Raw genomic sequence first — 69092 nt, 5'->3', positions numbered from 1 at the left:
ACTCCGATTACTCTATACTGCCCTTCTTGTAATGTTCTATTCAAATAGAGACAATAAATTATTTTAACATTATCAAGTGACGTAACTGCCACATGTACAAGTATCGTATCTCAAGCCAATCCACATTGTTTTATTATTCAGTGTAAACACTTTTAATATTAATTTTATTTTAATCCTTTTTTTTTATTATACTATTTAGATTCAATCTGAAACATAGTTGGAAAAGTATGTTCATTCAGTACATACAAATATTTCCGTATTGTTTGAAATTTAAAGTAATTGAAACGAAATTGCAACGTGAATAATTTAAATCGTAATAAGAATAAACGTATAAGAGAAAAACACACTGTTTTCCCGAATTAATGTAGTGGTTTTAAATAATAATTACAATAAACGATGTTCAATAGGATTCACGCCCAGCGTATATACATCGTACATACGAGCACTGGTTGAAACTGAATACAATTATAACTTTCGCACTGTACATAGATGTTACGCTTCAAACAGTATTTAACAACGAATATCTTCAATATTGACGCGTTTTTTTTTTTTTTTTTCTCACTTATTTACCGAAATACTAGAAATACTTATATATATCAACAAATTCTACAATTTTTATGAAATTGGCTGAGTTAATTAGCTATTATTATTAGTCTACTATATTCTTATTGTTTAGTTCAACGGTCGAGCATATACCTTCGGTCGTGATGCCATCAAGTAAAACTGAAGTTTATTTACCTAAATCATCACTAGTTTTTTGTTTACGCTTTTTTTTTACGACGAATATTGTTTAGTTATATCACTTGTATATCGATGTAAGTAAATAGATTAGTGCACTAATAAATTCTCTGACGGCTTTCAATCAAGCTCGATCGTTAATAGTCGTTGATAATATTTTAATCTTGATAGTGAAAATAATATTTAATTTCACTCCTATCTAGAAAAAAAAAAATTCTTTATAGACAATAATCGTAACTCACGTGTTTATCATTACGGCATGTTGTGATATCTTGCACAGCTAAGCGTTATAAAAAACTAGGCGTATCGAAACACTCACTGCGTGTAAATTGGACATATATATATATATTTTTTTTTTTTTTACTTAAACACTATATTCCCACTCGGATTTATATATTAAAACAATCCTTTAGTACGTATTAGCCGTACAGACTTGACGGGCCCATTTCTCTGACCGGTATGTAGAGTACACACCGTCACGGTACTTGTGTCAACAGGGCCTCACTTTATCGCGTTTCACCGTCGTGTCGGTTAGATCCTGTGCTCCGCTCCTAATTGTAGCCCTCCGGACACGTTCATGTACAATATAAACGAGTGAAATCCGATATTAGACCGCGTTTATAGTTTTTATAGACAGTTTTTTTTGGCTGTGTAACGCGTACAAGACGGGGTTCGACCTCCACTAAATACTGTCTGGTGACGTTAAAATTCGTTTTAAAACGGCGTTTCTACTCGCTTATCGTTGGTAAGACGTCTCGGCCATCGGAAAAATCGGATTTTTACGTTTAATCAGGACCTTACGTACTGTTTACGAGAGGTTTTTAGTGTCGAGAAACGACTAAAATCCGGCAGACTGGCGTGGCGATGGGACGCCCGGCTCGGCGACCTCTGTACGGTACGTACTCAGGCCGCGAGCCGAGTCCGCGGCTGGCGGCGGAGCCATCTGATATTCCCGACATACAGAATGGCAGACTCCGCTACAACGGCACCGGCACCAGCCGCTCCCACACCGAAGAAGGCGAAGGCCGCGGCCGCCAGCAAGAAGCCCCGCGTCAAGCCGGCTCACCCACCGACGTCGGACATGGTGAACGGCGGCCATCAAGAGCCTGAAAGAGCGCGGCGGTTCGTCGCTGCAAGGCCATCAAAAAAGTACAAGCATCGCGGCCAGACTTACAAGGTTGACGCCGAGAGCTGGCCCTTTCGATCAGGAAGTACCTCAGAGTCGGCCGTAGCGTCCCCGGCGCTCTCGTAGCCACCAGCCCGAAAGGGCAAAGGGGATGCCACGCGGCTCGTACTTCAAACTGTCGGTGAAATTCCTCCGAGGTAAGGAGCCAAGTCCTGCCGTGCCATGACGAGACGGACAGGAAAGGCCGCCAAGAAAAGTCCTGGCCAAGCCGAAAGCCAGCCTGCTGGACAAGAAACCGAAAGGCGGCCAAAAAAGCCCACGCCGCCGCCCAAGAAACCGGCCGCTCGCGCGCCCCGCGACCATAGAAGGTCTCGCCAAGCCCAGAGACTTCCCAGCAAGGCAACTGAAGGCATCCACCGCCGACCAAAAAGCCCAAGGTCTGCACCATTAACCGAGTAAAGTCGGCCGTGAAAAGAAAGCCAAAGTATTAATCCCCAAGTGAAGACCGCCGTCCAAGAAAGAAGAAAACCGCCGGCAGTCGCTCTCCTCCTCGACAGTGAGGAACTCCAACGCCTTCTTCTAAGGCCATCCCACAAAGGTTCATTCGTTTTAACGTGTTTTATTTAGCCGATCCCTGTTTTTGATATTTATTATAACGAAATACAGCTTACGAGCAGCTTGTTATTGTTTATGTTTTTTTTTTGTTTTTTTTTTAGTATTAAAAATGGATATTGTTTGCCGTCCGTTGTATTTGACGAAATTTATGTCTTAATGTTTGAAGCTCATAATTACTAATACTCGACATGCACGAAATTATAAATGCAATATGGTAAATAGTTTTTATAACAATTACGATTGGTTTTTTGTACATTTATCCAAATGAAAACCCCTATATGTTATAACAGATTTTACGCTAATGTTATGTCTGTAGAAAGCTATTTTATGTCACACTTGTCAATTGACTTACCTAAGTCTCTTCTATTGATACCTTTCCAGTAAGATCATAACCCTACGATAATAAATAACCTACGAGTTTGTTTATATATATATATCATATATATAGCGACACACACACACACACACACCACAACCACCACACACGAGCACTAGATTTTCTTAGTTCTATTCATTGGTCATAGTACATTAATATTTATGTTAGTTGGCATAATACCATGGACGTGGTAGTGTCCGATGTCAATATTTTATTTTGAGCAAAACTTGCAAACTAATATTTCACCGCATTCACAATGATCAGTAATTAAATATCAGTAGATTAAACGCTCGCCGCTCTGATCTGAAGGCCTTGGAGTTTTGGCAAGGACTCGATGTAAATTTTGCTTCTATCTAAAAGAGCAAGCAGCGCGAAGGCGCTTGGGCCGCAGCGTTGGCAAGCAGCGCGTTATCTGACCACCGTTCTTGAAAATTTTGTTTAAATTCCAGAATAGTTTTCCTAAAAAGAGGCTCAATATTGTTTTAAAACGTGTTTTCATTACTAATTTGTGGGTTTTTTTCGTACGGAAATTAATAAACTCGTAAAATTAAATGTAAACTGAATCCTGGATCCAGATGGTCGAGGTATAAATGCAAGCAATTCGCAATCCAGGAGTTCGATAGACGGATGCAGATTTACACTTGTAACAGACAACTATAGTAATTTAAAAGTAGGATTTCATATAATAACAGAATTCCAGGAGTGTTTACACAACTAAAAGCGTAAAATAAGCCGTAAAATTACGAGTTATGTTAATCAGAGTTCACGCGGTCTTCTTGGTGTAATTAGAAGTCATGTTGTATAAAACCCATGACTCGAAACTATGGTTTTCTTCGATCGGGATTGCAATTGACGTAATATTCCATGTGTAAACTAAATGTTGGCTTTGAAAAATAAAAATAGACAATAATAAAAATAAACAGAAAATTTATAAAATGGAGTGGTTCTTATGAAATCGGACTTACTCGTTTAAAAAGTAAAAGGATTGAAAAACCTTCCTGAATAAAATATTTATGGACAAGCACGAAAGTCATAAATTGGGTATCGGTGTTCGATAGAAAATATAGCCTCGAGAGCGACCGTTGAAAACAACTCGAGGTTTACATCGGATGTTAACAACTATAAGCTGGTAAAATAAGCGAAAACGAACGAAGTCCTAATGTGGCCTGTTCTCAGAAAGTGCCCGTGGTTGGTCGTAGTTCCACTGGCTAGCGCACGCTTGTCGCTGTCACTGTATAGGCCGTTCTCAGCGCGATGCGGCGGCGCAGCTAGGATGTACTTGGTTGCCGAGTTGACTTTGGTGACTCACTTGGCGTGGATGCCGCGCACGTCAAGTCTGCAGTGTCTATCCAAAGAGGTCCGTCCTGGTAGCCTCGCTGGCCTCCATGCAGTTGATCCAGCTAGACCGGCGGATGCTCTGGAAACGCAGTGTCGTGTCTGGTAAAGTCCTGGCGATCCTCGCGGACGAGACGCTGGAAACGGGCAACTTGCGGATCAGCAGTTCGGTGACTCTTCTGGTAAACGCCATGATCTCACTGCAGTGTAGCGAACGGTGCCGGCCTGTAACGTGTTTGAGGCTTCTGATTCTTCAACGCCTCCTGGTGGCCGAGTTCGCGCTCTTATGAAGCGGGCAGCCTTGAGTGGCCAACTGCATCCTGGGCCGCCTTGCCCTCCGTGGACTTAGCGAGCGGTCTGCTTGGTACGTGCCATAGTCGTAAGCGATTGTACCCTCGCTAAATGAGATATGTTTTTCCGCCGCTGCAGGCAGGCAGGCATGTTCTGCTGCAGCCTCGTGTGGGGTTGGGTGATACCCCAATTCTGCTTTAAGGCGTCTGCCTGGATTATGGGCGACTTGCCTTATGTAAGGTTGCGGGCTCCAGTGCCCTGGTAGCTAGTGCTACCTGTCAGTCCCAGTCCAGTCAGTAGAGAGTGGTCCAGCTGCCTAGTCCGGAGCTTCAGTCATCCCAATGGGGGACGTAGACGGGGAGCTTTTGCCATGAGGGCCCTGTAGTTGGTCGAATTGGCTCCAGGCGAGATTCCTGCAAGCTTCTTCGAAGGAATTAAGTCAGGCCAACCACAAAGGTCCTGATCGTAGAGATGTTTTGACGATGCTCTGACCACGGGTGGGTTCCTGTATGAACCAGGGGCGGACTCGGGTGGCATCTGGCCTGAAGAACAGTGGTACTCCGTGGACAGCCTGAGCAGCTGTCTTCTTGCAGTCTTACAGGTGAGGTGGTACCACTGCAGGTAGCTCGCGTAGTAATCACCGGCTCGCACTCAGGTTGTCGGGCAGCTGGTGTAGAGCAGGACCTTTTGAATCCTTGACTGGGAAGCTTCTTGAGTAGAGCAGAGCGGCGTCGATGCTCGGTCAAAGCCCTTCCCTGCGTCCTAGGGTGTCAACACTACTAATGACGTGGCGGAGTCAGTGAGAAGACGTTTTGGTCCAGGGAGTACCCCCCCCAGGTACGTTTACTTTACAGTTGTCCTCCAAGGGCAGTGTTGTCCACGTTGAGGGACATATGTCTGGCGCTCCGCATTGCCCTCGGCACTTCTCGTGAAAGTGTGATGGCTTCAGCACTTGTCAGCGTTGACTTTTATTCTCCATTCCTCTGCCAGAGGCTTCCAGTAGATTCAGCTGCCGCTGCATATAGCACCCGAGCCAGCTCCTCAGTGGTTTGATGGAGCCGTGGCCGGAGGAGTGGCGGATCGTCGGCCGTAAGCCGGACAACTGGACCTCGTCGGAGCTACCGTAGATAAGTCGGTTTTGTCTCCGTACACAGCTGTAAAAAAACGTAGGGAACGGCCGAGCAGGCTTATCCCTGGCTGGCACACTCCTGGAGGAGATCGGTCGTGAAGTTTGACTTGGAGTTGGCCAAGACGCTGACGGAGAAACGTCGATGCGTGGAGAGGTAGCTGACGGATCAGCTTCTGTACAGCCTCTGGCCGGCAGTGAGAAGGAGTTCAGTAGTTTGTAGAGTAGCCCTCGCTGCCAGCGACACTGTCGAAGGCCTTGCTGACATCTATCAGGGACCGAGAGTGGATGTGGTCGCTTCTTCAGTTTCTCCGCCGTGCTGGTGACGGAGGTTTGAGCCCACTCTGCGGACGTTGAAGGAGTGATGCGAAATGTTCCTCACTCCTACAATCCAAATGTGTCGGCGATCCCCTACGGCACTTAGAGGCGAAGTAAGTCCCAGGAAACCATCGCCAAGATGATCCGCTTCCGCAGGATGTATCAGCGTATGCTGGAGCCCAGGACGTCAAGATTAGTTTTTGAGCTCCCATTCCTTACCTCTCGTATTTGGAGAGCACAGGCAGCAGAGAAAACTGGGCCTGTGGTAATACTCAGGGACGAAGCGATCACCTTGCCAGGCTTGGGTATCATAATCACCCTTGTGCAAATCCTTCCAGGTGGTCGGGAAAGGTGCGGCCAGTCGAAGGCAGGAGGTCTTATTGATGCAGGTTGATCGTGAACGAACGGCACGACTCAAGCCGGCAGTTTCTGTGAGTGCAGGAGTTCGGCCAAGGAGTTCCGGGCCCGGAGCCCTTCTTTCTTCGGGCGGAACAACGGCGGCGAAGATCTCTCAGTACCTCGAAGTTGTGTCACGGGGGGCAGTGGGTCGTCATGACTTCTGGTGTGTAGTCGTCCAAAGGAAGTGGTAGTTGACCGTCTCGCAGGTGTCCAGGTCGTAGACCGTCACAGGGTTGCGGTGAGAACTGATCTTCCATGGTTGTCGGCGAAGGCCGTCCGGGCTTTGCTCGCCGCGGGAGTAGACAATTCCACGTTGAGACCCCGTGGAGTGGTTTTATTTATCGCTTCTTCTCCCCTCGGAGAGCTTGTGATACCTTCCAGATCCGCGACACCGAGCACGTCCAGCTTGGAGCTCCACGACGTCGTGTCCCACGCGGCCGCTCCGGTGTTTTTCTGCCAGGAAGACGAGTGCACCTCCTGGCCTGGCCGTTGAAGTCACGCTTGAGCGTGGGGACATCGTGTTTCCGCTGCGCAAACATCACCGACGGCATTCTACGACGAAGTCTTATCTCCTCTCTCAGGTGCTCTGGAAGTGGCGATGTAAGTTCTCTTCCGTGAGAGAGGGGAACGAGGAGACCGCTGTCACTGCTTCCTGGAGATAGTTAGTCAAGTGACTATCACTTGTTGGTAACATAGCTGGTCTGGTGATTCGGCAGGGGTGGTGGAGGCCGGGGTCTGTCAGCGAGGTAATTGGCTCGTACTATGTGCCAGTTGACTTTGGTGGGAAGGGCCGGGGAGGTAGGCGAGCGCTCCGTCTCTGGCCAGGTCGAATATTACCTGGCACGTGGTCCGACGAGAGGTCGACACGGCAAATACCTCGTAAGTCCATGTGAAGTGGATCCATCTAGACCAACGTCAAGGATGTCGAGGTTCGTGTTGAGTGCTCGTGGTGGTAAGTGCCGCGTAAGGATCACCAGGAGCTAGTAGTTCGTATGTGTTGGCGAACCCCTCGCAGGAACCGTCTTGCAGGCCCCCCACTTCCGACAGCGTTCGGTGTGACTCGGCATCCCCAGGTGCCTGTGCCGTTGTAGCGTTCATGTCTCCCTGCCACAAGTGTCAGGAACCTCCAGGCTCCGCACAGCCGCGACTGTCCAGGTGTTTGGCCTGCAGCAACATCCTGAGGTTGGGTATGTAGTTCGAGCTATCACTCGAGTATCGGCTCCGTAGCAATGGAATGGCATTACTCGAGTAACCTTGCGATCCCCGGCGTGGGAACAGTAGGGCATGTTCAGCGGTGAAGGCAGTCGGCGACTGTACCAGGACCCTAGCCGTGCCTCCCGCTGGGTCAGAATGTTCTGCGACCCCCCCCCCCTTTCTGCTGCAGCCTGTCAGTGCGGTACACTGGAAATAATTCGGGATACCGAAGCGGTCCTGGCTTGTCTGAAGTGGTCCTCCTGGATCAAGCGGCGACGTTCCACGTCCATGTCAGTTAGAAGTACTGCTGAGCTCCAGCTTTTCTTGCCCGCTAGGCCCGTTGCATTCCAGCTGACTAACCGGACTTACCCATGGAGGGAGGTCACTTCCAGAGCTTTCCAGAGTCGGCCCATCATGTGGACCATGGGCGTCAGATCTGGTGAGGATCTCGAGATATCCTCCTGGAGTTACCTTGGTGCAGGTGGGCGGCGGGCTGTGTTGCCGTGGGTCGATTCGTAACCCCGGGTGGGTTGCGGGGCAGGGGCGGGTGCGTGGCAGTGGTTGGCCCTGTTAGAATGTTGGTCTGAGCGATGGTGGCCTGAAGTGGTGGCCTGAGAAGTCGGTGGCCTAAAAGTTGGTAGGCCTGAGCAGGCTTCGGCAACTTTCCAGGCGGAGTCTAGGAGTCGCCTGGTCTGCGGCTCGGGGCTGTGGTCGGCTGACACTTGGGCCTCTCTGGTTGTCGGGCATCTTGTGTGGGGGGGCTATCGAATCCTTGGCCCTCGCCGGTGAGCAGTAACACATTCCACGGTATTTAATATTTTGGGGGTTAACCTGATGAAGTCGGCTGGCGGCGGCGAACTGACGTTGTTCTGACAAAGCCCGACTACATCCTCGTCCTGGCTTGTCAGTGGAGGAGTCAGGGCTGGCGTGCTTCAGCGATCTGAGGCGGTGGGGGAGGGATCCTCGTGGCCTAATATGGCGGCTGCGTCTTTCGCCGGGGCTGGTGGTTGGCTTCCTAGTACCCAGCCTAATGCTGACGGCTGCGTATGGATGATCTGGCGCTCCTGCCTGTACTTGGTCCATCCCTTGAAGTTGCCGTCGAGTCGGGCCCTCTCGCGCGCAGTTTGCAAGCACTTCGCTGAGCAGATCGCCACCTTTGGGCAGACGCTGGATGGGTGTGCATCCCTCAGCGCACGCAGATCGCGAGCTCGCCGGTGGCAAGTGGTCTGGAGCCGTCGCCGAACTCCTGCCACCTTGGCCAACTAGAAGATCGGGCTCCGCCGGGGCCCTTGTGTGAATTTTCTCACCTCCCAGCCTCCATTAGAGACAGGGTCTTTGATGTTTGGTAACAGTTTCGGAAGTGACGGGCCTGCCGTCCCTATCGCTGTTCCGGAGGTAGATTATTCAGTGCCAGAGGCTGGTGGGCTTCCCCTCCTGGACTTCTAGTTAGCTTGGCAATCCGCGAGTTGGAAGCCCTCCTCGTGGAGCTCCGCGTCATGCTCTCCTACAGACGTCAGATGGTTTGGTGGAAGGCAGACCCTTGAAACGACAACCTTCAGCAGCCTCTCGCTGGCGAGCGAGAAGGTGTGGAATACATATCACCCCTACGCCATGGAGATATCGCTGGAGAGCCCTGAATTAGTGGGCCACCGACTACGTCATCAGCCGAAGAGTCCTGGCTGTACACCCGCCACCAGGTCGCCACTCAGTAGCTGCCTACAAGGTGACGGCATGCACCTGGCCCACCTTTCGGGACTGTACATAGAATAACGGGCTGGAATGCGATCTCTCTCAACAACCTCCATCTTCATCGCCCGTCCGTTTTCTACGGCACTATGTAGTGGAAGGGCTGAGTCGGTCGTCGCCTGCCTAACAATTCCCATGAGTTGCGTAGTCAGACGCTCCGACCGGCTCAGGGGCTCCCTGGCCGTTTGTGACCGCCACCATGGCGGTCCCCGGGGTATTCCGGACTATTCAACCGGGCCCTGTCATCTACCCTGTCCCAGGTGGGATTATGTGCCTTTCAGTGGACAGGTTATAAACGATTGATTCCTGTAGAACTGCTACGTCCGTAGAAGGCATGGCAGCGGCCATCGGAGGAGTCCACTGGACTGTCTGGCTCCTGAAGTCCCCGAGGGGATGCTACTCTGAAGGTAGCAGGAGTACGTCATGCGGCCGCAGTGCCGAATCCGCCGATTGGCCTGAATTGGACCTTTAATAAGGCCTTTTTTTTGGCGATGTCTCTGAACATCCCGCTGTTCGCTGTAGTTGACTTATCGGGCAGGGTCAGGGTGGCCTCCTCAAGTACGACTCGTGGGCCGCTGACAGGCCGCAGTCCTGGTCTCCACGGGCGTGGAGTGATTCGCTGGGGGCAGCAGAACGCAGACTCCCGGGCTTACAGTAATGACTCTCCGAAAAAGTCAATGTGCCGCCTTTAAGAAGGCCTTTTTGTGCGCCAAAACTTAAACTGTCTTTGGAAGCACATGGTGAATCGCGGCCATCAAGGAGCCTGAAAGCAGCGCGGCGGTTCGTCGCTGCAGGCCATCAAAAAGTACATCGCGGCCAACTACAAGGTTGACGCCGGAGAACTGAGCCCTCGATTTCATTCCAGGAAGTACCTCAATCGGCCGATATTTAGCGGCCGTGCGCTCTCACCCAGCCGAAAGGCAATGGGGGGGGCCACACGGCTCGTTCAAACTGTCGGTGAAATACCTCCGGAGAAGGAGCCAAAGTCCGCCGGCTAGCGAGACGGTCAAGAAGGCCGCCAAGAAAGCACCGGCCAAGCCGAAAAGCCGGCGACAAGAAGCCGAAGGCGGCCAAAAAGCCAGCCGCAGCCAAGAAACCGGCCGCCGCCGCCGCGACCAAGAAGGCCGCCAAGCCCAAGACCTCCCAGCAAGGCAAAGAAGGTCGCCAAACCGCCGACCAAAAAGCCCAAGTCGCCCAAACCGAAGAAAGTGGCCGTGAAGAAAGCCAAAACGCCCAAGAAGACCGCCGCCAAGAAGAAGTAAACCGGCCGGCCAGTCGCTCCTCCTCCCTCGGACTGTGGGAAATCCAAACGGCCTTTCTAAAGGCCACCCAAAATGTCATTCGTTTTAACGTGTTTTATTAGCGATCCCTGTTTTTGATATTATTATAACAAATACATTACGAAAAACAGCTTGTTTTGTTTTGTTTTTTGTTTTTTTTTTTTTAAGTATTATAAAAGTGATATTGTTTTGCCGTCTTGTATTTGACGAAATTTATTTAATGTTTGACTCATAATTACAAATACTCACATGCACATATTATAATCAATATTAATGGGTTTTTTTATAACTAATTACGATTGGTTTTTGTATTTATAAATGAAAACTATATGTTATACGATTTTACGTTAATGTTATGTTTAGAAAGATATTTATGTACATTCAATATTACCTAAGTCTCTTCTATTGATAAACCTTTCATAAGATATATATCCCAACGTTAATAAATAACCTACCGTTTGTTTATATATATATATATATATATATATATACACACACACACACACACACACACACACACACACACTAATTTCTTAGTTTCTTTTCATTGGGTCATATACATTAATATTTATGTTAAATCATAATACCATATTGTAGTGTGATGTCAATATTTTATTTTGAGCAAACTTTGCAAACTAATATTTCACCGCATTCACAAAGATCGTAATTAAATATCAGTGATAAACGCGCGCCGCTTGATCTGGGCTTGGAGTTTGCAAGCTCGAGTAAATTTTTTTTTCTAAAAGAGCAAGCAGCGCGAAGCGCTGCGCAGCGGGCAAGCATCGCGTGATCTGACAAATTCTGTAAATATTGTTAAATTCAGAATAGTAGGCTATATTGTTTTAAACGTGTTTCATTACTAATTTGTGTGTGTTTTTCGTACGGAAATTAATAAACTCGTAAACTTAAATGTAAACTGACTTGGATCACATTAGAGGTATAAATCAAGCAATCGCAATCAGGTTCGCTAGACGGAGCAGATTTTACACTTGTTAACAGACAACTCTGTAATTATGTAATTTCAATATAATAACAGAATTCCAATGTTTACACAACTAAAAGCGGTAAAATAAGCGAAAAATTAGAAGTTATGTTTAATCAGAGTTCAACGCGGTTCTTGGTTAATTAGAAGTCATGTGTATAAAACATGACCGAAACTATGGTTTTCGATCGGATTGCAATTGACGTATTATTATTGTAAACTAAATGTTGGTTTTGAAAAATAAAAATAAAATAAATAAATAAACAGAAAATTATAAAATTTTTTCAGTGAAAATCGGACTATGTTTAAAAAGAAAAAAAAAAAAGGAATTGTAAAATTCCTGGAATAAAATATTTATGACAAACACAAAGTCATAAATTGGGTATTTTCGATAGAAAATATAGTCGAGAGCGACTTGAAACAACCAGGTTTACATCGGTTTTACAACTATAAGCGGTAAAATAAGCGAAAACGAACGAGTTATTGGTGGCCTTTAGAAAGGCCGTTTGTCGTAGCCACCGGCAGCGCACGCTTGTGTGTCACTTAGGCTCGTTCTCCGCGGATGCGGGCGCGCCAGCTGGATTGTCCTTGGGCATGATGGTGACTCGCTTGGCGTGGATGGCGCACAAGTTGGTGTCTTCGAAGAGTCCGACCAGGTAAGCCTCGCTGGCCTCCTGCATGTGCCATGACGGCGGAGCTCTGGAAACGCAGGTCGGTCTTAAAAGTCCTGGGCGATCTCGCGGACGAGACGCTGGAACGGCAACTTGCGGATCAGCAGTTCGGTGCTCTTCTGGTAACGCCTGATCTCACGCAGGGCGACGGTGCCGGGCCTGTAACGGTGAGGCTTCTTCACGCCTCCTGTGGCCGGCGCGCTCTTTACGGGCTGCCTTGGTGGCCAACTGCTTCCTGGGCGCCTTGCCTCCGGTGGACTTACGAGCGGTCTGCTTGGTACGTGCCATATCGTCAGCTGGTCTAGCCGAAATGAGTGTTTTCCCCTTTCAAATCCAATTTATTATATACGGGCCGGCACGAGCTGAGAACGACTGTGATTGGTCGCCGCGCTACCGGCCAATCACAGAGCAGCCAGAGTTGACAAAACTACCGACAACGGGCGATTTTATCATCTGTTTCTAACGCCACTGCAACAGCAACATGACCGGTCGAGGCAAAGGTGGTAAGGGGCTGGGAAAGGGAGGCGCCAAGCGTCACAGGAAGGTGCTCCGTGACAACATCCAGGGCATCACCAAGCCCGCAATCCGTCGTCCTGGCTCGCCGCGGCGGTGTCAAGCGTATCTCGGGCCTCATCTACGAGGAGACCCGCGGAGTGCTCAAGGTGTTTCTGGAGAACGTGATCCGTGACGCCGTCACATACACCGAGCACGCCAAGAGGAAGACGGTCACCGCCATGGACGTCGTGTACGCGCTCAAACGCCAGGGCCCGCACACTGTACGGTTTCGGAGGTTAAGCTGAGCTGAGCTGCCGCCTGTTCCGCGCGCAACATCGCCCCACAAAAGGCCTTTTTAAAGGCCACCAAACCTCTATCGTTTTTCACGTTTCTCTTCGGCAATGCTATTTGATGACACAATCACCGCTGTATATTATCCCCGTATTTGTCGAGTTTTAATACAGTGGACTATACCCACTTTATATTAGTGTTTATAAATTTTTTTTTTTTTTTTTTTTTTCTTTATAATGTTACTCTTATATTAGACCTAATAAATCATTCAAATACAAAACTTCTTTAATTTTTATTCGTTTAAATATATTTTCCTTTTATTTTAAATTTCCAAAATTTATTAATACGGGCCGGCACGGGCTAGAAGGGACTGTGATTGGTGCCGCGCTACCCCCAATCACAGAGCACCCAGAGTTGAAAAAAACTCCCGACAACAACCCGGGCGTTTTCATCTGTTTCTAACGCCATGAAAAACAGCAACATGACCGGTCGGGGGAAAAATTTGGTAAGGGGCTGGGAAAGGGAGGCGCCAAGCGTCACGGGAAAGGTGCCCCGTGAAAAACACCCAGGGCATCCCCAAGCCCGCAATCCGTGGTCTGGCTCGCCCCCCGGCGGTGTAAGCGTATTCGGGCCCCCTTTCTACGGGGACCCGGGGAGGGGCTCAAGGTGTTTCGGGGAGAACGTGATCCGTGACGCGGTCACTTTACACCGAGCACCCCAAAAGGGGAAAGGGACGGTCACCTCTCGGTTAAAAACCCCAAGAAAACTGGTTTATTTACCTTAAACCCTTTACTGTTTTTTTTGGGTTTTTTTTTTTTTTCCAGGGGGGAATAGTTTAGGTTAACTCTTGTTATATGGAAAGGGGGTAAAATGGATTGGGAACTTTAAAAATAAAAACCTCGGAGGTTTTCCCCCGCAATTTCGTTAAAATAAAAATTTTATTTTAATGGGAGACCGTTGAAATAAACCAGGTTTACTCGGTTTTAATATTAAAGGGTTTTTAAAAAAAAAGGGAAAAAATTTTCGAACATTGGGGCCCCTTTTTTAAAAAAGGCCGTTTGTGTAACAAGGAACGTTTTGTGTCTTCTTTTGGTTTCGTTTCCGAAAAAATCGGAACCCAACGGTTTCCCTTTTTGGGAATTCCTTTTGGTTTGACCCCTTGGCGTTTTTTTGGGGGCAAAGTTGGGTGTTTAAGGTGACCGGAAAACCCGCTTTTGGGGGAGGGGGCCCAAAATGGAGGGCCGGAAAAGTTGGAAAACCAGGTGGGCGGCCCCTTTAAAAAGTTTCCAAGGGGCGACCCTTGGGGCGAAAGGGGAAACCCTTTTTAATTCCGGGAGAAAGATTTTGGGTTTTTGGTAACGCATATTCAGACACTTCCGGGCCTTTTAAGGTTATTTTACGTATTTTCCCGGGCGTTTTAGGGTTTTGGTTTTGGGCAACTTTTCCCGGCCGGGGCCTTTCCTCCGGGTTTGGTTTAAAACCGACTTTTTTTTTTTAATTTTCCTATTGCAAAGGTGTTAAAAATATTTTTTAAAATTTTCAAGTCCCTTTTTATTATATAGGGGCCCGGGAAGGCTAAGAAAGACTTTTTTTAAATTTTTCCCGTACCCCCCCTTCAAGGGCACCAAATTAAAACAAAATTTTTAAAACAAAAGGGGCCTTTCCCCCTTAAAACTTTTCTAACCCCAAATCCAAAACTTTGACCGGGTAAACCCAAATTTAATTTTTTTAAAATTTTTTTTTCCCCAAGCTCAAAAAAGGAAAAAGGTTTTTAAAATTCCCGGGGCATCCCCAAAATTTTTTCCGTCGTTTGGTTTGGCGGCCGGTTTAAAAACGAAATTGGGTTATCAAAACAAAAAAAAACCCGCGGAGTTTTTAAATTTTCTAAACGATGTTAATGGGTTACCCCCGGTATTACACCGAGGGGCCCCAAGGGAAACGGTAAAAAACCGAAAGGGACTGGGGTTACCCCCTTAAAACCAGACCCACATTATTTCAATTATTGAGCTTTTTTCCCCTTTTTCCGGGGCCGAAACAAATTCCCCCCAACAAACCTTTTTAAAAGGCCCAAAAAATATTAATTTTTCACTTTTCTTAATTTTTTTATTAATCGAGCAATACCCTGTATCCACCCGAAAAATTTGATTTTTTTTCCCAAAGGGGCATCCATTTTATTTTTTTTTTAAAAATTTTTTTTTTTTTTTTTTTTCCCCTTTGTTATCTTAAATTTAAAACCCTAAAAATTTCCAATTTAAAATCAAAACTTCCTTTAATTTTTTTAATTCGTTTAAAAAATTTTTAAATTTTCCCCCTTTGAAAAAATTTTTAAAGGGCCAAAATCAAACCTTTTATTTAAATTTTAACTTTCACATAACTTTTTCTGGCCGTTTCCAACCTACGCGTGGTAAATTACAAAAAAAAGACTTAAAATTATTCCATTGGTTTATTTAAAACTTTTTATTCGTTTTTTTAGGGTTTTCTTTTCCGGGAGTAAATCCAATTTTTCCCGGTTTGTTGGGCTAAATTTTTTTTGGTTTAAAATTGTGGGTTAGGTTTTCTTGTTTTTTTTTCCTCAATTTTCCCTTAAATAAAAGAAAATTTTAAATTTATTTTTTTTTAAAATTTTTTTTTTAAAACCTTTTTAAAGGGGGGCCCTTCCAAAAAACCTTATTTTAAAATTTTTTAAAAACCTTTTCTATCGTTTTCGGAAAATTCCCATGGAAAAAAAAGGAATTTTTCATTAAAATTCTTCTTTTCCTTTTAGGCAAAACAAAAACCCCAGTTTGGCCCATTCCCCCGGGGGGGGATCACGGAGCTTCCCCCCGCCCGACCCGGTTCGGGGGGGCCCCTCTTTTTAGAAAAAAAATTTTTAAACCGGCTTGCAAAACCCTCCCAACCCGGGAACAAGGGGCGGGCCCCCCGAAAAACACCCGATAACCCTACCCACCCAAAATTGGGTTTAAACGGGCCCTTTTCGGCCAAAAGGCGCTGGGCGTGGGGGGATAAAAATTTTCGGGAACTTTAACAAGGTTTTAAAGGGGGAAGGGGGCCCCAATTTTCTCGGAAAAGTACCTCCAAAGTCGGGGTTTTCCCCCGGGCCTTTAAAGCAAGGAACCCCCGGGTTTTTAAATTGGGGGGAAACATCCGGAAAAAAACCAATTTCCCCCCAAATTCAAAGGCGGAAGAAATGAGGGAAGGAAAGGGGAAAAAAAGCCAACGGAAAAGACCAGAAACCCCGGGCCCCCCAAAAAAAGGGAAGGAAGGATTAACCAATAAAAATTCGAAAGGGGAAAAAAATAAACGGGGGGGTTGAAAAAAAACGCCCAAAAAACCGGGAAAAAGAAATTTTTTAAAGGGGGAGTGTCTACCCCCCGATTATAAATAAAGGTTTTAAAAGCCCCAAATTGTCATTTGTTTTAACTGTTTTTTTTAAGCACCCCCTGTTTTTGATTTTTTATCCCCAATCATTACAAAAATTTTTTGTTTTTTTTTGAAAAAATTATTTTTTCCGTTTTACTTTACGTTTTTTAATGTTTATTTCAAAATTTAAAAACCAATAAATTATTTTAAATTTTTTTATAACTAATTACAAGGTTTTTGTTTTTTAAAAGGAAAAACTATTTTTTTAAAATTTTAGTTAAAATTTTTTAAAAATTATTTTTAAATTTTAAAATTTCAATTTTTTTTTAAAAAACCTTTTAAAAGATTTTTCCCTAAACTTATTAAAAATAGTTTTTATAATATAATATATTTTATTTTTTAAAATTTAAATAATAAACAAAATTTTCAGTTTTTAAAAAGGGGGTAATAATTAATAAAGTTAAAAAAACCATTTTTGAATTAATGTAATTTTTTTTGGTTTTTAAATTAAAAATTTCCCCTTAAAAACGAATTTATAGGTTTAAACCCGCCCGGTTGATCGGGGGCCGGATTTGAACTAAATAAATTTTTTTTCAAAAGAACAAGAGGGAACGTTTCAAACAGGTATTAAAAAACGAAATATTTTTAATTAAATTAAAAGGCTTTTTTTTTGTTTTTTTTTTTTTTTCTACTTTTTTAAAAAACCGGGAAAAAAATTAAAGGAAATACTTAATTTAAAAACCCCAAAAATTTCCTAAAATTTTTTTGGAAATTTGAATTGGGAAATTTAATTTTAAAAACTTTTTTATTAATGGGGTTAAAAAACTTTAATTTTTTGTTTTGGGTTCAACGCGGGGCTTTCTTTTTTAAAAGTCTGTGAAAAAAAATAAAAAAATTTTTTTCCCCTAATTCAATTGGGGGGTTTTTTTTTTTTGTTTTTTTAAAAATTAAAAATTGTTTAAAAAAAAATTAAAAAAATTTTTAAAAATCGGGTTAAGTTAAAAAAAAAAAAAAAAATTTTAAAAACCTAAAAAAAATTTTTTAGGGAAAAATTTAAAAATCAAAAAAGGGGGGTTTTTCCAAGGAAAATATAGTCGAGAGCGTTTTGGAAACAACCAGGTTTAAAATCGGTTTTAAAACTAAAACCCGGTTAAAATAAGCAAAAACAAAGGGATTTTATTGGGGGCCCTTTTAAAAAGGGCCCGTTTTTTTCGTAGCCCCCGGGGCCCAGGCACGCTTTTTGTTTTCATTAAAGGCTAGTTCTGCGGATGCGGCGGGGGCCCAGCTGGATGTCCTTGGGGGTTTGATGGTGCTCGTTTTGGCGTGGATGGCGCAAAATTTGGTGCCCTTCAAAGAGGCCGACCGGGTTTAACCCTCGCGGCCCCCTGCATTTGCCATGACGGCGGAGTTCGGGAAAAGCAGGTCGGTCTTAAAGTCCTGGGCGATCTCGCGGACGGGGACGCGGGAAACGGCAACTTGCGGTATCAGCGGGTTCGGTGCTTTCTGGAAAAGGGGCCTTGATCTCCGAAGGGCGACGGTCCCGGGGCCCTGTAACGGTGAGGCTTCTTAAACGCCTCCTGGGGCCCCGGCGCGCTCTTACGGGCTCCCCTTGGGGGCCCAAAACTGCTTCCTGGGCCCCCTTCCCTTTCCGGGGGGTTTTTCGAGGGGTCTGTTGGGTTTTCGTCCCAAATCGTCAGCTAGTCTAGCCGAAATGGTGTTTAAAAATTTCAAGCCCCAATTTTTATTATATAGGGGCCGGGCACGGGCTCGAACGACTGTGATTGGTCGCCGGGGCTCCCGGCCAATCACAGAGCAGCCAGAGTTGACAAAACTACCGACAACAAGCGTCGCTTCATCTTTTTCAAACCCGCCACTGCAACGCAACATGCCGGTCGGGGGCAAAGGTGGGTAAGGGGGGGGGAAAAGGGGGAGGGGGCCAAAAGCGTCACGGAAGGTGTTTCCGTGACAACATCCAGGGCTTTCACCAAAGCCCGAAAATCCGTCGTTTGGCTGCCGCGGCGGTTTTTCAAGGTATCTCGGGCCTAAACTAGAGGGGACCCCGCGGAGTGCTAAAGGGTTTTTTTTGGGAAAAAACGTGATCCGTGACGCGGTCACAAAACACCGAGAACCCCAAGGGGAAAGGGGGACGGTCACCCCCAGGGGAACGTCTTTTGTACGCGCTCAAACCCCCAGGGCCCCAACCCCTGTCGGTTTCGGAGGTTAAGTTTGAGGGGCTGCCCGCCTTTTCCCCGCGCGAAAACATGGGCCCCAAAAAAAGGCCTTTTTAAAGGCCCCCCAAACATATCTCGTTTTTCACTTTTCCCTTCTTCGGCAATGCTTTGTTGACACATAACCCGCTGTATTTTAACCCGTATTTGTCGAGTTTTAAAAGGGTGACTTTTCCCAAATTTATATTAGTGTTAAATTTTTTTTTTTTTTTTTTTTTTCTTTTTTTTTTATTCCTTATATTTAGACCTAAAAATCATTCAAATAAAAAAACTTTTTTTAATTTTTTAAATTCGTTTAAATATATTTTCTTTTTTTTTCACTTTTTTTAAGGGCCAGATCAAAACCGTTTTTAAATTTAATTAAAGCCATTCCAACTATAAACTCTTATCTGCCGTTTCACCTTACCTGACCGACTGTCCCGACAAGTATTCATTATCAATAAAAAACTTACACGATTAAAATTCATTTGTTTATTCCTAATAAGCTCTTCGTTTTTTTACGTTTCTCTTCGGCGTTAGACAATGCCAATTTGTCTACCGCTGTTTGTTCTCAATTTTTATTTAGGATTGAAACTTTGTCGTACTAGGTTTTCAATTGTTTTTTTTTTACTCTTATGTTCCTAATAAAAAAAAATTTTTCTTAAATTTTCATTTGTTTTACAATCCCCTTTTTAGTTTATTTTTTTTTTTTTTTTTTTTTTTTATTTTTATTTTTTTTTTTTTATTTTTTTTTTTCACTTTTTAAGGCCAATATCATAACCTTATGTTATTTTTAACCCCAAGTTACTATCGCTCGTTATCAAAATACAACAATACAGGGAGATTATATTCATCATATATTCTCTATTTCCTTAGGCACAAACAGAACCGAGCTTGCCAATTAATAACTCAGATCACGCGCATGCGTGCCCGCTGCGCAGCGCTTCGCGCTGCTTGCTCCTTTTTAGAAAAAAAATTTACTCCGACTTGCAAACTCCAAAGGGCCCAGACCCAAAAGCGGTCCGCGATTTATCCAACTACCGATTAAAATCATATCTGGGTAATTCCTATTGGACGATTCCCTTGGCGATTTTCTTCATTTGCGCATGGGGCGTGGAGGATAAGAATATATACGGTGAAAACTTGTTAACACACGCTTATATAGGTAGGGACGTGGCCAAAAACTCGTGATTCGTCGGTTAAAAGTGACCAAACCAGAGTCGAGAGGATTTCCCGCCGTTTCAATTGACAATTGAATTTTTGACTCGTTTTAAATCGGACGATCCCTTGTTCGAAATGAAACTTATTTTACAAATTAATCACGTCGGATATATTGATAATGAGTTGAAAGGGTTTTATTTGAAAATAAAGACAAACACTACTACTGGGAATTAATTTTTTTTAAAGGTTCAGACAAACCAATCGGGTTTTGCCCCAATTAAATTAAATAATTTTTTTTTGGGAACGGGTTTAGTGATTTGGGTTTTTAACCAATTTTGAAAAAATCGTTAGAGTTTTTAAAATAAAAATAAACCGTTTGTTGACAATGTTTCCGTACTAACAGACCGGAAAAAATTTTCCCGAAGTTTTATATTCATAACCGAGTATGTGTTCCCTAAAATTCCCGGAATTCTATACCAATATTTTTGGTTTAAAAAAAGTTTTCCCGTAATTGACCCCATTAAATATGTGTTCTTTAATCAATGTTTGGTTTTTTTTGATTTTTACAAAAGGGCCTTTTTAGTACTGCCTATTGTGAAACCTCTATTGATATCGCCCCGGTAATAGCAATAGAAGAGAGCTTCCATTTAGAATAGTTTACTTACCCCCGATTACTTTCTATACTGCCCTTCTTGTTAATGTTTCTATTCAAAAAGAGGGACAATAAAATTTAAATTTTAACATTTATCAATGTGAACGTTAACTGCCACCCCATGTAACAAGTATCGAATCTCAAGCCAATCCACATTGTTTTTATTCAGTGTAAACAACTTTTAAATTAATAATTTTTATTTTTAAATCCTTTTTTTTTTATTATGCATTTAGAATTCAATCCTGAAACATAGTTTGGGGAAAAGAATGTTTTTCATATCAGTACATAACAAATATTTCCGTATTGTTTGAAATTTTAAAGTAATGGAAACGAAATTTGCCAACGTGAATAAATTTTAAAAAATCGTAATATAGAATCAAACGTAAAAAGAGAAAAAAACACACTGTTTTCTCCCCGAATTAAATTTGTAGTGGTTTTTTTAAATAATAATTTACAATAAACCAATGTTCAATAGGATTCACGCCCAGCTAAATAATACATCGTACCGAGCACTGGTTGAAACTGAATACAAGTATAACTATATTCCGCACAGTAACATAGTATGTTACGCTTCAAACAGTAATCAACAACGATAACTTTTCTTAAAATATTGACGCGGGTTTTTTTTTTTCTCTCACCTTATTTACCCGGAAATACTAGAAATAACTTATATATTATCAAACCCAAATTCTACAATATTTATGAAATTTGCTGAGGTTAATTATGCTATTAAATTTAGTCCTACTATAATACTTATTGTTTAGTTCAAAACGTCGAAGCATATACCTTCGGTCGTGATGGCCATCAAGGGTAAAACTGAAGTTTAAATTTACCCTAAATCATCACACTAGTTTGTGTTTACGCTTTTTTTTACGGACGAATTATTGTTTATAGTTCATATCACTTGTATATCGATGTAAGTAAAATAGATTTAGTGCACCAAATCAATTCTCTGACCCCGGCATTTCAATCAAGCTAGGGATCGGTTACAGTCGTTGTAACATTTTAATCTTGATTAAATTAAAAAATAATATTTAATTTCACACTCGCTATCTGAAAAAAAAAAATGCTTTATAGGGACATAAATCGTAACTCACGCGGTTTATCAATTACCGGCATGTTGGGATATCATTGGCACAGCTAAGCGTTTATAAAAACTAGGCGTATCGCAACACTCACTACGTTTGGAAAATTTGGGGACATAAATTTTTGTTTTTTTTTTTTACTTAAACACTATTATTCCCACTCGGATATATAGATTTTAAAAACAATCCTTAGTACGTATTAGCCGTAACACGACGTGACGGGCCCAATTCTCTGACCGGAATTTGGGTAGAGTACACACAGTCACTGTAACTTGTGTTTCAACAGGGCCTCACTTTTATCCGCGTTTCACCGTCGTGGGTCGGTTAGATTTCCTGTGCTCCGCTCATCAATTGTAAGCCCTCCCGGGACACGTTCAGTGTACAATTTATAAACGAGTGAAATCCAAATAATTAGACCGCGTTTATAGTTTTTAAAGGACAGTTTTTTGGCTTGTGTTTTAACGCGTACAGGACGGGGTTCGAACCTCCACTAAATTTACTGTCTGGTGACGTTAAAATTCGTTTTAAAAACGGCGTTCTACTCGCTTTTTCGTTGGTAAGTATATTCACGGGCCATCGGGAAAAAAAAAAAACGGAATTTTTACGATTAACTCAGGACCTTACGTACTGTTAACGAGAGGTTTTAGTGTCGAAAAACCGACAAAAATCCGGCAAGACTGTGGCGTGGGCGATGGGGAAACGGCCCCGGCTCGGTTTGACCTCTGTAACGGTACGTACTCAGGCCGCGAGCCGAGTCGCGGCTGGCGGCGGAAGCCATCTAGATATTCCCGACATACAGTAAGGGCAAGGACACCGCTACCAACGGCACCCGGCAGCCAGCCGCATCCCACACCGAAGGGAATGGCCGAAGGGGCCGCGGCCAGCTGCCAGCAAGGGGGGAAGCCCCCCGCGTCAAGCCGGCTCACCCACCGACGTCGGGACATGGTGAAACGCGGCCCATCAAGAGCCTGAAAGAAGCGCGGCGGTTCGTCCCGCTGCAGGCCATCAAAAAGTACATCGCGGCCAACTACAAGGTTGACGCCGAGAAGCTGGCCCCCTTTTCATCCGGGAAAGAGTTACCTCAAGTCCGGCCCCGGTTCAGCGGACCGGCGCTCCTCAACCCAGCCGAAAAGGGCAAGGGGGCCACCGGCTCGTCAAAACTGTCGGTTTGAAAACCTCTCCGGAGAAGGAGCCAAGTCCCGCCGGCCCGCGAGACGGTCAAGAAAGGGCCCGCCAAAGGGGAAAGCACCGGCCATGCCCGAAAGGGCCGGCGGACAAGAAGCCGGAAGCGGGCCCAAAAAAAGGCCAGCCGACAGCCAAGAATCCCGGGCCGCCGCCGCCGCGAACCAAGAAAAGCGCCGCCAAGCCCAAAGGACCTCCCAAGCAAAGGCAAAGAAGGTCGCCAAACCCGCCGACCAAAAAGCCCAAAGTCGCCCAAACCGAAGGGAAAGTTGCCCGTGAAGAAAGCAAAACGCCCAAATGAAGACCGCCGCCAAAGAAGAAAGTAAACCGGGCCCGGCCAGTGCGCCTTCACCCTGTCCTCCCTCGACTGTGGGAAATCCCAAACGGCCCTTTCTAAAAGGGCCACCCCCAATTTGTCATTCGTTTTTAAAACGTTTTTTATTAGCGATCCCTGTTTTTGATATTTATTATAACAAATAACATTACTAAACATCTTGTTGTTTTTTTTTAAAGTATTATAAAAGTGATATTGTTTGCCGTCGTTGTATTTGGAACGAAAATATTTTAAATTGATTGACTCATAATTACCAAATACTCACATTGCACATATTATAATTTCAATATTAATGGGTTTTTTATAACTAATTACGATTGGTATTTTGGATTTATAAATGAAAACTATATGTTATACATTTTAAACGTTAAATGTTATGTTTTAGAAAGAAATTTATGTACATTCAATATTACCTAAAGTCTCTTCTATTTAATAAACCTTTCATAAGATATATAAAATCCTAACTTTTAATAAATAAACCACTCCCGTTTGTTTATATATATATATATATAATATTATATATATATAATATATTAATATATAAATATATTAAAATTATATATACACAACCACAAAAAAAAAAAAAACAACTAATTTTCTTAGTTCTTTTCATTGGGTCAATAATACCTTAATATTTATGTTACACTCATACAATACCATATTGTAGTGTTGATGTTCAATAATTTTATTTTGAGTCAAACTTGCAAACTAATATTCACCACCGCATTCACAAAGATCGTAAATTAAAAATATCAGTGATAAAACGCGCGCCGCTTGATCTTGGGCTTGGGAAGTTTTTGCAAAGCTCGATAAAATTTTTTTCTATTCTAAAAAGGGGCAAGCAGCGCGGAAGCGCTGTCGCAGCGGGCAAAAGGGCATCGCGTGATCTGAACAAATTCTTGTAAATATTGTTTAAAAAAAATTTTTTTTTTTAAAAAGTTTTCCCTTTTTTTTTTTTTTTAAAAAAAAAAAATTTTAAAAAAAAAAAAAAAAAAAATTAAAACCCCCAAAAATTTTTTTCCCGGGAAATTTTTTAAAAAAAATTTTTTTAAATTTTTTAAAAAAAAAAAATTTTTTTTTTTTTAAAAAAAAGGGAAAAAAAAAATTTAAGTTTTTTAAAAACCCCGGGTTTTTTTTAAAGGTTTTAAAAAAAAAACCAAATTTTGGGGGGCCAATTCTTTTTTTTTTAAATTTTTAAAAATTTTTTTTTAAAAAAAAAAAAAAAAAAAAAAAAAAAAAAAAAAAATTTTTTTTTAAAAAAAAAAAAAAAAAAAAAAAAAAAAAAAAAAAAAAAAAAATAAAAAAAAAAAAAAAATTTTTTTTTAAAAAATTAAAAAAAAAACCCCTTTAAGGGGGTTTTTTTTTTAAAAAAACCCCAAAAAAAAAGGGGGGAAAAAAAGGGGGGTTTTGGGGGCCCCGGGGCCCCCCCGGGGGGTTTTTTTTCCTTTTTTCCCCGGGGGGGGGGGCCCGGGGGGGAATTTTCCGGGTTTGGGGGGTTTTTTTTTGGGTTTTTAAAAGGAAGCCCCAGGGCCCCCCGGGGCCCCCTTTTTTGGGGGGGGTTGGAAAAAAATTTTAAACCCGGGCCCCCCGGGGGGGAAAGGGCGGGAATTGGGGGGGGCCTTTTCTTGGGGGGGTTTTTGGGGGGTTTGGGGGGCCCCTTTTTTTGGGGGGGGCCCCCCCCTTGGGCCGGGGGGTTTTCCCCCCCCGGGGCCCCCCGGGGCCCTTTTCCCCCTTTTTTTCCCCCGGGGGGTAAAATTTTTTTTAAAAAAAAGGGTTTTTTTTTTAAGGGCCCCTTTTTTCCCCCCCCGGGGCCCCCGGGGGAAAAGGGAAAACCCCAAAAAAAACCCCCCCCCGCCCAATTTTTTCCCCAACCCGGGGCCCCCGGGGGGGGGGTTGGGGGGGGGAAAGGGGCCCAAAGGGCCCGGGGGGGTTTTGGGAAAAAAACCCCCCCCCCGCCCCCCCCCGGGGGGGGGGGGCCAAAAACCCCCCCAAAAGGGGGGGGGGGAAGGGGGGGGGGCCCCCAAAAAACCCCCAAAAAAAACCCCCCGGGGGCGGGGGGGCCCCCCTTTTCCCCCCCCCCTTTTGGGGGGGCCCCCCGGGGGAAAAAGCCCGCCCTTTGGGGGGGGTTTAAAGGGGAAAACCCCCAAATTTTACCCCCTTTTTTTTTCCCCCCGGGGGTTTTTTTTCCAAAAAATTTTTTTAAAAATTTTTTTTTTTTTTTTTTTTTGGTTTTTTTTTTAAAAAAACCCCCCCCCCAAACCCCCCAAAATTTTTTTTTTTTTTTGGGGAGGGAAAAAAAAATTTTTTTTTTTTAAACCCTTTTTTTTTGGGGGCCTTTTTTTTTTAAAGGGGGTTTTTTAAAACCCCCCGCCCCCTTTTTTTCCTTGGGGGAATTTTTTTCCGGGTTTTCCCAAATTTTTTTTTAAAAGGGGGTTTTTTTTTTGGGGGGGTTTTTTTTTTTTTTTAAAAAATTTTTTTTTTTTTTTTTTTTTTTTTTTTAAAAAAAAACCCCCTTTTTTTAAAAAAATTTTTTTAAAAAAAACCCCAAAGGGGTTTTTTTTTTTTTTTTTCCCCCCCAAAACCCTTTTCAATTTAAAAGGGGGGGTTTTTTTTTTTGGGCCCGGGCCCCGGGCCCCCCCCGGGAAAAAAAAAAGGGTTTAAGGGGGAAAAAAAACCCCAAAAGGGGGGGGGTTTTTTTTTTGGCCCTTTGGGGGGGGGTTTTTTTTTTTTGGGGGGGGGTTTTTTTTTTAAACCCCCTTTTTTTAGGGGGGGAAAAAAATTTTTTTCCTTTAAAATTCCAAAGGGGGGTTTTTTTGGTTTTGGGGGGTAATTTTCCCCAAAAAATTTTTTTTTTTAAAAAAAAAACCCCCCCAAACCAAAATAAAATTTAAATTTTTAATTAAAAAAAATTTTTTTGGGGGGGGTTTTTTTTGGGGGGGGGGTTTTTTTTTTTGGGGGGGAAAAAAGGGGGGGTTTTTAAAAATTGGGGGGTTTTTTTCCCGGGAAATTCCCAAAAATTTTTTTTTGGGGGGCCCCCCTTTTTCGGGGGGATTTTTTTTTTTTTTAAAAACCCCCCGGGGTTTTTCCCAAAAAAACTTTTTTAAATTTTCCCTTCTTTTGGGGGGCCCCCCGTTTTTTCCAAAAAAAATTTTTTTTTTTCCCCCGGGGGCCCCCTTTAAATTTTTTGGGGGGAAAATTTTTTTGGGTTTAAAAATTTTTTTTTTTCTTTTTCCCCCTTTTTTTTTTTTTTTTTCCCCCCCAAAAATTTTTTTTTCCCCCCCAAAAAAATTTTTTTTTTTAAAAAAAAAACCCCTTTTTGGGGGGGGAAAAAATTTTTTTTGGGGGGGGGGAAAAATTTTTCCCAATTAAGGTGGGTTTTTTTTTTTTGGGGGTTTTTTTTCCCCCGGGGGGGGGTTTTTTTTTTTTTTTTTTTTAAAAAAAAAACCAAAATTTTTTTTCCTTTCCTTTTTTTTAAAAAAGGGGGGTTTTTTTTTTTTTAAAAATTTTTTTTTAAAAAAAAAAGGGGGGTTTTTCCTTGGGGAAAAAGGAGGGTTTTTTTTTTAAAAGAAACCCCTTTTTCCCCCGGCCCGGGAAATTTTTTTTAAAAAATTTTTTTTGGGGTTTTTTTTCCCCTTTTTTTTCCAAAAATTTTTTTTTTTTTAAATTTTTTTTGGGGGAAATTACCCCCCGGCCTTTTTAAAAAGGGCCCCCCAAGGGGGGAAAAATTTTTTTTAAAAAAATTTTTAAAAAAATTTTTAAAAAAAAATTTTTTTTTTAAAAATTTTTCCCCCCGTTTTTAGGGGGGGGAAAAAAGGGGTTTTTAAAAAATTAAAAAACCCCCCTTTTTTTTGGGGGGAAAAAAATTTTTTTTTTTTTAAAAACCCCCCTTTTTTTTAAAAAAAAAATTTTTGGGGGGGCCCCTTTTGGGGGGGTTTTGGGGGGGGGGGTTTTTTTTTGGGAATTGGAAAAAGGGGCCCCCTTTTTTCCCCCCCTTTTTTTGGGGCCCTTTCCCCCCCTTTTGGGGGGAAAAAAATTTTAAAAGGGGGGAAAAATTTCCCCCCCTTTTTTGGGGGGGTTTTAAAATTTTTTTTTTTGGGGAAAAAGGGGGGGGGGGGTTTTTTTTTTTTTTGGGGGGGTTGGGTTTTTTTCCCCTCCTTTTTTTTTTTCCCCGGGGTTTGGAAAAAAATTTTTTTTCCCCTTTTTTTTTGGGGGGGGTTTTTTTCAAAAGGGCCCCCCCCCGGGAAAAACCCCCCCGGGGGGGGGGGTTTTTGGGGCCCAAGGGGGGCCCCCAAAAAACCCCCCGGGGGGGGTTTTTTTTTGGGGGGGGAAAAGGGGGGAAAAGGGGGGGCCCCCGGGGGCCCCCCCGGGGGGGGGGGGGGGAAAAAAACCCGGCCCCCCCCACCCCGGGGGGTGGTTTTCGGGAAAAAGGGGGGGGGGGGGGGCCCGGGCCCCAAAAAAAAAATTTTTTGGGGGTTTTTTCCCCCAAAAAGGGGGGTTTCCCCCGGGGGCCCCAAGGGGGGGGGGGCCCCCCCCGGGGGGGGGCCCCCCGGGGGGGAAAAATTTTGGTTTTCCGGGGAAACCAATCCCCCCCAAAAAACCCGGGGGAAAAATTTCCCCCCCGGGGGGCCCCCCCGGGGGGGGCCCCCCCCCCGGGGGGGGCCCCCCCCCCCGGGGGGGGAAAAAAAAACCCCCCCCCCCCCCGGGGGGGGCCCCCCGGAAAAAATTTTTTTTCCCCCCCAAAAAAGGGGTTTAAAAAAAAAGGGGGGGGGGGTTTTTTTTTTTGGGGGCCCCTTTCCCCCAATGGGGCCCCCTTTTTCCCCCCGGTTTTTTTTTTTTTAGGGGGGAAAAAAATTTAAAAATTTGGGGGGGGGGGTTTTTTTTTCCCCCCTTTTAAAAGGAATTTTTTTTGGGGGGAAAAAAAATTTGGGGGTTTTTTCCCCCCCAAAAAAAAAAAAGGGGGGGGAAAAAAAAGGGAAAATTTTTTTAATTTGGTTTTTTAAAAAAATTTTTTAAAAAAATTTTTTTCCCAAAACCCCGGGGGCCCCCCCTTTTTTGGAATTTCCCCGGGGGAAAAAAACCCCGGGTTTTTTTTTAAAAAAATTTTTTTTTAAAAAAATTTTTTTAAAAAAACCCCCCCCTTTCCGGGGGTTTTTTGGGTTTAAAAATTTTGGGAAAACCCCAAAAAAGGGTTTTTTTTTTTGGGGGGGTTTTTTTTAAATTTTTTTAAAAAATTTTTTTGGGGGGGGGGGCTTGGGCCCGGGGGGCCCCCCAAAAAAAAAAAAAACCCCCCCCCCCGGGGGCCCCCAAAATTTTCCCCCCCCTTTTTAAAAAATTTTTTTTTTCCCAAAAAAAAGGGAAAAACCCCCGGGCCAAAAAAAAAGGGGGGGTTTTTTTTTTTTTTTTTTTTTTTTTTTTTTTTTTTTTTTTTTTAAAAAAAATTCCCAAAAATTTGGGGGCCCCGGGGTTTTTTTTTTAAAAAAAACCCCCCGAAATTTTTTTTTAAAATTAATTTTTCCCCTAAAGGGAAAAAAAAAAACCCCCTTTTTTTTTTTTTGGGGGGGGTTTTTTTTAAAAAAAAATTTTTTTTTTCCCCCGGGGGGGGGGGGTTTTTTTTTTAAAAAAAATTTTTTGGGGGAAAAAAAAAAAAAAAAAATTTTTTTTTTTTTTTGGGGGGGGAAAAAGGTTTTAAAAAAAAAAAAAAAAAAAAAACCCCGTCCCGGGTGGAATGGTGTTGCTGGGACGTCCAGCGGTTGGTTGGCCTTGTAAAAGGCCTTTTGGGCAGACAGCGCTGGGGCCCGCTTGGCAAGCCGCGCGGGACCCCAGTAGTGTCGCCAGCGGCTCCGGTAAACCGGCTCCGCCAACTGGGACCGCCGAGGCAGATCCCTCTTCCATCATCTTCAGCCGTGGTCGATGTCGCTCTAGTAGAGATGTTCACTCGTCCACGTCTCGGAGCAGAATGATGAGATGGATGGAAGCCTTGGTTTTTTTTTTTTTTTTTTTTTTTTTTTTTTTTTTTTTTTTTTTTTTTTGTTAAGCAGAGGGAACCTTCAAAAGGTACTGGCGTCCCAGTTATGTGGGATTTTTACCCACTAAACCACTCTGCTGCCACGTCCTGTCGTGGCCGTACAGCACCTGGACCCTAGGTCCACTGACTGTAGAGGAAGCTCTGAAACATAACTATTAATATGGCCTAATTAGGATTGTTGTGTTCTGAAACAAAAAATTTTGTTAGTGTGATTTGCTGGTTACGTCCCAGGATTGGGATCGCGGCTTCATCCTTGGGATGAGTATTCTTTACGGAGGGTCGTCCAGAATTGTGGCCGGTCGTCGTCTGTAGTCGTCTGGTCCGGCGTACGGCTCTGCGATGGCTGCGATGTGGGGATGTTCCGATGCTGCAACTGCCTCGAAGAATTTTTCTGAAGTTATCCTCGCGAAGACGTCTAGAGTTGGGATCTGTAACGAATTCCTTATTGTTTCGTTGCGGACGAACCATGGTTGGCGAGTGATGGAGCGGAGGGCCTTGGATTGGATGGTTTCCAGGGCTTTTCGGTTTGAGCGGCTGCAGTTTGACCACCAAGCTGTGCAAGCATACATCATTAGTGATCTGACAACAGCTAGAAAGATGGAGACTTTTGCACCCATTGGTAGGGGTGATCTACGGTTAATTAGAGGACCTATTGATCCTGCGATCCGCTTGGCCTCTACTGCTTTCCTTTTCGCGTGAGGACCGAAGTTTAATCTGGAATCAAGCGTAACACCAAGATATTTAGCTTGTTCCTTCCAAGCAATCGGCTCGTCATCAAGTGTCACAGGCGGCGGGAGTCTTCGCGGCATCCTACGGCGCTTTCTGAAACAAACAGCTGTGCTCTTGTCAGTGTTTATGCGGATACGCCATTTCTCTAGCCAGGGGGAGAGAAGATCCATTTGCTGTTGCATGACGTCAGCGGCACGCATCGGTTGAAAGCTCCTGCACAGAAACATGGCATCATCGGCATACAGAGATAGCGTTACTCTGGGGACCAGTGGCATGTCATTAGTGTAAACGAGGTACAGCACTGGTCCCAGGACGCTGCCCTGGGGGACGCCTGCTTCGATCGCTCTCTCTGAGGACAGCTCTCCATCTACACAAATGCGGAATGAGCGGCCAGTCAGATAGGACCGGATGAGGTGTGTTATGCAGGGGGGCACCGGTGAGTTTGCCAGCTTGTAGAGCAGGCCCTCATGCCAGACCTTGTCAAATGCTTTGCTGACGTCCAGGAACACTGCAACAGAGCACAGATTAAAATTGGCGTTGTCCACCAGCATGTTGACAACACGTACCAGCTGTTGGGTTGTCGAGTGGTCGCGCCTGAAGCCAAACTGTTCAGGTCGGATAAAGCCGTCCAGGAAAGGAGCAATGCGGGATAGGAGGAGTCTCTCAAAAATTTTTGAGATGGACGAAAGGAGTGAGATGGGGCGGAAGTTTTGTGGGAATAGTCTGGATTTCCCGGGCTTGGGAATAAGGATGACTTTAGCGACCTTCCAGCTGGTGGGAAAGTGTTGTAGTCGAATAGCGTCGTTGAACACTGTAACCAAGCACATTAACAGGGCTATAGGAGCTGCAAGGAGTGCCCTGGATCCAACTCCATCTAGTCCGGGGGCTTTGCGCGGTTTCGATTTCTTGATGGTGGCTTGTAGCTCATCAAGAGTAATCGGCTCTATCTCGATGTCGGGAGCTGTAACAAAAAAATTGTTTAGTGTGCTCTCGACGTGTTCGCAGTGGTCGTCGTCATAAATATCCGCATTCGGGCTGAATTGCTCCTCCATCGTATCTGCAAAAGCTTCGGCCTTGTCAGTAGCAGAGTAAACAAGTCCTTGTTGACCGTGCAGGGGCTGGTGCGTGGATTTCTCGCTCCTCAGGATTTTTGCAGTCTTCCAGGCACTGCCATCCTCTAGCTCAAGACTAGAAAGGTATGAGTTCCAGGTCTCTGTCCTGTAATCATACAACATCTGTTTGACAATGCTGCACTGCACGTTGAAGGCCCGTTTGGTAGCCGGATGTCGCGTTCTCTGCCATATTCGACGAAGACGCCTCCTTTTGTCTACAGCCATCCTAATGATGGCAGGCAAGGCCGACCTGGTGTTTTTTGGACGTCCAGGTCGTGAGGCCGCCGCCAGAGCATCCGTGACTGCTGAGTTCAAGTCTGAAACATATGAGTCTAGGGCATTTGGATTAGTGGCTGTCGCTGGGGGCTGCAGTTGCTCGCTCAGGATACGGCTGTACACCTCCCAGTTAGTTCTGATTGAGGTGCCCATTGAAGGAATCCTTGAAGCTGGAGTCGTCGCTAGAACTGCTATGACGGGTACGTGGTCAGACGATAAGTCATCTGCCACTCGCACTTCCACATGATGCTGTAGTTCCTTAAACAGAAACACATCTATGACATCAGGAAGTGCGTTGAGCCTCGTCGGATAGTGCGTAGGGTCCACAGGCGCGGCTACAATCGTGTCACCTCTATCTAAAACATAGTTGTGAAGTCTTCGGCCCTTGGTGTTCATCCGCCTGCTATGCCATGACTGGTGCTTGGCATTGAGGTCACCACCTATTATTACAGTGTTCCCGCTGCCGAGCAAGATGTCAAGCTCGTCAGGGCGGAGGACAGCAGACGGCGCGGAGTAAGCTGCGAACACACATACCTCGGAGCCACCAGCATTGACGGCAATGCCGGTGGACTCGAGGTCATTAGTAGCGGCGTGGACTTGGCGGTGCACAACTCTCCTGTGAACCAAGATAGCTGTTCCTCCCCCGGGATTCCTTTGGCCACGTGGCGGTCTATCGGTCCGGTAGGTTTGGTAACCTGGAACATTGAATACAGTGGCGGGTTGCAGGTGTGTTTCCGTTAGAAGTAATAAGTCGACGTCGTGATCAGCTGCAAATAGATGGAGTTCGTTTCTCCGCGTCGCTACGCCGTTCGCGTTCCAGGTGACAATTTTTAGGCGTCTATCCATTGGAGAGGAGTTCCTGGAATGACATTAATATGGCAGCAAGCAACTCGCTAGGAGTTTTTTTGCTGTCGGATACTATTGAAATTAGGGAGGTTATCCACTTAAGGACAGCGTCGTGGGACAGGAAGCCCTTTGGCTGTGAGGTAGGCTCGCAGTTGGGATTCCTGTCCTTTGATTCCGCCGAGGTGTTGGTTGTGGTTGCCGCTGGGGTTTGTTCCTCCATTGGTTCCACCACTTTCTCTTTCTCCTGCGAGTGAACTGTAACAGAGACTTGCTTGTTAGTTATGCTACGGCGGTTTGAGCGGGCCCTCGGCCTTCTCTGCTGAGTAGCGGTGGTTGAGGCTGAGGCAGCTGAGGCAGGTGGGGCTGCGGCTTCCGGCTCTGTGGCTGCTGCCTTTGCGGCTCTCTGCTTTCTGGGAGCAGGAGCAGGAGCAATTGTAGTGTTTGTGTGGGCCGGAGCTACGGGTGCTGCAGCTGGTGTCTGTTGTGGAATGGGTTGGTCCGGACGGAGCCTGGGGGCGGCTAGTACATCGGCATATCTGCGGGCAGAAACATTAACAGGTGGTGGGGCACGTGCTTGCCCAGTGACCGGTCGCGCAGCGGCGGTGCCCGAGCGCCGCTGTGGCGCCTCGCGGCGGTGCAGCGCGCCCAGGGCCCGTTTATGCGCTCCGCAGCCCCTGTAGCTCGCGGGGTGCTCTCCACCACAATTAGTGCATTTGCACCTGCTGTCTTTTGGCAAGGTGCAATTTGTTACGTTGTGGTCTCCTCCACATCTTACACAGCGAGCTGGGAGGTGGCAGTTCCTCGAGCTGTGATTGAACTGCTGGCAGTTGTAGCACTGCGGCAGTCCTCTCCTCGGCGTGAACTGGTCCACCGATACTCTTACTCCCAGTAGTGCTGTGAGCTGCCATATTTTCGCCCAGCTACCTGTTTTCCTGAAACGCACATAGAAGCTGTTGGTTTGATGGCGACCAGCCTGGTCGCGGCGTTGGAGGGGTGCGACATGTGTAGGAGTGTACCCCTGGTCGCGGAGATCCTCCGCTATGTCCTCAGGTGACGTCCATGCCGGAAGTCCCCTGATAACTGTCTTCAGCTCTTGTTCTTCCTTCAGACTGAAGGTGTGGAAGGCGAGCTTGGCGTCCAGAAGCTCGCGTTGTGCCGTTCTAAAACAGAACTCGCTTTTACATAAAATGTGCAGTCGGGTGCCCACATATTTCGCCTCAAAATTGCAGCCAGCACTTTTAAGGCGGCGTAAGAGGGATGTCCAGGCAGTCACTCCTTGAATGATGATCGGCGGTATGCGCGGCTGGCGGCGCTCTCCAACAGTATTTCCAGGAATGTTTTGCGCCTGGGCAAAATTTCTTGTTGAAGATTCAGATGACGTGGAGGCCCGTCTCCCTCGTTTTCTTGGTTGGACGGACTGCCACGATTCATCTCCGTTGGACGGGTCGGCGGTAGTTAGCTCGGTGGCGGCATGTGGCTCGGATTCCACTTCCATCCTGCAACAATACAACAAAGGGGCCCGACTGGCTGGGGAAGTCCCGCCAGGCAGGGCGGCGGCGTTACAAAGGCTCTATTGAGAGCGCGGGTCGCAGGCGCGCTGGTTATTGATCGGTGTCGGACGGGCCGGGAGTACCGTTAGGCCTGTACCGTTAGTTTCCGGCCACGCCGGAGCACGTGGTCGTCTGAGCACGTGGTCACCTAATCTGCTTGGTTAACAAGTACCTTAGAACTTATCTAATATGATAGTGTATGTATGCTAGGTACACAGTTAAGTATCAAACATTTTAGTACATTGCAAACAAATCACAGTGTTTTAAATTTAATAAAATTTGCGAGTAGACAGTGAGGGCTCTACAGTTTAATTGAATTAGTACAGCGACCTTATATTACCAGCTGTGACACAGTAGCTGTTGAACACTTTTTATCTAGTTTGTTATATAAATTCAGTAACTCTAGTGGAAACTGTATTAAAGTTTCCTAAAAGGGATTATTATAAATTTACTGAGGTGTCAAAACAATAATATTCTATTAAAACTATTAAAAACTAATTTGTATGAAATAAATCAGAACAAAATTATTGTTCAAACGTATCAAAAATGCAAATAATGCACTAAGATTTATTACAAATGTATTGATTATTTTACTATTAATTTGCTTTTAAAAACAGCAGACTAGCTTCTGCAAAGACACAAATTCCTAGTTAATAATGAATTGTAGAGAACAAGTCAAAACAATACAAACATTCAAAAGTGTAAAAGTAATTTTTGTACTAGCAAATATTACAAATGAAGCTGCTTATTTTACTAAGTACATTTTAGTTTAACTGCGGAATTGATCCTGCATAGACACAAGTTTTCAAATAATTGGGATTGACTTGTGTAGAACAAATCAACACCTTAATGGTCAGTACAGGTGATGTGTTAATTAAAAGTAACTAATACTATTAGATCTCACCACCCGAAGAACGGCAAAATGAGGTATCCAATATCAAATAGGCACTTCACTAACACAGAATAAAGTAGTTTTAATTAGTGTCACTAGAGAAAACTAGGCACGCACAAAAACAAAGCACAGCACAAACTGAGCGGAACGGAACGACAGCGCGGCACGTCCGAGCAGTACGGCGGGTGAAACGGCACTGAGTGGAAGCCGTGGCCTGAAATTCGGGGTTACCTCGAATCCGGGCGTCGCGCGAGCGCGGCCAATCGCGTTCGAGCTGCCACCCTATTGGTCGCGCTCGCGCGACGCCAGATATCCAGCTTAGAGCCTTTTTTAGAATTTTGGCCTATACTCCCGGTACAAACCAGCGACTCAGGATGCCACCGAAAGCGAGCGGAAAAGCCGTCAAGAAGGCCGGCAAGGCCCAGAAGAACATCACCAAGGGCGACAAGAAGAAGAAGCGCAGGAGGAAGGAGAGTTATGCCATCTACATCTACAAGGTGCTGAAACAGGTCCACCCCGACACCGGCGTCTCCAGCAAGGCCATGTCCATCATGAACAGCTTCGTGAACGACATATTCGAGCGCATAGCCGCCGAAGCTTCCCGCCTGGCCCACTACAACAAGCGGTCGACCATCACGTCGCGGGAGATCCAGACCGCCGTCAGGCTCCTGTTGCCCGGCGAGTTGGCCAAGCACGCCGTGAGCGAGGGTACCAAGGCCGTGACCAAGTACACCAGCTCCAAGTAAGCCGGCCGGCAGGCCAGCGCCCCGCAACGAGCGAGCCCGCTCCGCACAAACGGCCTTTCTAAAGGCCACCAATAACTCTTTCGTTTTCGCTTATTTTACCGCTTATTGTTGTAAAACCGATGTAAACCTGGTTGTTTCAAGTCGCTCTCGACTATATTTTCTATCGAAAATACCAAATTTATGACTTTGTGCTTGTCAAAAAAAAAAAAAAAAAAAAAAAAAAAAAATTTTTATTCCAGGAATTTTTTACAATTCCTTTTTTCTTTTTTAAACATAGTCCGATTTCACTGTAAAATTGTATAATTTTCTGTTTATTTTATTTATTTATTTTTTTTTTTTTTTTTTCAAACAAACACTGAGTTTACAATAAAAAAAAAAAAAAAAAAAAAAAAAAAAAAAAAAAAAAAATACGTCAATTGCAATTCGATCGAAAACCATAGTTTCTGTCATGTTTTATACACATGACTTCTAATATTAACCAAGAACCGTTGAACTCTGATTAAACATAACTTGTAATTTTCGCTTATTTTACCGCTTTTTCTTGTGTAAACATTGGAATTCTGTTATTATGTTGGCTAAAACAAGCAACTCTCGACTTGTTTTATATTGAAATTACCTATTTAAGTTATGTTTAAATACAATCTTTAAACAAACATTAAATTTACAAATACGGTAATCGCCCAATTGATCTGATCGTTCGTTATTCATAGTATTCGTAATGTTTTATATACACTTCAATATAAGAGCCGAAAGTTACACTTGAAAATTTATATTTTATCGAAATACCACTAGTTTTAAGTACAGGTCGATTTAGATTACAACAAGATACACGTTAAATACCGTTTTTTAGTTTTAAAACGGTATTTAACAGGTGAAATCGTGTGATAAAGTCATCTAGTGTACAGTGCGCATGTGCGTGGAGATAGAATATATAGAGTGAACTGTTAACACGCTTATATAGGTAGGAGGTGGCTTGACTTGATTGGTCGGTCACTATTCGACCAATCAGAGTGTACGTATCCGTTAACATTGATAATTCTCCCGGTTTCTAGTTACTACGGTGAAATTGAGTTGTCACCGACGGTTTACTTACAATTGTCGATACCTGGACAGGTTGTAAATTTGAAAATAATAAGTAATAACGTAGAAAATACATATAAAACAGACAGGTGACTGGATATACTGCAGATCCGAGTCCTGTAGCTGTAGCGCCAGAGAGTTGTCTTGTAACAAGTGTAAATCTGCTCGGTCTAGCGAACCTGATTGCGATTGCTTGATTCATACCACTGTAATGTGATCCAAGTCAGTGTACTTTAAGTTTAAAATGGGTATTTTCCAGTATGTCCCCGCATTCTCTATTTTAATTTATACAAGTTAGATTACGTTTATTAGATTAAGTTTACGAGTTTATTAATTTCCGTACGAAAAAAAAAAAAAACACACAAATTAGTAATGAAACATGTTTAAAACAATATAGCCTACTATTCTGAATTTAACAAAATTTTCAGAATGGGTCAGATCACGCGATGCTTGCCCGCTGCGCAGCGCTTCGCGCTGCTTGCTCTTTTAGAAAAAAAATTTACTCGAGCTTGCAAACTCCAAGCCCAGATCAAGCGGCGCGCGTTTATCACTGATATTTAATCCACGTTTTTATCCGTTTACAACTAATTACGTTAAATTTAATTAGCGTGGATAACAGCAAATTTACATATTTACTTCGTTACAATCACCGAATATTCGCTGATTCTTCTATTTTTCAAATTTACTAAACGACCTTTAAAATTATTGAACTATACACGTATAAAGTATATTTATAACTGAATAAGTGATTTTTTATTTGTTGCAATTGCAAATCACTATGACTACAAACTAAATGTAAACTGTTAACATATTCCAGTGAATATCGCAATATGTGGGGTTGACAGTGCTTGCAATTAACAAAATTTATCTATCAACTTACTATTCTATGCGACATTTGGAATTTATATCACACTTTGAATATAAAATAATAATTATTGTAAACTGAATCATTGTTGTGTTTTGCTATAATATATAAACAATACTACACTGTTAACTGAACTGTTAACATAGTTCCAGTGAAAATCGCGAGCGGTCGGAGGTTGACAGAAGTTCGTAATACAGGAAAAGAATAGAAAATCAATCTGCTCTTTATAATAATACCGAAAGAACAATAGCAAACAGTTGTAATTTGTAAACACAGTGAATTCGCTGTAGTAAGTAGGATTAATATATAAATATAAATGATATTTGCAAATAAAATTGATGATAATGTAAACGATTACTGTAACAAAATAAGAAAAAGTCTGTAATAAATCAATGTACAAGTGATTGGTTTTCTAGCCACAGAAATATGCTGTAAAACGACTAAATTAGAGAGAAAAGGTTTAGATTTCGTGTTTAAAACTAATTTAAAATGACAAAGACGGTGAATTTAAGTTAAGATTGTATGATAGACAATAAAGAGAAGTGATATTTTATACGGTTAATTAGAGTGAAAACAACTAACTAAAGTGTACAGTTAAAATGTGTTAATTATTAATATAAATAAATATATATATATATATATATATATATTTTGAAGACCAGTAATTAGTTATAAATAGATATAAATTGACGCACACTGTTTAGTATTTGAATAAACTGTTATTATTCGATAACATCAATTGGCAAAAAAGTGTTATATATTCGTGTACATTATTAAATTTTTATGTAATTTGTGATGGTAATAATGACAGTTTTACTAATAATTAGCATAGTAATTACTAGATACATGTCGGAAATATACGACAAGAGTGAGAAATAGGATTATTAAAGTCGTAAACTGTGAAAACGAGTGATATTGTGGTGGCCTTTAAAAAGGCCGTTTGTGGGAGCCGGGCGGGCGGCTTTGTGTCGCGCGTTGGCGGGCGACTTAGGCCTTCTTCTCGGTCTTCTTGGGCAGGAGCACGGCCTGGATGTTGGGCAGTACACCTCCCTGGGCGATGGTGACACCGGACAGGAGCTTGTTCAGCTCCTCGTCATTCCTGATGGCCAGCTGAAGGTGACGGGGAATGATCCTGGTCTTCTTGTTGTCACGGGCCGCGTTACCGGCCAACTCGAGAACCTCGGCGGCGAGATACTCCATGACGGCGGCCAGGTAGACCGGAGCTCCGGCACCCACTCGCTCGGCGTAGTTGCCCTTGCGGAGCAGACGGTGGATCCTGCCGACCGGGAACTGTAGACCGGCCCTGGACGAGCGGGACTTTGCCTTTCCCTTCACTTTACCGCCTTTGCCTCGTCCTGACATGTTGCGCTGTACTCGGTTGCGGGGATACAGATGGAAGCCTTGGCCTGAAATTCGGGGTTACCTCGAATCCGGGCGTCGCGCGAGCGCGGCCAATCGCGTTCGAGCTGCCACCCTATTGGTCGCGCTCGCGCGACGCCAGATATCCAGCTTAGAGCCTTTTTTAGAATTTTGGCCTATACTCCGGCGTACACCAGCGACTCAGGATGCCACCGAAAGCGAGCGGAAAAGCCGTCAAGAAGGCCGGCAAGGCCCAGAAGAACATCACCAAGGGCGACAAGAAGAAGAAGCGCAGGAGGAAGGAGAGTTATGCCATCTACATCTACAAGGTGCTGAAACAGGTCCACCCCGACACCGGCGTCTCCAGCAAGGCCATGTCCATCATGAACAGCTTCGTGAACGACATATTCGAGCGCATAGCCGCCGAAGCTTCCCGCCTGGCCCACTACAACAAGCGGTCGACCATCACGTCGCGGGAGATCCAGACCGCCGTCAGGCTCCTGTTGCCCGGCGAGTTGGCCAAGCACGCCGTGAGCGAGGGTACCAAGGCCGTGACCAAGTACACCAGCTCCAAGTAAGCCGGCCGGCAGGCCAGCGCCCCGCAACGAGCGAGCCCGCTCCGCACAAACGGCCTTTCTAAAGGCCACCAATAACTCTTTCGTTTTCGCTTATTTTACCGCTTATTGTTGTAAAACCGATGTAAACCTGGTTGTTTCAAGTCGCTCTCGACTATATTTTCTATCGAAAATACCAAATTTATGACTTTGTGCTCGTCATAAATATTTTATTCCAGGAATTTTTTACAATTCCTTTTTTTTTTTCTTTTTTAAACATAGTCCGATTTCACTGTAAAATTGTATAATTTTCTGTTTATTTATTTATTTTTTTTTTTTTTCAAACAAACATTGAGTTTACAATAAAAAAAAAAAAAAAAAAAAAAAAAAAAAAAAAAATACGTCAATTGCAATTCGATCGAAAACCATAGTTTCTGTCATGTTTTATACACATGACTTCTAATATTAACCAAGAACCGTTGAACTCTGATTAAACATAACTTGTAATTTTCGCTTATTTTACCGCTTTTTCTTGTGTAAACATTGGAATTCTGTTATTATGTTGGCTAAAACAAGCAACTCTCGACTTGTTTTATATTGAAATTACCTATTTAAGTTATGTTTAAATACAATCTTTAAACAAACATTAAATTTACAAATACGGTAATCGCCCAATTGATCTGATCGTTCGTTATTCATAGTATTCGTAATGTTTTATATACACTTCAATATAAGAGCCGAAAGTTACACTTGAAAATTTATATTTTATCGAAATACCACTAGTTTTAAGTACAGGTCGATTTAGATTACAACAAGATACACGTTAAATACCGTTTTTTAGTTTTAAAAACGGTATTTAAACAGGTGAAATCGTGTGATAAAGTCATCTAGTGTACAGTGCGCATGTGCGTGGAGATAGAATATATAGAGTGAACTGTTAACACACGCTTATATAGGTAGGAGGTGGCTTGACTTGATTGGTCGGTCACTATTCGACCAATCAGAGTGTACGTATCCGTTAACATTGATAATTCTCCCGGTTTCTAGTTACTACGGTGAAATTGAGTTGTCACCGACGGTTTACTTACAATTGTCGATACCTGGACAGGTTGTAAATTTGAAAATAATAAGTAATAACGTAGAAAATACATATAAAACAGACAGGTGACTGGATATACTGCAGATCCGAGTCCTGTAGCTGTAGCGCCAGAGAGTTGTCTGTTAACAAGTGTAAATCTGCTCGGTCTAGCGAACCTGATTGCGATTGCTTGATTCATACCACTGTAATGTGATCCAAGTCAGTGTACTTTAAGTTTAAAATGGGTATTTTCCAGTATGTCCCCGCATTCTCTATTTTAATTTATACAAGTTAGATTACGTTTATTAGATTAAGTTTACGAGTTTATTAATTTCCGTACGAAAAAAAAAACACAAATTAGTAATGAAACATGTTTAAAACAATATAGCCTACTATTCTGAATTTAACAAAATTTTCAGAATGGGTCAGATCACGCGATGCTTGCCCGCTGCGCAGCGCTTCGCGCTGCTTGCTCTTTTAGAAAAAAAATTTACTCGAGCTTGCAAACTCCAAGCCCAGATCAAGCGGCGCGCGTTTATCACTGATATTTAATCCACGTTTTTATCCGTTTACAACTAATTACGTTAAATTTAATTAGCGTGGATAACAGCAAATTTACATATTTACTTCGTTACAATCACCGAATATTCGCTGATTCTTCTTCTATTTTCAAATTTACTAAACGACCTTTAAAATTATTGAACTATACACGTATAAAGTATATTTATAACTGAATAAGTGATTTTTATTTGTTGCAAATCACTATGACTACAAACTAAATGTAAACTGTTAACATATTCCAGTGAATATCGCAATATGTGGGGTTGACAGTGCTTGTAATTAACAAAATTTATCTATCAACTTACTATTCTATGCGACATTTGGAATTTATATCACACTTTGAATATAAAATAATAATTATTGTAAACTGAATCATTGTTGTGTTTTGCTATAATATATAAACAATACTACACTGTTAACTGAACTGTTAACATAGTTCCAGTGAAAATCGCGCGGTCGGAGGTTTGACAGAAGTTCGTAATACAGGAAAAGAATAGAAAATCAATCTGCTCTTTATAATAATACCGAAAGAACAATAGCAAACAGTTGTAATTTGTAAACACAGTGAATTCGCTGTAGTAAGTAGGATTAATATATAAATATAAATGATATTTGCAAATAAAATTGATGATAATGTAAACGATTACTGTAACAAAATAAAAGAAAAAGTCTGTAATAAATCAATGTACAAGTGATTGGTTTTCTAGCCACAGAAATATGCTGTAAAACGACTAAATTAGAGAGAAAAGGTTTAGATTTCGTGTTTAAAACTAATTTAAAATGACAAAGACGGTGAATTTAAGTTAAGATTGTATAATAGACAATAAAGAGAAGTGATATTTTATACGGTTAATTAGAGTGAAAACAACTAACTAAAGTGTACAGTAAAATGTGTTAATTATTAATATAAATAAATAAATATATATATATATATATATATATATATTTTGAAGACCAGTAATTAGTTATAAATAGATATAAATTGACGCACACTGTTTAGTATTTGAATATGATACTGTTATTATTCGATAACATCAATCAATTTGTCGCAAAAAAGTGTTATATATTCGTGTACATTATTAAATTTTTATGTAATTTGTGATGGTAATAATGACAGTTTTACTAATAATTAGCATAGTAATTACTAGATACATGTCGGAAATATACGACAAGAGTGAGAAATAGGATTATTAAAGTCGTAAACTGTGAAAACGAGTGATATTGTGGTGGCCTTTAAAAAGGCCGTTTGTGGGAGCCGGGCGGGCGGCTTTGTGTCGCGCGTTGGCGGGCGACTTAGGCCTTCTTCTCGGTCTTCTTGGGCAGGAGCACGGCCTGGATGTTGGGCAGTACACCTCCCTGGGCGATGGTGACACCGGACAGGAGCTTGTTCAGCTCCTCGTCATTCCTGATGGCCAGCTGAAGGTGACGGGGAATGATCCTGGTCTTCTTGTTGTCACGGGCCGCGTTACCGGCCAACTCGAGAACCTCGGCGGCGAGATACTCCATGACGGCGGCCAGGTAGACCGGAGCTCCGGCACCCACTCGCTCGGCGTAGTTGCCCTTGCGGAGCAGACGGTGGATCCTGCCGACCGGGAACTGTAGACCGGCCCTGGACGAGCGGGACTTTGCCTTTCCCTTCACTTTACCGCCTTTGCCTCGTCCTGACATGTTGCGCTGTACTCGGTTGCGGGGATACAGATGGAAGCCTTGGTCAGGTCAGGTCAGGTCGCTGTGACTGTGGGGGGGGGGTGGATCCCCCACTTCTCTCAAGGCCTCTGCCGGTTAGGCTTTTACCTTGTGTCGCAAGGGTCGAAGCCCTAGTAGCCTTCGCTACCTGTCAGTGGGGTGAATGTCGTGTTGTAGTCGTAGTCGTTCTATGTCGTCAGTCGTCCATTGGAAGACGCAGTTGGGGGACCTCCTGGGCTCGAAGCTCACGGATGTGATCCCACGGAGAGGAATCTGCTGCTTCTTCGAGGCTCGATGTCAGGCCTTCCACGAAGCTCCTGATGGTGGGAACGTTGGACGAAGCCCTGACCACGGTGTTCCTCACGAACCAGGGCGACCCAGTGGCCCGCCGGAGACAAACGCTCTGGACAGCGAGCAGCTGCCTCCGAGCGGTCTTGCAGGTGAGGTTGTACCATGCTGGGGCCGCATAAGTGAGCACTGGTCGTATCAGAGCCGTGTAGAGTAGGACTTTCGTCCTGGTCGGTAGCTTCGTGGAGTTGAGCAGTGGGCCGATGCTGCCGATGCCCTTCCTTGCTTGACCGCAGATCCTCTTTACGTGGGGAGTGAAGGTCAGCTTGGAGTCCAGGAGTACCCCCAGGTACTTCACTGTCGTCTTCCATGGTATGTCGCCACCGTTGAGTGTCAGGTGACGGCCGTCCGCTTGTCTCCTTGTCCTCGTGAAGTTTATGGCTTCACATTTGTCAACGTTGACCTTAATCCTCCACTTGGTCAACCAGGGCTCCAGTAGGTGCAGCTGCCGCTGGATGTAGAATCCAGCCATCCTCAGGTTGGCAGACGTGGCCGTGAGGAGCGCATCGTCCGCGTACAGGGACAGCTGCACTCTCGGAGCGACCGGAAAGTCGTTAGTGTACCACAGGTACAGAATCGGGCCGAGGACCGATCCCTGTGGCACACCAGATGTCACTGGGCGGGTCGTGGAGTTGGATCGGGCAACGCTGACGGAGAAGGTCCGGAGGTGGAGATAGCTGCGGAGCAGCCTGAAGATCCTGCCAGGCAACGGTGACGATGTCAACTTGAAGAGCAGTCCCTCGTGCCACACCTTGTCGAAGGCTTTGCTCACGTCTATCAGGACCGAAGTGGAGTGGTGCTTCCTCCCTACAGCTCCAGTGATGTTGTTCAGGACTCTGCGGAGCTGAAGGGTGGTGGAATGGCCGGTGCGGAAGCCGAATTGTTCTGTCCTGATAGACGCGAAGAACTCCTCAGGAAATCTCGCTAGGACGATCTTCTCCAGGATTTTGGAGAGCACAGGCAGGAGGGAGATCGGCCTGTGGTTCTCCGGGAAGAGAGGGTCCTTGCCGGGCTTGGGTATCACGATCACCTTGGCATCCTTCCAGATGGTCGGGAAGTGGGCCAGGCGAAGGCATGAGTTGAAGATGCAGGTGATCGTGACGATCACCCAAGCCGGCAGGTTCTTCAACGCTGGAGTTCCCAAGGAGTCCGGGCCAGGGGCCTTCTTCGGGCGAAGGCGGCGAATGTGGTCCTGCACTTCAAGTGTAGTCACAGTGGGCAGTGGGTCGTCTTCGTCGGGTTGGTATCCCTCCAAGAAGTCTTCGATGGTCTCACAGGTGTCCTCGTCGTAGACATCCGCGTGTGGGGAGAATTGGTCTTCCATGGTGTCGGCGAAGGCCTCCGCTCGATCTCCAGGGGAGTAGACAATGCCACGCTGGCCATGGAGTGGCCGGTTGGTCTTCTTCTCCCCTCGGAGGGCCCTGGAGATTTTCCAGATGCCGCCGACACCACCGTCAGCTTGATGTTCCACGAAGTCATCCCACGCAGCCGCTCTGTGTTCCGCCAGGAGACGAGAGCACTTCCTGGCCTGGCGGTTGAAGGTCTGCTTGGCGTGGGGACAACGGGACTGCTGATACTCCCTTCGCAGTCTGCGTCGAAGACGTATCTCCTCTCTCAGCTCCTCAGGCAGAGGTGGAGTGAAGTCGGTCCGGGAGAGAGGGGATGACGAGGCCGTCATAGCTTCCTGGAGGGTGGTGGTCAAGTCGAGTACCTGTCGGTCTAGCTGGTCCGGTGACTCGGCAGGAGTTGGTGGTGGCCGATGTCGGTCGGCGAGGTGGTTTGCATAGTGGTGCCAGTTGATCTTGTTGGGACGAGTAGGAGGATAGGATGGAGCTCCGTCGTCCGGGAAGTCAAAAACAACTGGCACGTGGTCTGATGAGAGATCAGACACTGCAAACACCTCGATGTGTCCGTCCAGCGAGCCAGCTAGACCGATATCCAGTATGTCCGGGAGGTGTCGCCCATTGTAGTTGTAGTGGGTGGGCTCCTCGGGTGTCAGTAGTCGGATGTGGAGTCGGTTTTCCAGGAGACGGTGGAGATCTCTGCCGGTGGGATTGGTGTTCCGGCATCCCCAGTCCAGGTGTTTGGCGTTCAGGTCCCCGGCAACAAGTGCAGGGGAGCCAGGTCGCAGCAGGGCATCGAGGCAGCGTGGCTGGATGATCCGCTGAGGCGGATTATACACGGAGGCGATCTCCAGTTCAGTTCCACTGTACTGGACGGCAACCCGAGTGATCTCGATTCCTGGGGCAGGGACTGCTGCCAGGAGTCGGTGAGTCACTCGTCGATGTACTAGGATCGCCGAGCCTCCGCTGGGTCGGATGTTCTGGAGCTGCCTGTCGGTGCGGTACACCTGGTAGTTGGGGATGCTGAAGCGGTCTGTCGTCCTGAAGTGGGTCTCCTGGAGAAGAGCGACGTCCACATCCATTTCCGTCAGTAGTTGGCTGAGTTCCAGCCGCTTATCTGCCAGCCCGTCGGCGTTCCAGCTAACAACTCTCAGCTTACCCATGCATGGTGGCGGACAACATGTCCATGAGGCGTGACATCATCGCCACCATGCTGGTCAGCTGGGAGAGAAACTGTGATATCCCTGCCTTGAGTTCCTCGGGAATACGGGCAGCAGGCTGAGAGGTCGGCATGTTGTTTTGTGTGGGCGGCTGGGGCTGAGGTTCTGCGCTAGCAGCCATCTTTGGCAGTTCCAAGCGAGGTTTCGGAGTGGGCCTGGGTAGGGCTGGTCTCCTCTCAGGTCTCACAGGGGCTGGTACGGCTTCTTTCCTCGGGCTCTCTGATCGTGTAAGGTCTCGCGGCTCGGAGATGGAGGTTTTCGCGGCAGGACGAGCTCTCCGATTTTCCGGCTTCCGAGCAGGTCGGTGTCGGCGACGTCGAACCACCTCGAAGTCCTCGTCTTCTCGGCTGTCAGTGGAGGGCTCTGCGATGTCGTCAGCAGGGGCAGCAGGGGCAGTGTCAGGAGCTTCCCGGTGCTTTGGAGGCTCGGCCCTGGAAGGTTCAGGCCTCCGAGTCCTCTTTGCAGCGGCAGCATAGGAGAGCTGTCTCTCACTCTTAAAGCTTGAGCAACCCCTGTAGTTTGCCGCATGAGCCTCTCCACAGTTGCAGCATCTCGCCGGGGTCGTGGATTCTTTCGGGCAGAGGCTTGAAGGGTGGCCATCACCACAGCGGACACACCGAAGTTCCCGATGGCAGTGACTCGAGCCGTGTCCAAATCCTTGGCAGCGGTGGCACTGCACTGGTCCACTAGGCCTGGAGTATTTCCGGACCTCCAGTCTACAGAAAAACAGAGCCCTCACATTGTAAACATCAGTTGGAGGCCGGAGCCCATCGCCTCCACGGAGGGTGATGAGCCACAGGCTGGTCGGTTGACCACGCCTTGACTTTAGGATCTTCGCCTCCATAATGCCATAGCCTTCTCCTTGGAAGGCTTCGAAGACCTCTTCCGGCGATAGGGTGGTTGGGAGGCCTTTGACCACAACCTTAAGCAGGCGTTCGGTGGTCATGGCAAAAGTGTGGAACTTCAGCCCCTGTTCCTGTAAATATCTCTGCAGTTGCCGAAAGTGGGCCACGGTGCTCGTCTTCAGCCGTAGCGTCCGAGCGGTGCAGACAGCCTCCAGGTCGCCCCCAACCAGCTGTTTGATGGTAACAGCATGGCTGGCCCATCCTTTGGGGACGTCCAGGATGATGGGAGGAATCCGGGGGCCTCGCTCAACCTCCATGTCTTCGCTGGCAGCTGTGTCCGTCCGTCGGCTCTTCGGCGGGAGAGTGGGAGCTGGGGCCGCTTGCCGCTTCCGCAGACCCGTGGCGGGGACGGCCTGATGAGCCGGAGTTGGCCCCAGGGGTAGCTGGCTCAATGGCCTGGGCCACCGGGGTGGAGATCCCCGAAGTTGTAGGGTGGAGTGGCCTTTAGAAAGGCCTTTTTGGGCCTCAGACCGGCGCAGGTTCCCCTGGCCCTTAGTCGCTGCACCCTGGCAGCTTTCCGGGGTAGTCCGGACTTCACCCGGGCCCTGACAAGTCCCGGGTGGAATATGTGTGCTGGCCTGAGCAGCAGTGCGGTGCTGGGATCCCGCGGCCCGGTCGGCTGACCGGGGCGGGCTCACCTGGCACATCGCAAGACAGGACTCCGGTAAATACCGGACTTCACCCGGGCCCTGATCTCCCGTCCCGGGTGGATTGGTGTTGCTGGGACGTCCAGCGGTTGTGTTGGCCTTGTAAAAGGCCTTTTGGGCAGGACAGCGCCGGGGCCCGCTTGGCAAGCCGCGCGGGACCCCAGTAGTGTCGCCAGCGGCTTCCGGTAAACCGGCTCCGCCATCTGAGACCGCCGAGGCAGATCCCTCTTCATCCATCTTCATCCGTGGTCGCTCGCTCTAGTAAGAGTTGTTGACTCGTCCACGTCTCGGAGCAGAATGAGAAGCCTTGGCCTGAAATTCGGGGTTACCTCGAATCCGGGCGTCGCGCGAGCGCGGCCAATCGCGTTCGAGCTGCCACCCTATTGGTCGCGCTCGCGCGACGCCAGATATCCAGCTTAGAGCCTTTTTTAGAATTTTGGCCTATACTCCCGGTACAAACCAGCGACTCAGGATGCCACCGAAAGCGAGCGGAAAAGCCGTCAAGAAGGCCGGCAAGGCCCAGAAGAACATCACCAAGGGCGACAAGAAGAAGAAGCGCAGGAGGAAGGAGAGTTATGCCATCTACATCTACAAGGTGCTGAAACAGGTCCACCCCGACACCGGCGTCTCCAGCAAGGCCATGTCCATCATGAACAGCTTCGTGAACGACATATTCGAGCGCATAGCCGCCGAAGCTTCCCGCCTGGCCCACTACAACAAGCGGTCGACCATCACGTCGCGGGAGATCCAGACCGCCGTCAGGCTCCTGTTGCCCGGCGAGTTGGCCAAGCACGCCGTGAGCGAGGGTACCAAGGCCGTGACCAAGTACACCAGCTCCAAGTAAGCCGGCCGGCAGGCCAGCGCCCCGCAACGAGCGAGCCCGCTCCGCACAAACGGCCTTTCTAAAGGCCACCAATAACTCTTTCGTTTTCGCTTATTTTACCGCTTATTGTTGTAAAACCGATGTAAACCTGGTTGTTTCAAGTCGCTCTCGACTATATTTTCTATCGAAAATACCAAATTTATGACTTTGTGCTCGTCATAAATATTTTATTCCAGGAATTTTTTTTTTTTATTTTTTCAATTCCTTTTTTCTTTTTTAAACATAGTCCGATTTCACTGTAAAATTGTATAATTATCTGTTTCTGTTTATTTATTTATTTTTCAAACAAACACTGAGTTTACAATATAAAAAAAAAAAAAAAAAAAAAAAAAAAAAAAATACGTCAATTGCAATTCGATCGAAAACCATAGTTTCTGTCATGTTTTATACACATGACTTCTAATATTAACCAAGAACCGTTGAACTCTGATTAAACATAACTTGTAATTTTCGCTTATTTTACCGCTTTTTCTTGTGTAAACATTGGAATTCTGTTATTATGTTGGCTAAAACAAGCAACTCTCGACTTGTTTTATATTGAAATTACCTATTTAAGTTATGTTTAAATACAATCTTTAAACTTTAAACATTAAATTTACAAATACGGTAATCGCCCAATTGATCTGATCGTTCGTTATTCATAGTATTCGTAATGTTTTATATACACTTCAATATAAGAGCCGAAAGTTACACTTGAAAATTTATATTTTATCGAAATACCACTAGTTTTAAGTACAGGTCGATTTAGATTACAACAAGATACACGTTAAATACCGTTTTTTAGTTTTAAAACGGTATTTAAACAGGTGAAATCGTGTGATAAAGTCATCTAGTGTACAGTGCGCATGTGCGTGGAGATAGAATATATAGAGTGAACTGTTAACACACGCTTATATAGGTAGGAGGTGGCTTGACTTGATTGGTCGGTCACTATTCGACCAATCAGAGTGTACGTATCCGTTAACATTGATAATTCTCCCGGTTTCTAGTTACTACGGTGAAATAGAGTTGTCACCGACGGTTTACTTACAATTGTCGATACCTGGACAGGTTGTAAATTTGAAAATAAAAAGGAATAACGTAGAAAATACATATAAAACAGACATTTATGTGAGGTTAGTGGATATACTGCAGATCCGAGTCCTGTAGCTGTAGCGCCAGAGAGTTGTCTGTTAACAAGTGTAAATCTGCTCGGTCTAGCGAACCTGATTGCGATTGCTTGATTCATACCACTGTAATGTGATCCAAGTCAGTGTATTTTAAGTTTAAAATGGGTATTTTCCAGTATGTCCCCGCATTCTCTATTTTAATTTATATAAGTTAGATTACGTTTATTAGATTAAGTTTACGAGTTTATTAATTTCCGTACGAAAAAAAAAAAACACAAATTAGTAATGAAACATGTTTAAAACAATATAGCCTACTATTCTGAATTTAACAAAATTTTCAGAATGGGTCAGATCACGCGATGCTTGCCCGCTGCGCAGCGCTTCGCGCTGCTTGCTCTTTTAGAAAAAAAATTTACTCGAGCTTGCAAACTCCAAGCCCAGATCAAGCGGCGCGCGTTTATCACTGATATTTAATCCACGTTTTTATCCGTTTACAACTAATTACGTTAAATTTAATTAGCGTGGATAACAGCAAATTTACATATTTACTTCGTTACAATCACCGAATATTCGCTGATTCTTCTATTTTTCAAATTTACTAAACGACCTTTAAAATTATTGAACTATACACGTATAAAGTATATTTATAACTGAATAAGTGATTTTTATTTGTTGCAAATCACTATGACTACAAACTAAATGTAAACTGTTAACATATTCCAGTGAATATCGCAATATGTGGGGTTGACAGTGCTTGTAATTAACAAAATTTATCTATCAACTTACTATTCTATGCGACATTTGGAATTTATATCACACTTTGAATATAAAATAATAATTATTGTAAACTGAATCATTGTTGTGTTTTGCTATAATATATAAACAATACTACACTGTTAACTGAACTGTTAACATAGTTCCAGTGAAAATCGCGAGCGGTCGGAGGTTGACAGAAGTTCGTAATACAGGAAAAGAATAGAAAATCAATCTGCTCTTTATAATAATACCGAAAGAACAATAGCAAACAGTTGTAATTTGTAAACACAGTGAATTCGCTGTAGTAAGTAGGATTAATATATAAATATAAATGATATTTGCAAATAAAATTGATGATAATGTAAACGATTACTGTAACAAAATAAAAGAAAAAGTTTAATAATAAATCAATGTACAAGTGATTGGTTTTCTAGCCACAGAAATATGCTGTAAAACGACTAAATTAGAGAGAAAAGGTTTAGATTTCGTGTTTAAAAACTAATTTAAAATGACAAAGACGGTGAATTTAAGTTAAGATTGTATAATAGACAATAAAGAGAAGTGATATTTTATACGGTTAATTAGAGTGAAAACAACTAACTAAAGTGTACAGTAAAATGTGTTAATTATTAATATAAATAAATAAATAAATATATATATATATATATATATATATATATTTTGAAGACCAGTAATTAGTTATAAATAGATATAAATTGACGCACACTGTTTAGTATTTGAATAAACTGTTATTATTCGATAACATCAATTGGCAAAAAGTGTTATATATTCGTGTACATTATTAAATTTTTATGTAATTTGTGATGGTAATAATGACAGTTTTACTAATAATTAGCATAGTAATTACTAGATACATGTCGGAAATATACGACAAGAGTGAGAAATAGGATTATTAAAGTCGTAAACTGTGAAAACGAGTGATATTGTGGTGGCCTTTAAAAAGGCCGTTTGTGGGAGCCGGGCGGGCGGCTTTGTGTCGCGCGTTGGCGGGCGACTTAGGCCTTCTTCTCGGTCTTCTTGGGCAGGAGCACGGCCTGGATGTTTGGCAGTACACCTCCCTGGGCGATGGTGACACCGGACAGGAGCTTGTTCAGCTCCTCGTCATTCCTGATGGCCAGCTGAAGGTGACGGGGAATGATCCTGGTCTTCTTGTTGTCACGGGCCGCGTTACCGGCCAACTCGAGAACCTCGGCGGCGAGATACTCCATGACGGCGGCCAGGTAGACCGGAGCTCCGGCACCCACTCGCTCGGCGTAGTTGCCCTTGCGGAGCAGACGGTGGATCCTGCCGACCGGGAACTGTAGACCGGCCCTGGACGAGCGGGACTTTGCCTTTCCCTTCACTTTACCGCCTTTGCCTCGTCCTGACATGTTGCGCTGTACTCGGTTGCGGGGATACAGATGGAAGCCTTGGTACAAGTTACAAGTCGCTGTGACTGTGGGGGTGGATCCCCACACTTCTCTCAAGGCCTCTGCCGTTTTGGCTTTTGCCTTGTGTCAAACAAGGGTCAAAGCCCTAGTAGCTTTCGCTACCTGTCTCAGTGTTGTAGTGTAATGTGTAGTGTAGTGTTGTTGTCTAGTCGTCCATTGGAAGGACGGAGTTGGGGGGACCTCCTGGTCACGTAGATGACGGTATGTGTTCCCACGGCGAGGATTCTGCTGCTTCTTGAAGAGTCGAAGTAAGTCCTTCCACGAAGCTTCTGATCGTAGGGGACGTTGGGCGATGCTCTGATCAACGGTGTTTCTTACAAACCAGGGCGACCCAGTGGCCCGCCGGAGGCACCTACTCTGGACTGCGAGTAGTTTTCTCCGGGCGGACTTGAAGGTGAGGTGATACCATGCTGGGGCCGCGTATAGGTTATCAACCGGTCTGGTCAGAGCCGTGTAGAGCAGGACCTTCGTCCTGGCTGGCAGCTTCGTGGAGCGGAGGAGCAGTGGGCGATGCTAGCAAAGCCCTTCCTTGCCAGTCCACAGATCCTCGTGACGTGGGGAGTGAAGGTCAGTCTGCTGTCCAGGAGTACCCCCAGGTACTTGACCGTCGTCTTCCAAGGAATGTTGTCCCCGTTGAGAGTCAGTTGTCGGCCCCGTCCGCTTGCCTCCTTGACCTTGTGAAGTTGATCGCTTCACACTTGTCTACGTTGACCTTGATCCGCCATTTTTCACCCAGGGCATCCAGTAGATCAGCTGCCGCTGCATGTAGACTCTGGCCATCCTCAGGTTTGCAGATGTGGCCGTGAAGAGTGCAATCATCGGCGCGTACAGCGACAGCTGCACTCTTGGAGCTACGGGGATGTCGTTTTGTGTACACAGGTACAGGATCGGGCCGAGCACTGACCCCTGTGGTACACCGGAGGAGACTGGTCGAGTCGTGGAGGTGGATCGGGCAACGCAGACGGAGAAGGTCCGGGTGGTGAAGGGTTGTAGTTGCGGATTAGCGGAACATCTGCCAGGCAGCGGGGGACTCTGTGAGTTTGTACAGTAGGCCGTCGTGCCACACCTTGTCGAAGGCCTTGCTCACGTCTATCAGGACGACAAGTTGAATGGTGTTTCCTCTCCACCGCTCCTGAGATGTAGTTTAGAACTCTGCGGAGTTGGAGGGTGGTCGAGTGTCCACTTCGGAAACCGAACTGTTCAGTTCCTAATAGACGTGAAAAAATCCTCAGGGAAACCTAGCCAGCATGATTCCTCTCGAAGATCTTGGAGAGTACAGGCAGCAGGGAGATGGGCCTGTGGTTCTCCGGGAAAAGGGGGTCCTTGCCGGGCTTTGGGAAATCATGGACTACCTTGGCATCCTTCCAGGTGGTCGGGAAGTGGGCCAGGCGTATGCAGGAATTCATGATGCATGTGATGGTGACGATCACCCAAGCCGGCAAGTTCTTCAAAGCTGGCGTTCCCAGGGAGTCTGGGCCAGGAGCCTTCTTTGGGCGGAGGCCGACGGATGTTGTCGTGTTATTGTACTTCTTGTGTAGTCACCAAGGGCAGCGGGTCATCCTCTTCAGGTTCGTAGTCCTCCAGGAAGTCTTCGATTCTTTCGCAGGCGACCTCGTCGTAGATGTCAGCGTGTGGGGAGAATTGGTCCTCCATGGTGTCGGCGAAGGCCTCAGCTCTGTCTCTGGGGGAGGTAAACGATACCACGTTGGCCGTGGAGAGGGCGGTTTACCTTCTTGTCCCCTCGGAGGGCTTTGGAGACCTTCCAGATGCCGCCGACACCATCGTCAGCTTGGTGTTCCACGAAGTTGTCCCACGCAGCTGCTCTGTGTTCCGCAAGAGACGTGAGCATCTCCTGGCTTGGCGGTTGAAGACTTGCTTTAGCGTGGGGACACCGTGTCAGCTGGTACTCCCTTCGCAGTCTACGGACGTAGGGTATCTCCTCTCTCAGGTTTCTCGGGAAGAGGTGGAGTGAGGATTCTTCTGTGAGAGAGGGGACGAGGAAATTTCTACAGCCTCTGGAGGGTGTTGGTCAGGTCCAGAAACTGTTGGTCTAGCTGGTCTGGCGATTCGGCCGGGGTTGGTGGGGGCCGAGGTCTGTCGGCGAGGTGGTTTGCATATTTGTGCCAGTTGACCTTGGGTGGGGCGCATCGGAGGGTAGGCTGGCGCTTCCGTCGTCCGGTAGGTCAAAGACAACTGGCACGTGGTCTGACGAGAGGTCAGACACAGCAAACACCTCGATATTTCCATCCAGTGACCCAGCTAGACCAATGTCAAGGATGTCCGGCGGTGTCCTGGTGGGTGGTAGTGTTGTAGGCTCCTCGGGGGCCAGTACATCGGACGTGGTGGCGGGTTTCCAGGAGACGCTTGAGGGTCCCTGCCGGTGGAGTTTGACTTCCGGCATCCCCAGTCCAGGTGTTTCGCATTGAGGTCCCCGGCGATGAGTGCAGGAAAGCCGGGTTCGCAGCAGGCAGTCGAGGCAGTGCGGTTGGTGAAGCAAACTATTTGGCGGGTTGTAGACGGAAGCTATCTCTAGCTCCGTCCCATTGTAGCTGACGGCAACCGGGTGATTTCAGTCCCGGGGTAAATAACTGCAGCCAGTAGGCGATGAGTCACCCATAGCCGGTGGACTAAGACCGCCGTGCCTCCGCTGGGTCGGATGTCCTGCAGCTGGTTATCAGTGCGATACACCTGGAAATTTGGGATGGTGAAGGAGTCCGTCTGCCTGAAGTGGGTCTCTGGAGGAGAGCGATGTCCACGTCCATGTCCTGGAGGAGCTGGCTAAATTCCAGCCTCTTGTCAGCTAAAGCCCGTTGGACATTCCAGCTGACAACTCTCAGCTTACCCATGCATGGTGGCGGACAACATATCCATGAGGCGAGACATCATCGCCACCATGCTGGTCAGCTGGGAGAGGAACTGCGATATTCCTGCCTTGAGTTCCTCAGGAATACGGGCAGCAGGCTGAGAGGTCGGCATGTTGCTTTGTGTGGGCGGCTGGGCCTGTGGTTCTGCACTAGCAGCCATCTTTGGCAGTTCCAAGCGAGGTCTCGGCGTAGGCCTGGGTAGGGCTGATCTCCTCTCAGGTCTCACAGGGGCTGGTACAGCTTCAATCCTCGGGCTCTCTTCTCGCGGCTCAGAGATGGAGGTTTTCGCGGGCAGGCCGGGCTCTCCGATTTTCCGGCTTCCGAGCAGGTCGGTGTCGGCGACGTCGAAACCACCTCGAAGTCCTCGTCTTCTCGGCTGTCAGTGGAGGGCTCTGTGATGTCGTCAACAGGGGGCAGCTGGGGCAGAGGTCAGGAGCTTCCCGAGGCTTTGGAGGGCTCGGCCCTGGAAGGTTCAGGGCCTCCGAGTCCTCTTTGCAGCGGCAGCATACGAGAGCTGTTTCTCGTTTTTGTAGCTGGCAAAACCCGCGGTAGTTGGCAGAGTGTGCCTCGCCACAATTACAGCATCTTGCCGGGCTAGTTGACTCCTTTGGGCACAGGCTGGCAGGGTGGCCCTCGCCGCATTCTGACGCAAACGCGTGTCCCGGTGGCAGTGTCTGGAAACCGTGTCCGTAGCCTTGGCATCGGTGGCACTGGATCGGTCCTCCCCGGTCGGGTGTTACTTCTTAATCTCCAGCTTGCAAAAAAGTACACTCTGGAGATTGTAGATATCAGTAGGCGGTCTCAGGCCATCGCCAATGCGCAGTGTGATCAGCCACAGGCTGGTCGGCTGGCCTCTCCTTGTCTTTAACAGTTTGGCCTCCACTATGCCATAGCCTCGATGTCTTGGAACTCGGCCACGACTCCTCAGGAGGTCTGAGTAGAGGGCAGGCCTCTGACCACCACCTTCAGGAGACGCTCGGTCGCCATAGCAAAGGTGTGGAATGTTTATCTTCTGCTCCTGCAGATATCTCTGCATGGACCTGAAGTGGGCCACAGTAGTGGTTTTGAGCCGTAATGTCCTGGCCGTGCACACAGCTTCAAGATCTCCTCCTAGGAGCTGCTTCAGGGTCACTGCATGGCTACCCCATCCTTTACGGGATGTCCAAGATGATGGGGGGAATGCGGGGGCCTCGCTCATCAACCTCATATCTTCACTGGCAGTGGTCTCCGTCCGTCGGCTCTTCGGCGGGAAGAGTCGAGGCTGGGGCCGCTTGCCGCTTCCGCAGACCCGCGGCAGACGGCCTGATGAGCCGGACATTGGCCCCAGGGGTAGCTGGCACCAAGGCCTGGGCCACTGGGGTTGAGATCCCCGGTGTTGTAGAGTGGCCTTTAGAAAGGCCTTTTTGGGCCTCAGACCGGCGCAGGTTCCCCTGGCACTTAGTCGCTGCACCCTGGCAGCTTTCCGGGGTAGTCCGGACTTCACCCGGGCCCTGACAAGTCCCGGGTGGAATATGTGTGCTGGCCTGAGCAGCAGTGCGGTGCTGGGATCCCGCGGCCCGGTCGGCTGACCGGGGCGGGCTCACCTGGCACATCGCGTTAAGACAGGTCTCCGGTAAATAACCGGACTTCACCGGGCCCTGTGATCTCCCCGTCCCGGGTGGAATGGTGTTGCTGGGACGTCCAGCGGGTGGTTGGCCTTGTAAAAGGCCTTTTGGGCAGACAGCGCTGGGGCCCGCTTGGCAAGCCGCGCGGGACCCCAGTAGTGTCGCCAGCGGCTCCGGTAAACCGGCTCCGCCAATTGAGACCGCCGAGGCAGATCCCTCTTCCATCATCTTCAGCCGTGGTCGATGGTCGCTCTAGTAGAGATGTTCACTCGTCCACGTCTCGGAGCAGAATGATGAGATGGATGGAAGCCTTGGCCTGAAATTCGGGGTTACCTCGAATCCGGGCGTCGCGCGAGCGCGGCCAATCGCGTTCGAGCTGCCACCCTATTGGTCGCGCTCGCGCGACGCCAGATATCCAGCTTAGAGCCTTTTTTAGAATTTTGGCCTATACTCCCGGTACAAACCAGCGACTCAGGATGCCACCGAAAGCGAGCGGAAAAGCCGTCAAGAAGGCCGGCAAGGCCCAGAAGAACATCACCAAGGGCGACAAGAAGAAGAAGCGCAGGAGGAAGGAGAGTTATGCCATCTACATCTACAAGGTGCTGAAACAGGTCCACCCCGACACCGGCGTCTCCAGCAAGGCCATGTCCATCATGAACAGCTTCGTGAACGACATATTCGAGCGCATAGCCGCCGAAGCTTCCCGCCTGGCCCACTACAACAAGCGGTCGACCATCACGTCGCGGGAGATCCAGACCGCCGTCAGGCTCCTGTTGCCCGGCGAGTTGGCCAAGCACGCCGTGAGCGAGGGTACCAAGGCCGTGACCAAGTACACCAGCTCCAAGTAAGCCGGCCGGCAGGCCAGCGCCCCGCAACGAGCGAGCCCGCTCCGCACAAACGGCCTTTCTAAAGGCCACCAATAACTCTTTCGTTTTCGCTTATTTTACCGCTTATTGTTGTAAAACCGATGTAAACCTGGTTGTTTCAAGTCGCTCTCGACTATATTTTCTATCGAAAATACCAAATTTATGACTTTGTGCTCGTCATAAATATTTTATTCCAGGAATTTTTTATTTTTTCAATTCCTTTTTTCTTTTTTAAACATAGTCCGATTTCACTGTAAAATTGTATAATTTTCTGTTTATTTTATTTATTTATTTATTTTTTTTTTTTTTTAAACAAACACTGAGTTTACAATAAAAAAAAAAAAAAAAAAAAAAAAAAAAAAAAAATACGTCAATTGCAATTCGATCGAAAACCATAGTTTCTGTCATGTTTTATACACATGACTTCTAATATTAACCAAGAACCGTTGAACTCTGATTAAACATAACTTGTAATTTTCGCTTATTTTACCGCTTTTTCTTGTGTAAACATTGGAATTCTGTTATTATGTTGGCTAAAACAAGCAACTCTCGACTTGTTTTATATTGAAATTACCTATTTAAGTTATGTTTAAATACAATCTTTAAACAAACATTAAATTTACAAATACGGTAATCGCCCAATTGATCTGATCGTTCGTTATTCATAGTATTCGTAATGTTTTATATACACTTCAATATAAGAGCCGAAAGTTACACTTGAAAATTTATATTTTATCGAAATACCACTAGTTTTAAGTACAGGTCGATTTAGATTACAACAAGATACACGTTAAATACCGTTTTTTAGTTTTTAAAAACGGTATTTAAACAGGTGAAATCGTGTGATAAAGTCATCTAGTGTACAGTGCGCATGTGCGTGGAGATAGAATATATAGAGTGAACTGTTAACACGCTTATATAGGTAGGAGGTGGCTTGACTTGATTGGTCGGTCACTATTCGACCAATCAGAGTGTACGTATCCGTTAACATTGATAATTCTCCCGGTTTCTAGTTACTACGGTGAAATTGAGTTGTCACCGACGGTTTACTTACAATTGTCGATACCTGGACAGGTTGTAAATTTGAAAATAATAAGGAATAACGTAGAAAATACATATAAAACAGACAGGTGAGTGGATATACTGCAGATCCGAGTCCTGTAGCTGTAGCGCCAGAGAGTTGTCTGTTAACAAGTGTAAATCTGCTCGGTCTAGCGAACCTGATTGCGATTGCTTGATTCATACCACTGTAATGTGATCCAAGTCAGTGTATTTTAAGTTTAAAATGGGTATTTTCCAGTATGTCCCCGCATTCTCTATTTTAATTTATACAAGTTAGATTACGTTTATTAGATTAAGTTTACGAGTTTATTAATTTCCGTACGAAAAAAAAAAACACACAAATTAGTAATGAAACATGTTTAAAACAATATAGCCTACTATTCTGAATTTAACAAAATTTTCAGAATGGGTCAGATCACGCGATGCTTGCCCGCTGCGCAGCGCTTCGCGCTGCTTGCTCTTTTAGAAAAAAAATTTACTCGAGCTTGCAAACTCCAAGCCCAGATCAAGCGGCGCGCGTTTATCACTGATATTTAATCCACGTTTTTATCCGTTTACAACTAATTACGTTAAATTTAATTAGCGTGGATAACAGCAAATTTACATATTTACTTCGTTACAATCACCGAATATTCGCTGATTCTTCTATTTTTCAAATTTACTAAACGACCTTTAAAATTATTGAACTATACACGTATAAAGTATATTTATAACTGAATAAGTGATTTTTATTTGTTTCAAATCAAATCACTATGACTACAAACTAAATGTAAACTGTTAACATATTCCAGTGAATATCGCAATATGTGGGGTTGACAGTGCTTGTAATTAACAAAATTTATCTATCAACTTACTATTCTATGCGACATTTGGAATTTATATCACACTTTGAATATAAAATAATAATTATTGTAAACTGAATCATTGTTGTGTTTTGCTATAATATATAAACAATACTACACTGTTAAATGAACTGTTAACATAGTTCCAGTGAAAATCGCGCGGTCGGAGGTTTGACAGAAGTTCGTAATACAGGAAAAGAATAGAAAATCAATCTGCTCTTTATAATAATACCGAAAGAACAATAGCAAACAGTTGTAATTTGTAAACACAGTGAATTCGCTGTAGTAAGTAGGATTAATATATAAATATAAATGATATTTGCAAATAAAATTGATGATAATGTAAACGATTACTGTAACAAAATAAAAGAAAAAGTCTGTAATAAATCAATGTACAAGTGATTGGTTTTCTAGCCACAGAAATATGCTGTAAAACGACTAAATTAGAGAGAAAAGGTTTAGATTTCGTGTTTAAAACTAATTTAAAATGACAAAGACGGTGAATTTAAGTTAAGATTGTATGATAGACAATAAAGAGAAGTGATATTTTATACGGTTAATTAGAGTGAAAACAACTAACTAAAGTGTACAGTAAAATGTGTTAATTATTAATATAAATAAATATATATATATATTTTGAAGACCAGTAATTAGTTATAAATAGATATAAATTGACGCACACTGTTTAGTATTTGAATAAACTGTTATTATTCGATAACATCAATCAATTGGCAAAAAAGTGTTATATATTCGTGTACATTATTAAATTTTTATGTAATTTGTGATGGTAATAATGACAGTTTTACTAATAATTAGCATAGTAATTACTAGATACATGTCGGAAATATACGACAAGAGTGAGAAATAGGATTATTAAAGTCGTAAACTGTGAAAACGAGTGATATTGTGGTGGCCTTTAAAAAGGCCGTTTGTGGGAGCCGGGCGGGCGGCTTTGTGTCGCGCGTTGGCGGGCGACTTAGGCCTTCTTCTCGGTCTTCTTGGGCAGGAGCACGGCCTGGATGTTGGGCAGTACACCTCCCTGGGCGATGGTGACACCGGACAGGAGCTTGTTCAGCTCCTCGTCATTCCTGATGGCCAGCTGAAGGTGACGGGGAATGATCCTGGTCTTCTTGTTGTCACGGGCCGCGTTACCGGCCAACTCGAGAACCTCGGCGGCGAGATACTCCATGACGGCGGCCAGGTAGACCGGAGCTCCGGCACCCACTCGCTCGGCGTAGTTGCCCTTGCGGAGCAGACGGTGGATCCTGCCGACCGGGAACTGTAGACCGGCCCTGGACGAGCGGGACTTTGCCTTTCCCTTCACTTTACCGCCTTTGCCTCGTCCTGACATGTTGCGCTGTACTCGGTTGCGGGGATACAGATGGAAGCCTTGGTCAGGTCAGGTCAGGTCGCTGTGACTGTGGGGGGGTGGATCCCCCACTTCTCTCAAGGCCTCTGCCGGTTAGGCTTTTACCTTGTGTCGCAAGGGTCGAAGCCCTAGTAGCCTTCGCTACCTGTCAGTGGGGTGAATGTCGTGTTGTAGTCGTAGTCGTTCTATGTCGTCAGTCGTCCATTGGAAGACGCAGTTGGGGGACCTCCTGGGCTCGAAGCTCACGGATGTGATCCCACGGAGAGGAATCTGCTGCTTCTTCGAGGCTCGATGTCAGGCCTTCCACGAAGCTCCTGATGGTGGGAACGTTGGACGAAGCCCTGACCACGGTGTTCCTCACGAACCAGGGCGACCCAGTGGCCCGCCGGAGACAAACGCTCTGGACAGCGAGCAGCTGCCTCCGAGCGGTCTTGCAGGTGAGGTTGTACCATGCTGGGGCCGCATAAGTGAGCACTGGTCGTATCAGAGCCGTGTAGAGCAGGACTTTCGTCCTGGTCGGTAGCTTCGTGGAGTTGAGCAGTGGGCCGATGCTGCCGATGCCCTTCCTTGCTTGACCGCAGATCCTCTTGACGTGGGGAGTGAAGGTCAGCTTGGAGTCCAGGAGTACCCCCAGGTACTTGACTGTCGTCTTCCATGGTATGTCGCCACCGTTGAGTGTCAGGTGACGGCCGTCCGCTTGTCTCCTTGTCCTCGTGAAGTTTATGGCTTCACATTTGTCAACGTTGACCTTAATCCTCCACTTGGTCAACCAGGGCTCCAGTAGGTGCAGCTGCCGCTGGATGTAGAATCCAGCCATCCTCAGGTTGGCAGACGTGGCCGTGAGGAGCGCATCGTCCGCGTACAGGGACAGCTGCACTCTCGGAGCGACCGGAAAGTCGTTAGTGTACCACAGGTACAGAATCGGGCCGAGGACCGATCCCTGTGGCACACCAGATGTCACTGGGCGGGTCGTGGAGTTGGATCGGGCAACGCTGACGGAGAAGGTCCGGAGGTGGAGATAGCTGCGGAGCAGCCTGAAGATCCTGCCAGGCAACGGTGACGATGTCAACTTGAAGAGCAGTCCCTCGTGCCACACCTTGTCGAAGGCTTTGCTCACGTCTATCAGGACCGAAGTGGAGTGGTGCTTCCTCCCTACAGCTCCAGTGATGTTGTTCAGGACTCTGCGGAGCTGAAGGGTGGTGGAATGGCCGGTGCGGAAGCCGAATTGTTCTGTCCTGATAGACGCGAAGAACTCCTCAGGAAATCTCGCTAGGACGATCTTCTCCAGGATTTTGGAGAGCACAGGCAGGAGGGAGATCGGCCTGTGGTTCTCCGGGAAGAGAGGGTCCTTGCCGGGCTTGGGTATCACGATCACCTTGGCATCCTTCCAGGTGGTCGGGAAGTGGGCCAGGCGAAGGCATGAGTTGAAGATGCAGGTGATCGTGACGATCACCCAAGCCGGCAGGTTCTTCAACGCTGGAGTTCCCAAGGAGTCCGGGCCAGGGGCCTTCTTCGGGCGAAGGCGGCGAATGTGGTCCTGCACTTCAAGTGTAGTCACAGTGGGCAGTGGGTCGTCTTCGTCGGGTTGGTATCCCTCCAGGAAGTCTTCGATGGTCTCACAGGTGTCCTCGTCGTAGACATCCGCGTGTGGGGAGAATTGGTCTTCCATGGTGTCGGCGAAGGCCTCCGCTCGATCTCCAGGGGAGTAGACAATGCCACGCTGGCCATGGAGTGGCCGGTTGGTCTTCTTCTCCCCTCGGAGGGCCCTGGAGATTTTCCAGATGCCGCCGACACCACCGTCAGCTTGATGTTCCACGAAGTCATCCCACGCAGCCGCTCTGTGTTCCGCCAGGAGACGAGAGCACTTCCTGGCCTGGCGGTTGAAGGTCTGCTTGGCGTGGGGACAACGGGACTGCTGATACTCCCTTCGCAGTCTGCGTCGAAGACGTATCTCCTCTCTCAGCTCCTCAGGCAGAGGTGGAGTGAAGTCGGTCCGGGAGAGAGGGGATGACGAGGCCGTCATAGCTTCCTGGAGGGTGGTGGTCAAGTCGAGTACCTGTCGGTCTAGCTGGTCCGGTGACTCGGCAGGAGTTGGTGGTGGCCGATGTCGGTCGGCGAGGTGGTTTGCATAGTGGTGCCAGTTGATCTTGTTGGGACGAGTAGGAGGATAGGATGGAGCTCCGTCGTCCGGGAAGTCAAAAACAACTGGCACGTGGTCTGATGAGAGATCAGACACTGCAAACACCTCGATGTGTCCGTCCAGCGAGCCAGCTAGACCGATATCCAGTATGTCCGGGAGGTGTCGCCCATTGTAGTTGTAGTGGGTGGGCTCCTCGGGTGTCAGTAGTCGGATGTGGAGTCGGTTTTCCAGGAGACGGTGGAGATCTCTGCCGGTGGGATTGGTGTTCCGGCATCCCCAGTCCAGGTGTTTGGCGTTCAGGTCCCCGGCAACAAGTGCAGGGGAGCCAGGTCGCAGCAGGGCATCGAGGCAGCGTGGCTGGATGATCCGCTGAGGCGGATTATACACGGAGGCGATCTCCAGTTCAGTTCCACTGTACTGGACGGCAACCCGAGTGATCTCGATTCCTGGGGCAGGGACTGCTGCCAGGAGTCGGTGAGTCACTCGTCGATGTACTAGGATCGCCGAGCCTCCGCTGGGTCGGATGTTCTGGAGCTGCCTGTCGGTGCGGTACACCTGGTAGTTGGGGATGCTGAAGCGGTCTGTCGTCCTGAAGTGGGTCTCCTGGAGAAGAGCGACGTCCACATCCATTTCCGTCAGTAGTTGGCTGAGTTCCAGCCGCTTATCTGCCAGCCCGTCGGCGTTCCAGCTAACAACTCTCAGCTTACCCATGCATGGTGGCGGACAACATGTCCATGAGGCGTGACATCATCGCCACCATGCTGGTCAGCTGGGAGAGAAACTGTGATATCCCTGCCTTGAGTTCCTCGGGAATACGGGCAGCAGGCTGAGAGGTCGGCATGTTGTTTTGTGTGGGCGGCTGGGGCTGAGGTTCTGCGCTAGCAGCCATCTTTGGCAGTTCCAAGCGAGGTTTCGGAGTGGGCCTGGGTAGGGCTGGTCTCCTCTCAGGTCTCACAGGGGCTGGTACGGCTTCTTTCCTCGGGCTCTCTGATCGTGTAAGGTCTCGCGGCTCGGAGATGGAGGTTTTCGCGGCAGGACGAGCTCTCCGATTTTCCGGCTTCCGAGCAGGTCGGTGTCGGCGACGTCGAACCACCTCGAAGTCCTCGTCTTCTCGGCTGTCAGTGGAGGGCTCTGCGATGTCGTCAGCAGGGGCAGCAGGGGCAGTGTCAGGAGCTTCCCGGTGCTTTGGAGGCTCGGCCCTGGAAGGTTCAGGCCTCCGAGTCCTCTTTGCAGCGGCAGCATAGGAGAGCTGTCTCTCACTCTTAAAGCTTGAGCAACCCCTGTAGTTTGCCGCATGAGCCTCTCCACAGTTGCAGCATCTCGCCGGGGTCGTGGATTCTTTCGGGCAGAGGCTTGAAGGGTGGCCATCACCACAGCGGACACACCGAAGTTCCCGATGGCAGTGACTCGAGCCGTGTCCAAATCCTTGGCAGCGGTGGCACTGCACTGGTCCACTAGGCCTGGAGTATTTCCGGACCTCCAGTCTACAGAAAAACAGAGCCCTCACATTGTAAACATCAGTTGGAGGCCGGAGCCCATCGCCTCCACGGAGGGTGATGAGCCACAGGCTGGTCGGTTGACCACGCCTTGACTTTAGGATCTTCGCCTCCATAATGCCATAGCCTTCTCCTTGGAAGGCTTCGAAGACCTCTTCCGGCGATAGGGTGGTTGGGAGGCCTTTGACCACAACCTTAAGCAGGCGTTCGGTGGTCATGGCAAAAGTGTGGAACTTCAGCCCCTGTTCCTGTAAATATCTCTGCAGTTGCCGAAAGTGGGCCACGGTGCTCGTCTTCAGCCGTAGCGTCCGAGCGGTGCAGACAGCCTCCAGGTCGCCCCCAACCAGCTGTTTGATGGTAACAGCATGGCTGGCCCATCCTTTGGGGACGTCCAGGATGATGGGAGGAATCCGGGGGCCTCGCTCAACCTCCATGTCTTCGCTGGCAGCTGTGTCCGTCCGTCGGCTCTTCGGCGGGAGAGTGGGAGCTGGAGCCGCTTGCCGCTTCCGCAGACCCGTGGCGGGACGGCCTGATGAGCCGGAGTTGGCCCCAGGGGTAGCTGGCTCAATGGCCTGGGCCACCGGGGTGGAAATCCCCGAAGTTGTAGGGTGGCCTTTAGAAAGGCCTTTTTGGGCCTCAGACCGGCGCAGGTTCCCCTGGCCCTTAGTCGCTGCACCCTGGCAGCTTTCCGGGGTAGTCCGGACTTCACCCGGGCCCTGACAAGTCCCGGGTGGAATATGTGTGCTGGCCTGAGCAGCAGTGCGGTGCTGGGATCCCGCGGCCCGGTCGGCTGACCGGGGCGGGCTCACCTGGCACATCGCAAGACAGGACTCCGGTAAATACCGGACTTCACCCGGGCCCTGATCTCCCGTCCCGGGTGGATTGGTGTTGCTGGGACGTCCAGCGGTGTGTTGGCCTTGTAAAAGGCCTTTTGGGCAGACAGCGCCGGGGCCCGCTTGGCAAGCCGCGCGGGACCCCAGTAGTGTCGCCAGCGGCTCCGGTAAACCGGCTCCGCCATCTGAGACCGCCCTGGACGAGCGGGACTTTGCCTTTCCCTTCACTTTACCGCCTTTGCCTCGTCCTGACATGTTGCGCTGTACTCGGTTGCGGGGATACAGATGGAAGCCTTGGTTTTTTTTTTTTTTTTTTTTTTTTTTTTTTGTTAAGCAGAGGGAACCTTCAAAAGGTACTGGCGTCCCAGTTATGTGGGATTTTTACCCACTAAACCACTCTGCTGCCACGTCCTGTCGTGGCCGTACAGCACCTGGACCCTAGGTCCACTGACTGTAGAGGAAGCTCTGAAACATAACTATTAATTTGGCCTAATTAAGATTGTTGTGTTCTGAAACAAAAATTTGGTTAGTGTGATTTGCTGGTTACGTCCCAGGATTGGGATCGCGGCTTCATCCTTGGGATGAGTATTCTTTACGGAGGGTCGTCCAGAATTGTGGCCGGTCGTCGTCTGTAGTCGTCTGGTCCGGCGTACGGCTCTGCGATGGCTGCGATGTGGGGATGTTCCGATGCTGCAACTGCCTCGAAGAATTTTTCTGAAGTTATCCTCGCGAAGACGTCTAGAGTTGGGATCTGTAACGAATTCCTTATTGTTTCGTTGCGGACGAACCATGGTTGGCGAGTGATGGAGCGGAGGGCCTTGGATTGGATGGTTTCCAGGGCTTTTCGGTTTGAGCGGCTGCAGTTTGACCACCAAGCTGTGCAAGCATACATCATTAGTGATCTGACAACAGCTAGAAAGATGGAGACTTTTGCACCCATTGGTAGGGGTGATCTACGGTTAATTAGAGGACCTATTGATCCTGCGATCCGCTTGGCCTCTACTGCTTTCCTTTTCGCGTGAGGACCGAAGTTTAATCTGGAATCAAGCGTAACACCAAGATATTTAGCTTGTTCCTTCCAAGCAATCGGCTCGTCATCAAGTGTCACAGGCGGCGGGAGTCTTCGCGGCATCCTACGGCGCTTTCTGAAACAAACAGCTGTGCTCTTGTCAGTGTTTATGCGGATACGCCATTTCTCTAGCCAGGGGGAGAGAAGATCCATTTGCTGTTGCATGACGTCAGCGGCACGCATCGGTTGAAAGCTCCTGCACAGAAACATGGCATCATCGGCATACAGAGATAGCGTTACTCTGGGGACCAGTGGCATGTCATTAGTGTAAACGAGGTACAGCACTGGTCCCAGGACGCTGCCCTGGGGGACGCCTGCTTCGATCGCTCTCTCTGAGGACAGCTCTCCATCTACACAAATGCGGAATGAGCGGCCAGTCAGATAGGACCGGATGAGGTGTGTTATGCAGGGGGGCACCGGTGAGTTTGCCAGCTTGTAGAGCAGGCCCTCATGCCAGACCTTGTCAAATGCTTTGCTGACGTCCAGGAACACTGCAACAGAGCACAGATTAAAATTGGCGTTGTCCACCAGCATGTTGACAACACGTACCAGCTGTTGGGTTGTCGAGTGGTCGCGCCTGAAGCCAAACTGTTCAGGTCGGATAAAGCCGTCCAGGAAAGGAGCAATGCGGGATAGGAGGAGTCTCTCAAAAATTTTTGAGATGGACGAAAGGAGTGAGATGGGGCGGAAGTTTTGTGGGAATAGTCTGGATTTCCCGGGCTTGGGAATAAGGATGACTTTAGCGACCTTCCAGCTGGTGGGAAAGTGTTGTAGTCGAATAGCGTCGTTGAACACTGTAACCAAGCACATTAACAGGGCTATAGGAGCTGCAAGGAGTGCCCTGGATCCAACTCCATCTAGTCCGGGGGCTTTGCGCGGTTTCGATTTCTTGATGGTGGCTTGTAGCTCATCAAGAGTAATCGGCTCTATCTCGATGTCGGGAGCTGTAACAAAAAAATTGTTTAGTGTGCTCTCGACGTGTTCGCAGTGGTCGTCGTCATATATATCCGCATTCGGGCTGAATTGCTCCTCCATCGTATCTGCAAAAGCTTCGGCCTTGTCAGTAGCAGAGTAAACAAGTCCTTGTTGACCGTGCAGGGGCTGGTGCGTGGATTTCTCGCTCCTCAGGATTTTTGCAGTCTTCCAGGCACTGCCATCCTCTAGCTCAAGACTAGAAAGGTATGAGTTCCAGGTCTCTGTCCTGTAATCATACAACATCTGTTTGACAATGCTGCACTGCACGTTGAAGGCCCGTTTGGTAGCCGGATGTCGCGTTCTCTGCCATATTCGACGAAGACGCCTCCTTTTGTCTACAGCCATCCTAATGATGGCAGGCAAGGCCGACCTGGTGTTTTTTGGACGTCCAGGTCGTGAGGCCGCCGCCAGAGCATTCGTGACTGCTGAGTTCAAGTCTGAAACATATGAGTCTAGGGCATTTGGATTAGTGGCTGTCGCTGGGGGCTGCAGTTGCTCGCTCAGGATACGGCTGTACACCTCCCAGTTAGTTCTGATTGAGGTGCCCATTGAAGGAATCCTTGAAGCTGGAGTCGTCGCTAGAACTGCTATGACGGGTACATGGTCAGACGATAAGTCATCTGCCACTCGCACTTCCACATGATGCTGTAGTTCCTTAAACAGAAACACATCTATGACATCAGGAAGTGCGTTGAGCCTCGTCGGATAGTGCGTAGGGTCCACAGGCGCGGCTACAATCGTGTCACCTCTATCTAAAACATAGTTGTGTAGTCTTCGGCCCTTGGTGTTCATCCGCCTGCTATGCCATGACTGGTGCTTGGCATTGAGGTCACCACCTATTATTACAGTGTTCCCGCTGCCGAGCAAGATGTCAAGCTCGTCAGGGCGGAGGACAGCAGACGGCGCGGAGTAAGCTGCGAACACACATACCTCGGAGCCACCAGCATTGACGGCAATGCCGGTGGACTCGAGGTCATTAGTAGCAGCGTGGACTTGGCGGTGCACAACTCTCCTGTGAACCAAGATAGCTGTTCCTCCCCCGGGATTCCTTTGGCCACGTGGCGGTCTATCGGTCCGGTAGGTTTGGTAACCTGGAACATTGAATACAGTGGCGGGTTGCAGGTGTGTTTCCGTTAGAAGTAATAAGTCGACGTCGTGATCAGCTGCAAATAGATGGAGTTCGTTCCTCCGCGTCGCTACGGGGCCGTTCGCGTTCCAGGTGACAATTTTTAGGCGTCTATCCATTGGAGAGGAGTTCCTGGAATGACATTAATATGGCAGCAAGCAACTCGCTAGGAGTTTTTTTGCTGTCGGATACTATTGAAATTAGGGAGGTTATCCACTTAAGGACAGCGTCGTGGGACAGGAAGCCCTTTGGCTGTGAGGTAGGCTCGCAGTTGGGATTCCTGTCCTTTGATTCCGCCGAGGTGTTGGTTGTGGTTGCCGCTGGGGTTTGTTCCTCCATTGGTTCCACCACTTTCTCTTTCTCCTGCGAGTGAACTGTAACAGAGACTTGCTTGTTAGTTATGCTACGGCGGTTTGAGCGGGCCCTCGGCCTTCTCTGCTGAGTAGCGGTGGTTGAGGCTGAGGCAGCTGAGGCAGGTGGGGCTGCGGCTTCCGGCTCTGTGGCTGCTGCCTTTGCGGCTCTCTGCTTTCTGGGAGCAGGAGCAGGAGCAATTGTAGTGTTTGTGTGGGCCGGAGCTACGGGTGCTGCAGCTGGTGTCTGTTGTGGAATGGGTTGGTCCGGACGGAGCCTGGGGGCGGCTAGTACATCGGCATATCTGCGGGCAGAAACATTAACAGGTGGTGGGGCACGTGCTTGCCCAGTGACCGGTCGCGCAGTGGCGGTGCCCGAGCGCCGCTGCGGCGCCTCGCGGCGGTGCAGCGCGCCCAGGGCCCGTTTATGCGCTCCGCAGCCCCTGTAGCTCGCGGGGTGCTCTCCACCACAATTAGTGCATTTGCACCTGCTGTCTTTTGGCAAGGTGCAATTTGTTACGTTGTGGTCTCCTCCACATCTGACACAGCGTGCTGGGAGGTGGCAGTTCCTCGAGCTGTGATTGAACTGCTGGCAGTTGTAGCACTGCGGCAGTCCTCTCCTCGGCGTGAACTGGTCCACCGATACTCTTACTCCCAGTAGTGCTGTGAGCTGCCATATTTTCGCCCAGCTACCTGTTTTCCTGAAACGCACATAGAAGCTGTTGGTTTGATGGCGACCAGCCTGGTCGCGGCGTTGGAGGGGTGCGACATGTGTAGGAGTGTACCCCTGGTCGCGGAGATCCTCCGCTATGTCCTCAGGTGACGTCCATGCCGGAAGTCCCCTGATAACTGTCTTCAGCTCTTGTTCTTCCTTCAGACTGAAGGTGTGGAAGGCGAGCTTGGCGTCCAGAAGTTCGCGTTGTGCCGTTCTAAAACAGAACTCGCTTTTGCATAAAATGTGCAGTCGGGTGCCCACATATTTCGCCTCAAAATTGCAGCCAGCACTTTTAAGGCGGCGTAAGAGGGATGTCCAGGCAGTCACTCCTTGAATGATGATCGGCGGTATGCGCGGCTGGCGGCGCTCTCCAACAGTATTTCCAGGAATGTTTTGCGCTGGGGCAAAATTTCTAGTTGAAGATTCAGATGACGTGGAGGCCCGTCTCCCTCGTTTTCTTGGTTGGACGGACTGCCACGATTCATCTCCGTTGGACGGGTCGGCGGTAGTTAGCTCGGTGGCGGCATGTGGCGCGGATTCCACTTCCATCCTGCAACAATACAACAAAGGGGCCCGACTGGCTGGGGAAGTCCCGCCAGGCAGGGCGGCGGCGTTACAAAGGCTCTATTGAGAGCGAGGGTCGCAGGCGCGCTGGTTATTGATCGGTGTCGGGCGGGCCGGGAGTACCGTTAGGCCTGTACCGTTAGTTTCCGGCCGCGCCGGAGCACGTGGTCGTCTGAGCACGTGGTCACCTAATCTGCTTGGTTAACAAGTACCTTAGAACTTATCTAATATG

At 46.9% G+C, this 69092-nt stretch overlaps 8 protein-coding genes across 8 annotated transcripts; 4 read left to right on the top strand and 4 right to left on the bottom strand.

The window, feature by feature from the left end:
* Positions 1–34768: 34768 nt before the first annotated feature.
* LOC124371628 (histone H2B) lies at positions 34769–35140 on the top strand. Its single transcript, XM_046829976.1, has one exon. It carries the CDS (start codon positions 34769–34771, stop codon positions 35138–35140), a length of 372 nt encoding a protein of 123 aa, XP_046685932.1.
* A 2863-nt stretch (positions 35141–38003) lies between these two features.
* Positions 38004–38499, bottom strand: LOC124371624 (histone H2A). The gene has a single exon (XM_046829973.1). The coding sequence runs from the start codon at positions 38445–38447 to the stop codon at positions 38073–38075; it is 375 nt and encodes a 124-aa protein (XP_046685929.1). The 5' UTR covers positions 38448–38499; the 3' UTR covers positions 38004–38072.
* Positions 38500–38650: 151 nt separating this feature from the next.
* Positions 38651–39022, top strand: LOC124371626 (histone H2B). Its single transcript, XM_046829975.1, has one exon. The coding sequence runs from the start codon at positions 38651–38653 to the stop codon at positions 39020–39022; it is 372 nt and encodes a 123-aa protein (XP_046685931.1).
* A 2839-nt stretch (positions 39023–41861) lies between these two features.
* Positions 41862–42336, bottom strand: LOC124371625 (histone H2A). The gene has a single exon (XM_046829974.1). The coding sequence runs from the start codon at positions 42303–42305 to the stop codon at positions 41931–41933; it is 375 nt and encodes a 124-aa protein (XP_046685930.1). The 5' UTR covers positions 42306–42336; the 3' UTR covers positions 41862–41930.
* A 4882-nt stretch (positions 42337–47218) lies between these two features.
* Positions 47219–47702, top strand: LOC124371623 (histone H2B). Its single transcript, XM_046829972.1, has one exon. The coding sequence runs from the start codon at positions 47259–47261 to the stop codon at positions 47628–47630; it is 372 nt and encodes a 123-aa protein (XP_046685928.1). The 5' UTR covers positions 47219–47258; the 3' UTR covers positions 47631–47702.
* A 2779-nt stretch (positions 47703–50481) lies between these two features.
* LOC124371622 (histone H2A) lies at positions 50482–50956 on the bottom strand. Its single transcript, XM_046829971.1, has one exon. It carries the CDS (start codon positions 50923–50925, stop codon positions 50551–50553), a length of 375 nt encoding a protein of 124 aa, XP_046685927.1. The 5' UTR covers positions 50926–50956; the 3' UTR covers positions 50482–50550.
* A 4933-nt stretch (positions 50957–55889) lies between these two features.
* Positions 55890–56373, top strand: LOC124371632 (histone H2B). Its single transcript, XM_046829981.1, has one exon. The coding sequence runs from the start codon at positions 55930–55932 to the stop codon at positions 56299–56301; it is 372 nt and encodes a 123-aa protein (XP_046685937.1). The 5' UTR covers positions 55890–55929; the 3' UTR covers positions 56302–56373.
* A 2757-nt stretch (positions 56374–59130) lies between these two features.
* On the bottom strand, positions 59131–59605 carry LOC124371631 (histone H2A). Its single transcript, XM_046829980.1, has one exon. It carries the CDS (start codon positions 59572–59574, stop codon positions 59200–59202), a length of 375 nt encoding a protein of 124 aa, XP_046685936.1. The 5' UTR covers positions 59575–59605; the 3' UTR covers positions 59131–59199.
* Between the last annotated feature and the right edge of the window lie 9487 nt (positions 59606–69092).

This window comes from Homalodisca vitripennis, unplaced genomic scaffold (assembly GCF_021130785.1).
Source record: "Homalodisca vitripennis isolate AUS2020 unplaced genomic scaffold, UT_GWSS_2.1 ScUCBcl_1683;HRSCAF=5618, whole genome shotgun sequence".
NCBI classification, from domain to species: Eukaryota; Metazoa; Arthropoda; class Insecta; order Hemiptera; family Cicadellidae; genus Homalodisca; species Homalodisca vitripennis.
The sequence above is the reverse complement of the archived record's forward strand: the minus strand, read 5'-3'. Positions and strand labels throughout refer to the sequence as shown.

Excerpts from the sequence above, each read along its gene's own strand:
- LOC124371624 (XM_046829973.1), bottom strand. The coding sequence starts at position 38,447 with ATGTCAGGACGAGGCAAAGGCGGTAAAGTGAAGGGAAAGGCAAAGTCC.
- LOC124371623 (XM_046829972.1), top strand. The coding sequence starts at position 47,259 with ATGCCACCGAAAGCGAGCGGAAAAGCCGTCAAGAAGGCCGGCAAGGCC.
- LOC124371631 (XM_046829980.1), bottom strand. The coding sequence starts at position 59,574 with ATGTCAGGACGAGGCAAAGGCGGTAAAGTGAAGGGAAAGGCAAAGTCC.
- LOC124371625 (XM_046829974.1), bottom strand. The coding sequence starts at position 42,305 with ATGTCAGGACGAGGCAAAGGCGGTAAAGTGAAGGGAAAGGCAAAGTCC.
- LOC124371622 (XM_046829971.1), bottom strand. The coding sequence starts at position 50,925 with ATGTCAGGACGAGGCAAAGGCGGTAAAGTGAAGGGAAAGGCAAAGTCC.
- LOC124371626 (XM_046829975.1), top strand. The coding sequence starts at position 38,651 with ATGCCACCGAAAGCGAGCGGAAAAGCCGTCAAGAAGGCCGGCAAGGCC.
- LOC124371628 (XM_046829976.1), top strand. The coding sequence starts at position 34,769 with ATGCCACCGAAAGCGAGCGGAAAAGCCGTCAAGAAGGCCGGCAAGGCC.
- LOC124371632 (XM_046829981.1), top strand. The coding sequence starts at position 55,930 with ATGCCACCGAAAGCGAGCGGAAAAGCCGTCAAGAAGGCCGGCAAGGCC.